The sequence below is a fragment of the Diuraphis noxia genome, unplaced genomic scaffold (genome assembly GCF_037042655.1).
Source record: "Diuraphis noxia isolate RWA-SAM2 unplaced genomic scaffold, SU_Dnox_SAM2 contig0003, whole genome shotgun sequence".
Lineage (NCBI taxonomy): Eukaryota > Metazoa > Arthropoda > Insecta > Hemiptera > Aphididae > Diuraphis > Diuraphis noxia.
In genome coordinates this window covers 24,482,519-24,554,607 of record NW_028301713.1, presented here as the reverse complement: position 1 = coordinate 24,554,607, position 72,089 = coordinate 24,482,519, and the positions used below count along the sequence as shown (strand labels likewise).

Here is a 72,089-nt window from a genome sequence, read left to right as displayed (position 1 = left end):
ATAGTAATAATTTTAATTCATCACAACTTTTATCTACCGTTTTCTTTGGGGTACACAAATCTCTCATCTGTTTTTCACATCTGAATGACCTTTATTGCCCAGAAATGTTAAAAAGCGGGTAAGTCGTGGATGTCGCTCTGCTGTACTGTAGGTTACTGTAATGGATGGGATTAAATTTGAATGCAATGATAGGTATCATTGTATACGAAAAACGATTCTGAACGGAGATGACTTGTGAGTCTAGGATATATTATATTTAAATATTATCATATATTCTACTTTAAAACAAATATTTTATTTTTCAATTAAGACGCATTTTGCATATGGCAAGGTTAATCAATTAGTGAAGTTATCATGTAGTTATCATAATTTATTCATAATACCTTATATATACGAATACCTGGTTTGAGGATAAATTGTGGCGATACATTTATTGTATTTTTCAACTGCTATTGTTAAAATTTATTATGAGCCTTGTATTAAATTCTCAAATCTTAGAATTAAAAAGAAAAACTTTTATGAATTTCGATCTAAGATAATTTGAAAATTTCCTTAATTTTTACGTATTAAGTCAATATTTGAAATTCAAATCCTAATAAAAAAAGATCGTGCCTATGTATTTTTATAATTTTTTAATCACTATAAGAATAACTTATGAGGAACTTTGAATTAAATTTTTAAGTATTTTGATAGGTCATAAAAATTTTATCGACACTTTAAAAAAAATATTTTCAGAAAAATTGAAAATTTCAGTTGTTTATAAACAGTGTTAGGACTTATCTAGATAAATTATCCAGGTAATAATTATTTTATCTTTTATCTTATCTAGATAAATAAATATAAGTTATCTAAGTATTTATTTTAGATAAATATTTGACTTATCTAGATAAATTTTTTAGTGAAAATTAGATAAATCTGTACCAAAAATATTATTAACTATGTGAATTTTGTTTTTGGTCCACTCGACAACTTCTTCAGCAGGGTGACTTCCCAAATTTTTATTTATACTTTGTTACTCCCTAGAGTCCCTTGGATCTTATTGGTTCCTTATATAATTATATGTGTTGAAGTTAATGTTTGGTGATACACATCATGATATAATAAGTTAAGTCGAAAATAAACATATTATTATAGGCATGTACTTACATGACATTATATATGTTTTTTTAAATTAGTTGTTTTAATTTTAATTTCTATAATTATCTGTTATTTATCTGGATAAAATATTTTTATCTATTATCTGTATCTTAGATAAAATTTAGTGTTGTTATCTTTATCTTTATCCAGATGATTTTTTTGTTATCTGTTCCTAACACTGTTTATAAATACCTCAAAAAAAGTCAAAATATTTTGAAAATTAAATCATGTAAAGAAAATGTCAATCTAAATAACTGGTAAAATTTTTCAAGTATCTATGACTTATACTTTTTGAATAATAACAAATGTTTAAAATCGTTTGCGGATAAATCGTTATCGACTTATCGTTATGTTATTTCGTAAAAATTTAAAATTCAAACGCACTTAAAATTTTCCCTATAATGATGCTTCGAGTGTTCTCTATAGCTACTTGAAGGAAAACTTAGTTTTGTATTTTTAATCCTTAGTTATAAATGAAAAAATTTTTATGATTTTTCAACTTCAAAATTACTTGCAAATTTTCGCGTTTTCGACAGATTTCGTAAAATTTTGAACTGTAAACGCTTATTAAAAAAAATTGTGACTTACGATTTTTAATTTTTTTTAGCAACTTTTTTTTTTTAGAACAACTCGTAAGGAACCGTGTATTAAATTTTCAAGTTTTTTGGTCGTCCAACATTTTTTTACCGACACTTCAAAAAAAAATTCTTAAAAAAATCGAAAATTTTTGAAAATTAATCTGTATATAGAAATAACTAACATTAACATTTGGTGAAAATTTCAAGTATTTACAGTGATTAGTTTTTGAATTACAACCATATAAAAAAAACCGATTTGGTCGAAAACTGGTTTTGCGTAAAAATTCCCGTTTTTCTGTCATTTTTTTTTTGTTTTTCTCGATTTTTTTGAAAACTGTTGGAAAATGTTTACTTTTGACCTCTTAATGCACCAAGGATCTTCACTTTTACATTGGAAACCACCCCCAAAGTTTGAAATCGAATCATTATTTCGACTAGTTATGCTGTACACAGACACAAAAAAAAAACACACATCATTGTAAAATCAATACATTCATCACTTCGTTCAGAATCTAAAACATTAATTTCTTTTTATGCTTATTAATTTCATTTAACAAAATATACAGCTCAAACCTTTCCGTCCACGCATCAAAATTATCTTCTTCCAGTCTAAACTCAGTGATTTGGCTCATTTATCCAATAAAAGAACCCTTTTGAAGATTATTTAGAACGTTTGATTCACCTTGGTTTGTTGTTGCTCCTTGAGAGTCGTTCACTGTATTCATCCTTACTGTTCGCAATATACTGAACAATCAGTAAAAATAAACGTATTCGAATAACCTTGTCGCCAATTTATAACGTCTCTAAAACGTAGGATGAGAAATAATGCACGAGACTTTTTAACATTATCTTTATTTTAATTTTCTACATCACAAAAAAACAATAATAAATGTTACGGCGACACAATTGCATTCAATAAAAACGTGTTCTATTTAATTAATATATTGTATAGTACAATTTTGATATTGAGGTTAATCAATAATGCCAACTTCAATACACTTCACTGTTAATTCTACACTACTAAGAGCAATTACTACCCAATTGGGTGATGAAGCCACCTGGGATAAAAACCTTGGTGAATTAGAGTCAAAGTCAGAGAGGTAGTTTAGTACTTTAAATGGAGTACATTAGCTTCTGATGAACTAAGAAAATTGCAAATAAATGAAGGTAAAATGAATCTGATTTTTTTTTACATAAACTGCTATTTAAATGAAAACAAAATAATATTATATTTATAATTTATGTACAAATTTGTAGTTTGATTAAATAATAAATTAATTGTATTTTTCAGGAAAAAAGGAATGTTCATCAACGTTTACTATACTTCGCACAAGTTAAAATCTTGACCATATATAGGAAAAAACTGGTTTTAGACGGATAAATGGCCATGATCTTAAAGTGCGCGAAGTATAAATGTGATGACAAGGTGGAACAGCACTTTTTATATGCTTGATAGATTTGTAATATTGTCTAAACTCGTTTCCGATGTTCTTCTGCAAAAACCATCAGGTCCTGAAATACTCACAGCAAGAAAGAGAACTACAATAATTGCGTGAAACAATAAAATTACTTTGAGAAATTTACTCTTGAAATATCCGGTGAAATATATGTAGTTATTAGTAAAATTATGCCACTCTCGAATTGTGTTACCAGGGCCTGGACACTGATAAAAATTAAAACGGTTAAGGTACCCAATACCACAGATATAATATATAATAAACTAGATTGCTAACTGGCCTATACAGCCTGTGTATTTAATTGAAGCCAAAAATCCGCCATTTTAATCGAGGCCGGAACACCATACCACTTATTATTTATATTGATAACAAATGTTTTTTTTCGATATTAGAAAAATAATTCTGTAAATTAACCATAGATAATATATACATGGATAGGACATCCCTATACCTATTTGTACACGGTGCACTGTGAGCGAAGAGTCTACTAGTTACCATACTGGTTTATGATAAACAAAATTTTTATCGTTATCAATCCGATTTGTGTCAATTTTAGAATATATAATTTTGATATTTTAATATAAAAATTTTTGTTCAAATTGGTTCTAAAAAAAAAAAAAAAAAAAAAAAAATGGTTTATAAGTGCTTATATTGTGGTTCCAATTCTAAAAATAATGACGATGCCTTGTCTTTTCATTCGTAAGAATGGATTTTATTGAATTAACATTTAATATAAATTCTTAGTTATTCTATTATATTTGTTTTTAAATACAAGATTTCCAAAAGATCGAAGACGATATTTATGGCTAGATTCCTTAGGCTTAAGTAACGCAGGGAAGTGGGACAAAATTTGTTCCAGGCATTTTAATCCTCAACATTTTATGGTGGGTGGTTCAAAAAACACAATATTGAGCGATGCAGTACCCATGTCAACTAATTTTAATAGGTAAGTGTCTAATTATCATATCTTAAGTATGTTTTATTTTCATTATTAATTTTAAAGCAATTATGTTGTTAATTGTAGTGATAAGAATGTACCATCAACTTCATTAGATGAAAAAATGGAAGATTTAGTTTTTATGAGTACTTCAGTTGAACATACTAGGTAATAATCTACATTATATATATTTTATTACAACTTATAAGCAGTATCATACATTGAATATATATTTTTTCAGATAAAATACAATCGATTCAAGTTGTGATAATACACTATATGTAACACCACAATATAACTCTAAAAGGTAACTAAAATAAATAATATATTATAATAATAAAAAGTTATTTAAAAATTAATTATTGTTTTTTTATTTTTAAATAGAAAATTATTTTCCAATTCTGAATCTCCAAAGAAAATATTGTGCTCTTCTTCTAAATTTGGTGATTTTGATACTCCTAGAAGAGCCAAAAAAAGTTTTAATTCTATTAAAAGAACTGTTTTAGATCTTCGAGAAAAAAATAGATGTCTAGTGCAACAAAATCATCGTCTTGAGAAAAAAATACATTTGTTGGAGAATATTATTAAGGATCAGAATGATAAATTATTACAAACTAAACCAAATAATTCAAAAGTATATATTTCAATTTATTTTTTTTGTTTACAGGGTGTATGGTATTATTGTTATGGTTTTGGTTAATGAAAATACACATTTAAATTTAAGTATTGAAATACAAGGAGGATCAATGAAGCAAAACTATTACATTATTATTAAAAATGCATAACAAAAAACTAACAATTTGTATATTCTTATAAAAATACAATTATATAGCTTACAATGATGTTAGGGTGTATTTGATTTAAATAATGTTTGTTTTGTGATTTATCAATGATTCATTGATCATAATAGTTTCTTATAGTTAATTGTTTTCATGAACATTTTTAGGCATTAGGATCACATATTCTTGAGTTCTTAACTGGAAAAAAACAAAAATGTTATAGTGAAGTGATTAAAAAATGTGCATTCACATTACAGTACTACAACTCACCTAAAGCTTATGCATATGTCCGAGAGTAATTTAATAATGCATTACCTCATCCGAGGACATTAAGTCGTTGGTATATGGCCATTGGTGGACAACCAGGATTCACAAAAGAATCATTTGATACCCTCACTTATATGGCAAATAATGAAGCAAAAGAAGTACAGTGCAATTTAGTGATTGATGAAATGAGTATAAGGAAACAAGTAGATATGGATAGTAATCGTAATATCTATGGTTTTGCTAATTTGGGTACTTAAAATGATGCATCAGATCCGGATAAAACTGTACCAGAAGAAAAAAATGCATTAGTCTTTTTACTAGTTGGAGTAAATGGCTATTGGAAGTTACCAATAGGATACTTCTTAATTGATGGCTTATCTAGTAATAAAAGAGCCAATATATTAGAAAAAGCAATAGAATTAATAAGCCAAACAGGAGTCAAATTAAATTCTCTAACTTTTGATTGAGCTTCAGTCAATATGATAATGGTTTCTACTTTAGGAGCAGATTTAAATAACTTAACATACATTATGAACTCATACACAAATGAACCAATCTACATTTTTCTAGACACTGCACACATGATAAAACTTGTCCGTAATGCTTGGGGTGATTCTACATATAAGACAACTGAAAAAATCAATCAGTACGCATATTAAAAGAACTGCGAAATTCAAATAAACAATTAATTAAATGGGCTTATATAGAAAAATTATATTATTTAGAAAATGAAAAGGGATTAAGAGCTGGCACTAAATTAACAAAAAAACACTTACATTACTCCATCGAAAAAATGAATGTTAGACTAGCTGCTCAAACTCTAAGTAAGAGTGTAGCTGATGCTTTGGAGTTTTTGAAAACAGAAGAGTCTTATTTTGAAGATGTTGAAGCTATAGTACAGTTTATAACATACATGAACAATGCTTTTGATATACTTAATAGTAGATCTAAATTTTCTATCAAACCATATAATAAGCCTATATCATTTGACACTGTGAATATATACAAAGACTTCACAAACGAATTTATTAAATATGTAGTTTATTGTGGCTACAAATTATATGGCTTACTTATTGGCCTATAAGCTATCTCAAGACCACATAGAAACAACATATAGTCCAATCCGTAGCAGAGGTGGTCATAATAACAACCCGACTTGTAGACAATTTGCGGCTGCTTACAAGCGTATATTAGTGCACAATCAAATAGTTGGTTCAATTTATGGTAACTGCACTATCTTGGATGGCACAAAATATTTAACTATAACTACATCTAATAAACAAACAGTTACTTTACTAAGTAATGATAATTTAATAGATCATGATTACTTTGATATAGTTGACGTTGGTAATTTTATAGAAAACATTAGTTACTATATCGCTGGATTTGTCGCTCGAAAACGTTGGGTGTACCAATTGTCTTAGAATGCTAACTGCTGATAAAAGTTCAAAATCGCACTACCTATACAAAATTATTTGATCAAAAAAATCGAGCTACGTGGACAAATCCTAGTGAAATTGTACGAAAAATATGTTTAGAAGCTGAAAGAGCGTTTAGAAGTCATCCAGTTAACACTGATTATAAACAACATTCTAAATTTCAATAGAATAATATTAAAAATAGTGTATTTAAATATAGAATACTATTTGATGCTGATAGTTGCGAGGAAAATTATTCAGTTATAAATACTCATAGAAACCAATTAACAAATTAAATAATATATAAATACTTGGAGATTAGAATGTTTCATGAAATAAAAAAAATGAATGAACAATTAAAAATAAGATCGAAGTACACCAAATTAATTTTATTTTAATACCAATAAGAAATCACGTACCTATTTTGACTTTTGACTATTTTGTATTAGAAATATCTGTATTCTGTAACCATTTTTATTATAATGAATTATTTTTAATTACCTATTACTTATTACATATTACACCAAAACATTATTTTATATTTATATAACTAATATTAAACTATTTAGTACATAAATATATAAATATCTTTGTACATGATGTGAGGGCCTCTAACCACCCTGCTTTGGCCTTCGGCCTACAATATGCAAGCTTAACTAACAACAAAGATAATTAATTGATTTTCTGCCTTCTACGTTCTTCTTCTTCTTTCTTCCTCATTACCTCGTTGATGAATGCCGCTCCTACAGCTGCTGAGTAGCTTCCTCTTCCATGATTTGGCGCTTATGTTGGGCAATATTCTAGATAGATTTTGTGCAACTTTACCAGCTTTTGCCACAACTGTTTTTGCTTAAACGACCACTTGCTGTCTAGCTGCAGCCCAAGGTATTTCAAGCTCTCGCATGTGGTCACTTGGTGCCCACCGATGGTGATTCGCATGTCATTATGGGTTCTTGTGCGTGTGATTATCATTGCTTCGAATTTCTGAAGAGTGAGTTGCAGCCCTGTATTGGATAGCCAGTTCTAGCCCCTATTGGCTGAGATGGTTAGCAGCTGTTCCAGCTGGATATTGACTTTGGCCTCGGCCACAAGGGCGACGTCATCCACAAATGCGAGGAACTTTACCTCCATGGGGAGTCTAGTCCTCAGAAGCCCATACAATATGTTCCACAGGGTTGGTCCGAGGACCGAACCCTGTGGGACTCCGCATGATACTTCAATCTTTGTGGTATCCTCATCGCCTGTATCAACTCGTAGTCTGCGGTTGTCTAGGTTCCAGAAATTGTTCCAGAAATTTAGGAACGCTTTTCTCATGTACGACCTTTCTAATCGCCTCCCAGGGGGAAGAATTGAAGGCATTTTTGGTATCCATCGTGAGGATACCTACTTTTAACTTTGTTGTCCTGACAGTAGCCCTCAGCGCATTCAGTGCGTCTGTTGTTAATCGACCATTGCGAAAACCGAATTGCATATCATCCAGGCCTCTGGAATCCTCTAGATGGTCTCGCAGTCATGTGTCCAGGATTTTTTCGAGAAGTTTTCCCTAGCAGTCCAGTAGACATAAGGGTCTGTAGGAGGATGGTTCGCTAAGGGGTTTGTCGCCCTTTCGTAAGATCTTTCTTCGTTCGGTAACAGGTTATGGTAATCCGTAGTGTTGTCCCTTCTTGGGTGTTGTGGGAATAGTCCATTGACGATGTGTTCAATGCGTCCTGCGACGTTGAATTCCGGAATGAGGGGCGGTCCCGACAACTTACCCATAACTAATTTGTACGGTAAGCCCCAGGTGTCATGTTCTACTAGATCGCAAATCTTCCTCCACGCGTCTTCATTTGCCCTCTTCATAGCGTGTACTAGATTCCTCTTTGCTGCCTTCGCACTCTCTGCTTCTGTTCACAGGTCCAACCCGTTTCCTTTTTCTTTGGAAAACCCTGCGCAGGTGGTTGGCAGTTTTCCGGAGTATGCCGATTTCAGGGGTCCACCAGTGGACTGATTTTCTAGCTCTCTTTCCAGCTGGGGTTACAGTACGGCAGGCGTGAATAGCTTCAGTGAGGGCCAGGACACTTTTTTCGGCTTCTTTACAGGATGAGACTTGGCTAAGACTTCCAGTCGTTAGTGCTAATTCCAGTTTTTTGAAGTCAATTTTTGGGAATCTAGGATTCTGTGCAGCATTATGCTCAGCGCCAAGGTGTACATCGAAGACGATGTAGAAATGGTCGCTGAGCGACTCTTCGTCTACACTCTCCAGAGCGTCGAAGTCCCCTGTAATAATAGCTTCAGTTCGCTCACTTCTTAGACTGAGTTCTAGTCTGGTTAAGAAATCCAAATATTCCGGGAGCGTGAAGTTGGGTGACCTAAAGCACGAGTAGAATCTTATTCCGTGCGCTGAGATCCACCTAAAACCCGCTTCCCCTTTACCTTCGTCATCGAGTCTTGTCCGCTTAATGTTTACGACCTAACCTAACCTAACCTTTGCCCATTGTATCCATGTACCAGTTTTGGCATTCGTCTCAGTTAGGCTCGCTTGCGAATATGAAGTCGTATGACTTACATAGTAAGACAATGCCATGTATTTATTATCTATGAAATTAACCTAACCTAACCTAACAAAACGGCAATAACACTAATCCAACTCCTTATCAATTTTGGTTTGTACTTAAAAAAATTGTTAAATTCTTAATTATTTTCAACACTCAGAAAACGCAAATTGCATAAATGATTTAGATGCAATTTTAACTCAAATTCCCACTGATTCAGACATAGACATTAGCACTTTATATACTGATAAAACACCTTTTCGGTTTAAAAAAACCTGTCCACTTTGTATAGGGAAAGTTGATTATGTCTATACATTTAGAAATTCCTGACCAAAATGCATTCATTTATATTTGTGGATATATTATGAGTAAATCTCTAACCAAACATACGTGTCAAATATGTTTAGAGTATGCAAAAACACAAAAAAACATTAGATCCTTCATTTTTGTTATGTTTTTTTTAAAGCGTATGAAAATGCTGAAAAATCAACGTTTGGGAATTTAAATATGCCTCATGAACATTTTTACAACTATCTTTATATTTTAGAATCCGAATTTATAATTAATATTTTTCCTACTGTGGCTGTGCAAGTAGGAATAGGCTACTTAAAATGAGAATGCTCAACATCCATGTCCCAACTTTGACAAAAATCACCTACTCAATTTTTTTTGCGTTTTAGAATTTATGCTTCTAAATTTTTAAATAGACATTTAGTATCTGAAAAAAAAATTAAAAACAGAAAATTAGAAATTGTACAGCATTTGTAAAACAAATTTTTGTAACTGTACTAATATTATAATTATTTTGATGTATTATAGTTTAATAAATACCTTTTTTTTTTTTTAAATATGAGCTAATTACTAATTGAATTGTATAATACTACATTAATTGTTCCATTTATGTTTAAATATCTGTAAATCAATTATACATAAATTATGTATTTTATGACTTGTGTAATAATATTATGTGTCTTAATGTTGTAAATAAGATATAGTTAAGTTATAAAGAAAATAATGTACTTTGTAATCATTTAGAATTCTTACCTATTATAGATTTATCTAGATTACCTACCTATTATATGTAATTTTTATGTTTTTATATTATGTACTTACCTTTGTTGTTCTTTGTGCATAACGTCCAAGCATTAAAATAAATATTTTTATTATATTATGTATGACTTCATCATCATCATTGTGTAAAGCTTGTGTTAACTAATAAAATAATAACTATTGCCTTTAACAGATTAATGTAATTAACTTACTGAACAATTAATAATTAATAATAATAAAATAGATCGATCTTGTCATGCTAATTACGATTTACGATCTTTATTAAATGGAAATAGATTTTGAAATGGTAAATACTAAATAGTATAGGATATTAAATGGCATATACAAATATACAATAATAATGTATAACATCTGAACAATAATTTAGTTAAACGCATGCAGCTACACTGATTTGGTCGCACCCAATCAGAGAATCTTACTTTTTTTCCCATCGTTTTCGGCCGAGTGAGCTATCTGTTTTCATCACGGCTTTAGATAGAAGCTTGTTTTCATATAGTCAGTGATAGTATGTTCCATCGTAAGCAACTGATAGTGGGATGGCGTATACAGTCGTACCACACAATCGCGCAAACATATAGTGAAACTACATTTTTTTTTTAACATGAAAATAAATATTTTGTTTTCTCAGATAAAAAAAACCTAATATTCCATCTTCTTATACACTAGCTGTAGAGATTTAATTAATTAGTTTTAACTCAAGTTTTAGATACCTACCTGTAAGGCTATAAGTAATGTGTTAATATTCTCACTTTTGTCAAAGATTGAAATATAAATAATTAAAATATTTATACACATGTGATAGGCTATCAATTATAAATAAGTACTTAATAAAATAAAATAAATTAACTTTTTAATTCCAAAATTTAACATACATTTTTGCTAACTTTAACCCTACCCACATTCATTGTGTAATACTTATGTATAAAACCTTTAGTATATACCTATTATATTTGCAAACAGAGATACAATAGATATTGACAACATTTTAAGTTTGGAAATATATCATAATTATATGTATATAAATTTTTAAAATATTATTGAGTTAAAACTAGAAAACATTTACATTATTAATAGTATAATGTTATACAATATTTAATACAATGGTTTTACACTTTATAGGTAGGTACTTATAATAAATAATTTAATATACATTTTAATTCTCTAATAATAAAGCATATTACGCCTAAATAATAAATACTTGTTAATACTTAATCGATGAAATAAATGACTTTATAAGTAGGTAGGTACTATCGAACAAGTAATTTTTTACCATTCGGTGTAGATGATCGTGAGTTCCATTTTACATTTTTTCAAATTCAGCAACCCAATTATTACAATCAGCTAAATTTGTTAAGATTGATCTACATTTTATAAACTTTTCTCTTTTTTACATAATTACATTAGAGTAATTTGTTGGTAAAATCATGTTAACTTGGTTTAACTTGACTTACAATTAAATCAAGTAAAATGTACTTAATCATGAGTTGAATTTCAATTTAAAATACAGTAGAACCCGTTTAAGACGATTTCCCGGCTAATACGCTCATTTTTACGAGTCCCTTGATTTTGACAACATTTAACAGGTAAAAAAAAATCAACTCTGGATAATACCCTCTAAGTTCCCGGATAAGACGCTCGTCTCGTTAATGATGTTAATATAAAAATACATTGCATCTTTTGACAATGCTGACGAAACGTTACAGCATCTTAATAAAATTGAAAACTTCTTGTATTCAAAAAACATAAAAAAAAAAAATGTGAAACAAAGAAAGATAGATGATTTTTTAAATAGGTAATATAAAATAATATGTAATATAAATGTAATAATTCACTCAGCTAAGTAAAAAATATAATTTATTATTCCCGCTTAAGACGCTATCTTTAACTGGTCCCTTAGAGAGCGTCTTAAACGAGTTCTACTGTACATAAACAAATACGTAATTGATAATTAAATGATTAAAGTACATTTAAAGCAGGCTATTTGAAATGAGCCAATCAGAAACGTAGAAAATATAGCGTAGGAAAATTATGGTATGTTAATATGCGCCCGGATGCACAACTATTATTGTTTGTTCCGGGCCCAACGTAGTATATTAAATAATAACAATAAAGCACCCACCACTCACCAAATTTTGAAGCAACACATGGATTATATAATATCCATCACTGAACATTTATGTAAAAAAATTTCTACAATTAAGATTTTAATTTGCAACCAACGACAAACATTTATAAATAATAATACTTTTTATTTCAATTGTTAATCTCAAACCCTTGTTTGAGGGGCTCTTTGAAATGCCAATTTTTGAAAATCCCTTTTTAGTGGGTTTCTACATCAGAAAACTTGACTACTGTCCAAACTTCATACTCATAAAATTAGCGATTCTAAATAAGCGATGATAAATTATTTAAAACAAATTGTTTTATAATTAGATAATGCATGTTGAAAAATGATTTAGTTTTATATTAAATATTTAAATATTCAGAATTCATAGCTCATAAGAAGTCAGTCCAATAATAATATACTCTTTTATCTATTAAGCAATGCATACAGATGTTACATACGTTTCTAACTTGAAATTGGTTTTTAAATACAACTATACAGGGATTAACTAAAACTTATGAGAAAAACAGTTATTTTATTTGTATATGCTTTAGAATATTTTTTCTTGAAATTTTTCTTTTAGATTTGCAGGTATAGTAGGATAAGTACCATAAAAATAAAAATAAAACAACCATAGGGACTTACTTCCACTACTCAGAATGAGTTTTTATTTATTTAAAATATATATATCAAGAGTATAAGAATAAAAATATATATAATTAATAAATACCAAGATTAATTTGAAACTTTTTGCTGTTAAAAAAATAAAAATAATAATAAACAAACAGTAACGATTAAATATGATAGTTATCAACTAAAAATTATAGTATTAAGTTTATTATACAAAATAAAAGCGTCTCAAAATAAAAAAGCAATGTCATTTTAAACAAAAATAAAAATATTTTCATGAAAACACTTCAATATAAATACGCCACATCAAAATTATTTATACATATTATATGTAACGGGAAGTTCTATGTTGAGTTTGCAATTTGTTTAGCAGTTATTTCTGCAGGCATTCATTTTTATGATTACAATACCAGTCAACATTCTAAAAGAAAAATAGAAAAATAAAGTCTTAAATAGTGATAAAGTTTAACAACAGTATTGTAATTTAACAAATATATTCAAATATTCTTACTTGGCAGTTTATGCAACAGTATTTTGCTATATTACAGACACTGCACATCAAGATTGCTTCATTGTTACAATGTCTTGTATCACACTGAAAAAATAAAAATAAATGTTTTTAGAAAATTAAATTAGCCATCAGTTTTATAAACATAATTTAGACGATTCTAAATAAAAAATTTAAACTAGTAATTTCCTAGTTTTTAAAATTGATATATTAAGAATAATAGATCATAAAATATAGTTGTACAAAAGTATAAAATGTAACTTGTAAGTAATATATGTACCGGGTGATTCTTTTATCATTGAACACTCATTATTTCAAAACGTATCAATGTTTTTGAAAATATTTTTTTACAGAGTTTCATGTTGTTAAAAAAACAACGTTTTTATTAAAAAATTATGTTTTTTAATATTTTTTATCCTTATAATTTTTTAAGTTTTTTACTTTTTTGAATGACAACATAGAGTTTTAATTTCATATTCCAATGCAGAATATTTTTCCAAGTATTTTGATACGTAAAAATCGAATTTTGGACGAGTAGTTTATGAGTTATAAGTATTTTAAGTTTAGACAAGCGGAGTAGTGGACAAACATTTTGCGTGGTAACCCCGTACCACTCCACTCCGCCAATCTAAACTTTAAATACTTATAACTCATAAACTACTAGTCCAAAATTCGATTTTTACGTATCAAAATAATTAGAAAAATATTCTGCTTTGGAATATGATATTAAACCTCTATGTTGTCATTCAAAAAAGTAAAAACTTAAAAAATGATAAGGATAAAAAATATTTAAAATATAATTTTTTAATAAAAACGTTAGTTTTTTAACAACTTGAAACTATGTAAAAAAATATTTTGAAAAAAGTAAATACTTTTTTAAATAATGAGTGTTCAATGATAAAAGAATCACCCCGTATAATCAAAAACTGATTGTATTTACACATTTTTTACAAATTATGAAATTATAATAAATTAATATTAATTGCTTCTAATCAACAAACCAATATTAAGGATCTAATATTATATTCATACTATACAGTGTTATATCACTAATCACTACTCATTTCAATTTCAATTCTGATACTTCATAATTTTCAAAAAAACTTTAGCTGAACAATTTATAAGAAAAAAGCTTCCTTATTTAAAGAAAAAAATAAGTTAGTAATAATGCAAATAAAAGAGCTAATTCTATTTCCAGATAATGTTTAAAAAAATTGTAGACAAAACCAATCGATGGTCAGTAGCAGTTTAAATACATAAATTTAAATAATTTGGTAGTTACCTAAACTAACATTTAGCCATAAATTATTTAGCTTTAATCAGTTAGGATATATGCTACTATTAATTTTTATAAAAAAAATAAAAAAAAAAAAATGGATGAATTTGAAAGAATGTTACTATAACTAGTACTACGGATATATATTTTTCAAGACTACAAAGATAAAACAATAAATTAGCTTACCACAATTTTCAAAAATTATGTCTTCACGAACTAATATAATGTAATAAAAAAAAGTATTGTGAAGCGTTTGTAAACAATTATAAAATATTGATGTATTTTACTTACTTTGGACTCAGTGGTAGTATTATTGGCTACTGCTGGTAGTTGAGTATTATTGGCTATTGCTGGTAGTTGAGCATTATTGACAAATGCTCGTAGTGCACCAGATGGATCCTTAATTAATTGATATAATTTGTTATCAATTCCAACAGTTGCACCTACAGCATTTTGGATTAGATTGTTTGGCACTGACTTTTTAATTGATAGTGGTGGTTTAAATGCCTCCTTTAAACCTGTTGATGGTGTTAATGTTACAGCTTTTGATGATGATGTTGTAAATTGCATCATAGAATTATTGGAAATCATTGGTACTACTCTTGCTACAATTGGTAGTTCAACTGCAGCATTAACAATGGTTTGGCCCACACTTGGTACAGGCATTTGTCTAAAATGTAATGGAAGTAATTATTAATGAAATTCTATAAATAAATAAATTCAGATTACTGATTCATCATTGATGCCGCACTCGGCGTATTTGCTTAGGTTAACAGAACACAGAAACGTAAAGTACGAGCACAATTATACATTATTGGTATCGCCAGTCAGACGAATCTGGATTGCTAAGTAGAGATTATTGGACAACAATTATTGGTATATCAACAACCACTTGGTTTAAATAAATAGGTAGACGTGTAGCAGAAGAATAAGTAATACTTATAATAGTAAGAAGTAGCATAAATTTTGAGTTTTAATTTTCAATTTGTTAAAATATTTAAAGAAGTTAATTGTGATAACTAGGGATTATTAAATCAACAATTATAATACATATTTTAGCCTCAACAACTTAATCAAAGTTTATATGATATATAATACAAGTATAATTTGGAATTTTTGATTGATATTTAAACTACAACTATGCATTAGGGAAAGTTTAATATGTATAATAATGGATACTATATTACTTTTTAATAAAATATTCTTTAAATAACAATTATGTCGTCTCTAGGTCTGGGCAGTATCTTAGATACTAGTATCATCTTAATAACAGATAACTCAGAGCAACAGAAATAAATAAGTTAGGAAATCGTAACTATGTTAACAGACACATAGGATATAAGGTGATAAAATCTTAGAAAACTAAGAACTGGGAAATCATTTACCATATAGGTAACCAATTTCATTCAAATTTGAACTGAATACATCTACATAAAAAAACTGTGATAATAATTATGTTTAAATTACCTATTTCCTTACAGTATGAACTAAAAAATTATTTGAAAATTTTGTCAAATGTTCTATACTGATAATTGCCCAATTGTCATCGTATAAAATTTAAAACGAGTGCTATCAATAATATAATATCATTATATAGTAGATATACTGTCATAATCTCCTAGAAATTATAAAAATGTTTGCTAGTATAAATTTGACATACAAGGATACTGTAATTAAAATGTCATTGCTGTCTATGACATCTATTAAATAGATAGACAAATTTTGTAAGGTAGAAGTGAGAATAAAAGCAAAAACAGTATAGAAACGGAATTTCTCTTAGGGATCTAAACATACTAAACATGTAACAAGATCAAAAATGTTATGGCCACTAACTAAACTAAAACGTCCATAACAATAATAAGAAAAATACTTACCGGTAAGTTATATTTGGATTATTGGCAATGAGCCAGTTTTGGATTGTTTCAACTGTGTTGGGGGGGGTTTGAATAGTTTTTGTTACTGGTATTTTATCATTTGGTTGTTGTACAGTTGATGAATTTACAGGATCTTTATACTTTGAATGAATGCGAAATAGACGAGTAGCATCATCAATTAATTTTGACAGGTCGTTATTCAAATTACCGGTTACAGCATCGATAACATCTTGAAAATATTTCAGACTGATTGCAGATGATATAAAAAACAATTCCATGCGGTCGACAACCCCGGGGTCATCAACCCGACTATCTTCAATTACAGTTATTATTTTGACACAATCTGGTTTAAATGTCTTTGAACGCAACATTGAAAAAATTTTGGTATGTTTATAGTTACTGTTTTTCAAACTATTCCATAATAAGGTTGCTAATTTCTTAAAGACGCTACCTAGTTTGAAACTAGACTGATCTAAAACTCGAAGTACAGATAATATACATAGAAAAAACATTTTAAATGCTAAATCAAATTCCGATTCTGCAAAAATTGATACCCCATATGCAAAGTAACCCTTTAACTCTGTTTCCAGAATTTTGGTATGTTTTTCATGTAATTGGTCAGCATCACAACTTTCCTTAAGTCTTTCAGCAGCAGTTTTTTTCTTAAAAGATGCATTACTTCTTGTTTCGTGATATTTGTCAGATATTATAATTATGTTGAGTATATTGGTAATAATGACAATAGTATCTTGTATGGATTTGTTAAAATACTTTACATATATTTTTTCAATTGCAGATAGTTTAAAAATATCTTCCATTTTATTCCACCTTATGAGATTATGTTTAGTCATCATTTTTGCAGGTTTAACGACGTGAAGCCAGTGTCTTACATTTATATCTGAAGAATTTTTTGATTTGGCAGTTGCTACGCAATCTGTTACCATGGGCTCATTCTTAGTGCTAGTGGAAGCAATTTCAGTAAGGGGTCTTATTGAAGACATAGATTGTGATTTAAAATGGCGAGTTTCACTGTTGTTAGGTAATATAACAACATCAAATTTATCTATACATAATTTCAGTTTTTTCTTAGGGGACTCTTCTTCTGCATGTGTATTATTGATTTGAGATTTTATAGACATTTTATTATCTTTAAATGTTGTTTTGTCTTGAGTTTTTATATCAACTTTAGAATTTGTATTGCCCTTAAACATTGTATCATCTTTCAATGTTTTATCATTTTGGAGTGTTTCACCTTCAGTTTTGGATGTATCAGGTTCACACTCCCTAGATAATAACAATTTTGAAACATCTATTATATTTTTACATAACTCAATTTTTTTATTAGGAGGCTCTTCTACTAGTGTATTATGGTGTTGAGATTTTATACTAGTTTTAGAAATTTTTTTGCCCTTATACATTGAATAGTCTTTGAATATTGTATCTTTTTTGAGTGTAAAAGTTTTTTCACTTTCACTGCATGATGCCAATTTAACAATATCTATTTTATCTTTATACAAATTCAGTTTTTTATTAGCGGACTCTTCTTTTGCAAGTGTATCATTGTCTTGATATTTTATAACAGTTTTGGAAATATTATCATCTTTGGTTGTTATTTTGTGTTCAGATTTTACATAAAATTTAGAATTTGTATTACCATTAAACATTGTATCGTCGTTATATGTCTTATCGTTTTCGATTGTTTTACCTTCACTTCTGGATGTATCAAGTTTATTTCTCTTCCAATATGATAGTAATTTAATAATATTTTTTTCCTTTTTAGAGAAACTCCTATTGTATTTGATGAACTCTTCTTCTGCACGTGTATCATTATCTTGAGATTTTATATCAAATTTAGAATTTGTATTGCCATTAAACATTGTATCGTCGTTAGATGTCTTATCATCTTCAAGAGTTTTACCTTCTTTTCTGGATGTATCAGGTTTACTCTTCAAAGATAATACTAATTCAACATCTATTTCATCTCTAGACATATTCGGTTTGTTATTAGTGGACTCTTCTTCTGCATGTGTATTATTGTTTTGGGATTTTATACCAGTTTTAGAAATATTATCATCTTTATTTGTCATTTTATCTTGAGATTTTATATCAAATTTAGAATTTGTATTGCCATTAAACATTGTATCGTCGTTAGATGTCTTATCATTTTCAAGAGTTTTGCCTTCTTTTCTGGATGTATCAGGTTTACTGTTCAAAGATAATACTAGTTCAACATCTATTTCATCTCTAGACATATTCGGTTTGTTATTAGTGGACTCTTCTTCTGCATGTGTATTATTGTTTTGGGATTTTATACCAGTTTTAGAAATATTATCATCTTTATTTGTCATTTTATCTTGAGATTTTATATCAAATTTAGAATTTGTATTGCCATTAAACATTGTATCGTCGTTAGATGTCTTATCATTTTCAAGAGTTTTGCCTTCTTTTCTGGATGTATCAGGTTTACTGTTCAAAGATAATACTAGTTCAACATCTATTTCATCTCTAGACATATTCGGTTTGTTATTAGTGGACTCTTCTTCTGCATGTGTATTATTGTTTTGGGATTTTATCCCAGTTTTAGAAATATTATCATCTTTAGTTGTTACTTTATCTTGAGATTTTATATCAAATTTAGAATTTGTATTGCCATTAAACATTGTATCGTCGTTAGATGTCTTATCATTTTCAAGAGTTTTGCCTTCTTTTCTGGATGTATCAGGTTTACTGTTCAAAGATAATACTAGTTCAACATCTATTTCATCTCTAGACATATTCGGTTTGTTATTAGTGGACTCTTCTTCTGCATGTGTATTATTGTTTTGGGATTTTATCCCAGTTTTAGAAATATTATCATCTTTAGTTGTTACTTTATCTTGAGATTTTATATCAAATTTAGAATTTGTATTGCCATTAAACATTGTATCGTCGTTAGATGTCTTATCATTTTCGAGTGTTTTACCTTCTTTTATGGATGTATCAGGTTCACTTTTTCTAGATAATACTAATTCAACAAGATCTGCTTCATCTGTAGACAAATTCAGTTTGTTATTAGCGGACTCTTCTTCTGTATGTGTATCATTGTCTTGAGATTTTTGACCTGTTTTGGAAAAATTATCATCTTTAGTTGTTATTTTATCTTGAGATTTTACATCTAATTTAGAATTTGTATTGCCCTTAAACTTTGTATCTTCTTTAGATATTTTATCAGCTGTAGAAGTTATATTTTCTTTAGATTTTGTATTAGCTTTAGAATTTTTATGGCCCATTAACTTTGCATCGTCTTTAGATGTTGAAGCATTTTGGAGTGTTTTAACTTTTTCGGGGGGTTTATTAACTTCACCCTCCTTAGATAATATCAATTTAATATCATCTATTTTATCTTCACATAACTTTAGTCTTTTGTTAGAAGACACTACTTCTGCAGATGTATTATTGTCTTGATATTTTATATCAGCTTTTGACCTTTTATTGCCCTTAAACTCATTTTTCAATACGTCCCTAAAATCATTTTAAATAATTAAAATTATTAACTTAAGTACACTTCAGTTTTTGAAGTAATTTAAATATTATTTTTTATAAAAACAATGTATTAAAAAATGGATAATTTATATTCAACATTAGATCCTAAAAATTGTCTACACAATTATTCATTTGAATGTATATTATATAATATATAAATCTGGATAATTGGTAATGTATAAAATTGTACGCCAATTTAAATAAAACAAATAAGTCGAAAGTCTATTATACAGAGTATACAGAGTGCGGCAGAGCCGACTGACGAGTTTTGAAGGGTTATAAAAAACGAACAGTAAAACTTAGAGAAAAAAATTTTTTTTATTAAAATAAGTATTGAATCCCATTTTTAAAAATAATTGTTTGAAAATTATATCTTGAAGATGGCGGCCATCAGCATCAATACACTTTTGTAGACGATCTCTGAAGCTCACATATGATTTTATGTTATGATTTTATGGTTTCAACAAGACGGGGCTACAGCACACACAGCTCGAATTTCACTTGGTGTCTTGCAACAAATGTTCCTTGGGTGGTTAGTCTCTCTAAGAGGAGACATAGGCTGGCCAGCACCGGTCTCCAGATTTAAGCATGTGGGATTTTTTCCTCTGGGGCTACCTTAAGGATAAGGTTTTCAGACATCGCCCACATACCATAGAAGACCTTAAACAGAAAATCACCGGGGAAATCGAAGCCATACCAGTCAAAACGTGCCGAAAATCATATGAGAGCTTCAGAGATCGTCTACAACAGTGTAATCAATACATTTGTTGCAAGACACCAAGTGAAATTCAAGCTGTGTGTGCTGTAGCCCCGTCTTGTTGAAACCATACATTCTCTAAATCATGGTCTTCAGCCATTTCCTCCAACCTATGCAGCAGATAAGTTTCCAACATCACATCATAAAATCATATGTGAGCTTCAGAGATCGTCTAAAACAGTGTATGATGTGATATGATATGATAGTGATGCTGACGGCCGCCATCTTCGAGATATAATTTTCAAACAATAATTTTTAAAAATGGGATTCAATACTTATTTTAATAAAAAAAAGTTTTTTTTCTCTAAGTTCTACTGTTCGTTTTTTATAACCCTTCAAAACTCGTCAGTCGGCTCTGCCGCAACCTGTATATTGCTCAGTTTACCAGTTGTACTTACTTTTAATAAATCAATACATTCATAATAATACCATGTTTACTATATTATTTCTTCTTAAATTATGAAAACATTCAAAAGTAGCTAGAAGTTCTATAAAAATTATGGAAATTACCAGAAAACACGAGAAAACTTAGCATTCAATAATTGAACTTTAGGTACAATTTGGATCAATTCATAGATGGTCTACAATGGTAAATCACAGTAAATAAAAATACTCAAATTATTCCGATTTTTACAAAATTATTGTTGGAATGAATTGATTATTTGTAGTATTCGTTATTGTTTTATCGAAATAATGAATATTAAAGTTTGGTTTGAAATAAAAAATATATAGTGCACTATGAATACGTTAAATTTAAAAAGTTTGTCTTCAGTTCTCAAAATCCGGTATTCGCGAATTTACTGATACATGTAGTCTGATGTGTAATTAGTACTTATATTTAAACATGAAAATAAACTTACAATTTAGTATTTTGTATGTCTTCCGCAGTTAATTTTACCAAAGGAACTTTACATGGCTTGTTATAAAAAACATCGGTATACATGTTATCAATAAACTTTTTGGTATGCATATTAAGAATTTTCGTTCTGAAAAGAAAAAAAAACAATCATTTGCAACATATTATAAATACCATGGTCACATTCAAAATATTCATTTTAAAATAATAATTTTTATTATAGTCATTCTTCGACTACTTAATAATTAATATTGTTTCAAAACTATATAAAATAAAATACATTACAAAATTTAATAATACTTCAAGTTTTAATTTAAAATATACATCTTGAATAGTATAACCAACATTAATATAATATTAATAATATTGATATACAGTAGAAACCGCTTATTAGGAATTCTTTATTTGTTACTGAATACTACAAAGTGTATGCTGACTGTGCTTCGTTTGGGAGAATACCTCGATAATGGATGAAATATCCAAACTACCGAGTCTATTATTGAAAGCACGAAAAATGATCGCTGTCCGTTGTGTGTTAAGTGGCTTTTAAGTGATTATCAAATTAATTTGTGTCCGACAATACGACATAGACGATGGCAGTGTGACTATGTTGAAAACCAAAAATAGGTGTTGTTCACAAAATCCGGAACAAACCATAGGCGGATTACCGATCCGGATTGAAACACATAATATTACAATACGTTTAATCTGGATTTAATATACCAACCATAAATATAAAGCATTTTTAAAATAACATTAATTTTATTTATATATTATTCCTTATGTAAATATGCCTATATAACTATAATTTGCTAATTACTCACAAAAATTCGTGAATGGCATCTAGATAAGATAACGAGATAACGAGACAACAGTAAAATATAAAAATAACACCTACTGTCGCGACGTATTAACATGAATTAATCTTATGTATTATATAATCGCGTATTAAGACAAATTTGTTCAAACGAAAAATATACAAGTACTTAATTTTGTAATTATTACACGAAAACATTTTGTTTATAATAAGTTAATTACCTAGTAAGTGTAATAAGTTAATTTAATTTTTTTTTTTGTCCCGTTTTGATTAAAAAAATATATGGTCACTTTACTAAAAAGAGAACCAAATCATTTGAAGGATTTCCATTTATCATCAACTACAAGCACTGAACAAACTAATAAAAATGAAATACACTGGCGAATAATTTATTTCAAATTAATTGATAGTATTGTTACAAACATAAAAAAAAGATTTTCTACTGAATGTCTGAAGATGGCAACAGCAGTTGATAATTTTATGAAGTTAAATTTTGATGACAGCACTTTTTTCATTGAAAATTTTAAAGGATAAATTATTAAAATGAGATGTATTCAATTTAGTATTAAAATAATTTATTTTCTAATAGAAGTTGTTTAATATTTATTTAAATGCATTGAAAAGTAAAATGATGGTAGTAAAAATTGTATGTCCTTCGATCAAGCAAGGAATTAGAGATTGATTTTGATAAACTAAAAGCAGTGGTACAATCTGAAATTTATCCAAATTTATACACTTTGTTGAAAGTGGCTCTTACTATTCCTGTTAGTTCAGCCACATGCGAGCGTTCTTTCTCCACTATGAGAAGAATTAAAAATTGGCTGCATACATCGATGGACTAAGAGCGATTTTCCAGTTTGACAATAATAAACATTGAAAGGGAAGTATCAAATAAGCTTAAATCTGAGGATATATTAATTGAGTATGCTAAGACTAACAAAAGGTTACAGTTATAATTTGTTTTAATATGACAAAAAATGTACAGCAGTGTGTTAAATTGACTGATATATACTATATATATATATATATATATGTGTGTGTGTATATATACATTTATATAGTCTTTATAATCTATGTTGTATTGTAAGTAGTTAAGTATATAGGTAAATACATAGTAAATACAAATTCTTATATAAACATAAGTATTTAATAAAATGTACAAACTGAACATTTTGAGGAATATATAATTTTTATACTAGATTGAAAGTGTTGTTTATCCTAAACTAAGTGTATTAGGCATTAGTACTTAACTAATGCTTTTTATACAGTGTATAAATGATAGAACTGACCAAAAAAAAAAAATTATGTTATAAATTATGCTTTAAAATTTTTTTACAGCATTTTATAATAGGTGTTTAAAATATTGCGATAAGTAAATAGTTCCATACTTCACCATCTATATTTTTTTTAGTAAAATTTTTTATAAAATGTATTTACTTACCTAAAAATGTATACTGATGAATCTAAAATGGTACCTATTTTATTTGAACGCTATACAGAGGTAAGTAACTAAGATTTTTACAAATGTTTCTTTTTTAATCAGCATTAATTTCAGTTTATTAATTTTATTATATGAATTTCAGCCTTCAGGTAAGTATAATATTTGTTCTAAGATTAAAATAATTCTTAAAAAAATGAGAGGTGCTGTTTGAACAGAATTATGCCTGGTATTGCTGCACGTTTTACTATGCTTATCCTCCTGTTTATCTCACTTTATGATTGAAATAATTTGTATTTGTAATTTTATTAATTTTATTAATAGTGTTGCATGCGTTTTGAATTCTATTTTGAATAAATTGCAAATCCTCTGTGAATTCATACTGAAATGTACCTATTTTCTAAAATAAAATAAAAATATATATATATTTATTTGTGTTATTTATGATTAAAATATCATATTATCTCATAATGTACTCAATAATGTAACAAATTGACAAATTGTATTCTTTTTCAAGACATTTTCAATAATATCATGCTTGTGTTATTTGTTTATTAATATTTTCTTATAAATAAAACTCATAAATATCAATTATCTAATTCAAATGTATGAATAATATTTACTGTTGAGTTTTATCTATTTTTATTCCAGTTGTTAGGGTGTACAAAAATATAAATATCTAACTATTTATGTTTAATATCAAAATTAAAATACTGCTATACTATAATTTAAAGTAAATTTATTTCATAAAATTGAGTAACAAATGTTTGAATATTAATATTTTTTAGACAATTTATATCAAATAAATTAACGTTTAAGTCTAAACATTTTAAATTGATATCTATTTAAAATACAATTTTAAAAAAGGAAAAATATAAATTATTATTATTTGAGAACAAAATTATAACTGGCTTGTTTTTTAATTTTATTTAACTTTAAAAATCTATAAGAAAATTAATTATATCTTTGTATATTTCAGAAAAATAGCCAATAACACTGGAAAAAATAGTCTTAGACACAGAAAATGTTAGCTAAGAGGTAGATGACATAGAAGATGTTTTTATGGAAGCAGAAAACTTTTTAACGACTACTATTCCAAGTAATTTTAAAAAACTTTTAATAATAAATGGTTATGAATTATGATAAAATTCTTTGAGCTGTATTGATCATCAGACTTTGGACATTATTGAAGAATTTGCTAGAGCGTACCCAGTTTAGTCACTAGTGATGAATACATGGGATTTAAAAAATTATAATCTGAGATTTCAAATTCTTAGTGGATTTTGTAAGAGAGTTATGATGGTGGCTGATTTTTATAAAACAAAATTTTCTTAAACTAGTCCACAAATGGTAAAAAGAACTTAACCAAAATGACAAGAAATGATACGTTATAGCCGTCATGAAAGAGAAACTCATGGCATAGAGTGTTAGTGTCAAAAAAAATTAACCATGGTCTTGAACACAGAGTTGGACAAAATATAATCTAGATAACTATTCGAATAAAAAATTATTCGAATGATTTATTATAATTATCTGCATAAAAATGTATAAAAAATAAAAAATAATTTAGATAATTTCCAACTGTGTTATTTAAATAAAAATTATTTGGATAATTTTCAAAAGTTATTATTTGAATGAAAAATTATTCGACTAAATTCTTAACGTTATTATTCGAATTTTTTATTTGACTAATTTCTAAACGTTATTATTCAAATAAAAATTATACTAGTACAAAATATGAATCATATAATGAGTTTATAAGTCTTCTAGTTAATAATAATTATTAATATTACTATTATTAATTAGCATTAATTATTATACTGTTATATATTTAACTAAATTATTTTTTTTAATAATTTACTAATCAAACGTTTTCCTGATTTTTATTATATAATTTTAAAAACTGCACACTTAAGTTTTTATTTGAATAATAACGCTTGAAAATTATTCAAATAATCATCTAAATAAAATTTCATTTTTATAACGCCCTACTCTGCTTGAACAGCCTCTGATTACTTAATTTTAACCTGTGTTGGATTGAAGTGAACAAATTATTAAAAGACAATGAAATTTTAAGACAAATGTTATTGAACAATGTCAATAATAATTCATTTTATAGTACCTATATCACTGAAAATTATAGATGATTCAATTAATGGAAATTTGCCTATTTTAGTCAAACTTTTATTAAAATCAAGTTTGACTAATTCAAAACACAAACCAAATATTAATAAATTTAATGAAACTGTTAAGACATTTTTTTTTCAATTTATTAATTATTTTCAATTATTTGCTGATTGCTATATGAAACTTAATGTAAAAACAGCCTAATTCATTACCTTCAATTTCTTGTCTTTTTAGATTTTTTGGTAAGACCCAACAAATATGTCAAGATCGTTTCATGTTAATGGAGCTGCAAAATTTTTAGATAACTGTAATTTTTCTTTATACATTTGGTTAAATAAAGATGCGACCAGGATAATTGGACGAATTGAATATGATTCTGCATCTGATAAGCTTGTTAATTTTTTTTACTTCTTGAGAATGGTTGTCCACAATGTATTTATAGTTACATCAATAAAAAGTATATTATATGCATTTAAAAGTGCTATAAAATCTAAATATGCATATTCTATAATGGTTCAATCCTCAGTACCTGAATTTCCTGCATTTTGCGAAACTGTTTTTGGTATAGATAATAGTTTTACTGAATAAGATGTTCTTCATTGTTGAAATCAAATGAATATGATTAATATGGCTAAAGAGCAACTAATATTCATTTTAGGATTCTCAAGTGATGGCAATCCAAATTTAATTAAATCAATGCTATATCAACATTAAACGCCTCAATCAAATTATAACTGATTTAAATTGGGGTCTTCACTAACAGTGGCGGATAGGCCCACCAGAAATTTAGGAATTTTTTCGGTAGGCCCTATCCTGTGTTGATATATGGGGCCCTAGGACCATTTAAAAAGTACTAAACCTTGCCTTATGAAAATTGAAAATAATTTTAATAAATATGCAAATCGAGTAATTTAATAGTTTAACCACACTACCAGAAAAATTCAAAAATACCATAATCATTAAGCTATATACAATATTAATGTTTGTTCCCCGTATTAGCAGCATCATTGGAAATATTGAGATTTATTTTTAGATTAGAGTTATAGAAAACGGTATTTAATATCGGTAGATTATAGCTGTACTATATAATGTACCAATGCAGTGGTTATACACTTTTATATATAGTTTTATTTTTATGTCCTGTTGGCTATTGTCAGTTGTCAGTTATCACATTATTGAATTGTTTGATTGTCTAATGTGTATTCATATTTCTCATTGAAATGTTTAATGTATAGTTTATGCATATATTAATTTAGATAGGTAATAAAATATAAATATAAATTCTCATTTTGCTTTTCAATTACTTAATAAATTATAATATATTATTATATAAATTATTTATTATTTAATAATACAATTACTTTTATCATTTTCAGTCACACAAGTGGGTTGGTAACGGAGTTTTTCCAAATTAAAATTTATTAAAAATTACTTGAGAAACTCAATTATTCAAGATTATTTAGAAAGTTTTATACTCATGAATAGGCTTAGGGACTTGTAGCTCTAAAAATACCTAAATATGCACCAAAAAAATAGGTATAACAAATATGTGGTAAAATTAAATATTTATTTTATTAGAATTTATATTAGGTATATAAGAATATTATTATTTAATAATAAATTGAATTTTTAAAAGATAATTGGTTTAAATTTTAGTGTTCTTCTGTGTCTTCCAATCCTAAAGTAAAAATAAAAATGTTTAAATATTTAAATGTTTTAATTCTTATTATTTTATTAATTTCTTTACCTTGAAAATTACACTACACAATAAGATATTTCCTGATGTTTTCAAACATGAATCTACGTCGATTACTTGACAGTAAATTTTTATAGATGGAAAAACTTCTTTCAACATCTACAGACGACATTGGAGCATACATAAAATAAACCAGATCATTACTTGTCAAGTCTTCAGGCAATCCTTTCATATCTTCAACTTCGCCGCTTAAAATTTTTGAAATTTGTAATAAAGATTTGTACCCAGGATTTTTTTCCTAAAACGTCATTTACTTCTTTACGACTGCTTTGTTTTTTGTACATTTTAAGTCAACAATTTTATTTTTCACATTTTCGACCGTTTTTAATGAATCGGATAATTTTATTCCTTTCTTTTCCAAAAATTTTATAGATTTGGGTTAAAGTCCGAAATTTTATTTAATAAATTCCAAGTTACACTGTAGGTTATTCTTTTCCAAATACTTTTTGGCTGTCTTAATTGAAGTGGCGTCATCGCTGTCGAATGTTTTTATAACTGTCTGAATTATCTCCAAATGTTCGCAATAGTATATGATAGCATTTATCCAAGTTCCTCATCTTGTTAGTATGGGTTCAGGCGGTAAAGGAATCTCGTTTTTTGTCATATTTAAAAATATTTTTATACGTAAGGGAGATTTTCCAAATACTTTTTTCACTCAAGATACTACCTTATCTACTTCCGGAAATTCGTCACGAACTTTTTGAGCGAGCCTGTGAAATGCATGTGCAAGGCAAGTAATATTAATAACTTTTGAATAAAGTGTTTGTATAGCTTTACCCGTCTTAATCATATAAGGGCTGCATCGCTCACAAACAATAATACATTGTCATGTTCAACTTCTTCAGGCCACAATATCCCAATAGCTTTATCAAATAATTTGAATATTGTTGAATGGTTAGTTTTATCAAGTTCCTCGGAATGCAATAAAAACATTTGACCGGCGTTATCAATCTCTAGTGTTCCAATAATAACATTTGCTACAAAACGCCCAGAGGCACCCGTAGTCTCATCAATTGAAACCCAGATTCGTTTTCCATTGACAATCGACCTAATTTTTAAAATAGTTTCTTGGTAAATATCGTCAACGTAACCTTTACGAAGTGTTGTTTCACTAGGTATATCTTCATTCGTGTATTTTTCTAAAAACCATTTAAATTCGTTGTTAGATAATTTATTTAGGGGAATATTTGACGAAAGCAAAGCCTGGCATAAATCTTTGTTGAAATTATTCTTTTTGCCCAGGTTGGTGTTTAAAACAAACTGCTGGTTTACCTTATTTATATTATTTTCTTCCCGTTTAACTGCTCTATTATGCTTGTCAGTCCTTAGATGCTAGACAACAATGAAACATTGCACTTCCAACTTTTATGTCGCAAAATTTACAAAACAAAACACTACCGTCAGACGAAAATGTGTCTTTAAATTTTGAAACATTACTTTGTAACTTTGACTTTTGTACTTTCGGCATTTCAACAATTACTTTAGGTTTATTTGAATTTATTTTGATTAAGAACTTATTGCGTATAAAAATCTACTATAATAGTGAAAAGCATGCGACAGGCGAAACAACGACGGATAATAATCGACTAAACTGAAATAATAACTATTTTCGACTATCGGTCGATATCGAGCGGGCGATACGGTTTTAAAGGATTATTTAAGATTATATCGACACAAAAATTACAACGAGATATGAATGGTCGATTTTCGGAATAAAAGAAGATAACCAATTCATAATATTATATTACGGCTCCACGTGGAGCCTCACTGATTACTTTCTTCACATTAGCCAATAAAATAATGGTACTTTGCTGTTATACCAGACTACGGCTATTATCGCGACTACCACCCACGATTTAAAATATACAGGTTGCCCATCGGCATATGATAAGGTGAGAACCAAATTGAGTTCTTTGTGGTGCTGAAAATTACAGTAAGCGCTCCATGTGAGAGAAAAGTTAACTACCGTATCACTGCCGGTTGCCTGCTGAATTTTAAATTTTCTATTTTCAGTTTTGTGTAATAAATAATAATTACAAAAGATTTATTCTTTTTACTAGTTTAATTTTACAATTTTATATCATTTCCCAAACATTTAAGATTTTATTTAAGTCTGCTTTCAAACTGTACAAGTATAACAGTAATAATATATTATAAATTATAATGTAAGTTATATTGATTTTATTATTTTATTATAATTATCAAGCTATATAAAACAATCAATATATTTATTTATGAACTAATTAATTTATACACTTTTTACATTTATGTACTAGCTACTTATTACCTTCTTAATCATGATTTAACTAATTTTGACAACTTTTTTTTAGTTCGGCACTGTTTTTTATTTGCTTGATTTATACAAAATAACAAAGTTTTGTTTGCGATTGCGACTAAGTAGTAGTAGTAAGTACTTAAAGTATATTTATATGTATCTTAAATCGTGGAATAGAATATATAATTCCAATATTCCATACCCATTACCCTACCAATATGGCCATATGGCACATACCATAAATTCAAATTATTAAATATATAAACTTATAATTAGTTCGAGGTGTAAATTGTGATAGTAGAAGGCGCTAGCGTCGTTTTCCACAGCTGTGGCCTGTGAGTCAATCTCATCTTCATACTTTAATCATTTCGATATAGGTCGATGGGCCGCATATTTACCCGTCAATACCCAAACGGCTCCCGTCTATTGTTTATTTTTCCCAAATGGCTCCCGTCAAAAAAGATTTTACGAACAGGTCAATACCCAAATGGCTCCCGTCGAAAAAGGTTTTACGAACAGGTCAATTCCCAAACGGCTCATGTCGAAAAAAGGGGTAGAACACGATTCCGTACGCTGATAAGGACTGTACGGCACATTTTAAGACACACGATTTTACATATTTTTATATTTTTTTTTTACATTTTGTAGCTGTATACAGTTTTTGTATACCGAAATTAATTATATATATATATATAATATTATACGCACTCGTACTCAGCGAGTATCATAATCACCAATGCTTGTGTGTATTATTTTGTCGTGTACATATGACTCGTATATCATCGATATCTAATCTATAGCATATTATGTGTTCATGGCTAATTGGAAATATCCACCGATTATGCGATAATCGAATCCATTAAATGCATAATGGATATGGCACACAATCGTGTCAGCTTGTGCAATTTGTTTGAACTACAGTCTGTTCACGATATCCGCCGCCGTTGTGTATATGCTCTCTTTAGAGACAGTCCTAAGTCTCAAAGTCTGTATGAAGTGGGAAGGAATTTGTGTTGTAAAAAACAGTATTACTACCCGGATTTTACCTGATAGTAAAACTTTTTTCGATGGGAGCCGTTTGGGTATTGATCTGTTCGTAAAACCTTTTTCGACAGGAGCCGTTTAGGAATTGACCTTTTTGTAAACGGGAGCCGTTTAGGAAAATCGGGAGCCGAACGGGCTATGCCCTATTTATCTTAAATCGTGCTACCACCCAAGACTACCTCCGTTATCGCGACTACCGCTGTCTTTTTGCGAAACATCACAATCTTGTTATCTAAGACTACCTTATTTTTATTTTTATTAAGAGAATGTCCTACATCCTACATGTGGGGGCGATCTTAATTAATTTTTTTTTAATCTGTAGGTATTGCGGAGATGGCCACATTCGAATTGTATTTATATATGTAACAGTGGCAGCACTGTTGCATCACTGTTATAATTTTATTGATTTCATAATGAGAATGTTATTATCATTAACTTTTTATTTTCAAGTGTGAAATTGTAATTTCTATTATAATATTTTGTTTATGTAAAATAATGAAAGTATAAGTAATAAGTTATAAAAATCGATTTACTTTTATAGGTAAGTCTATAATTTATTATATGATATGTATTGTATGATATATTAATAAAATATAGTTTTATAGTGAAATCGATTGACTTGTTAATCCAAGAAAGAAACAGAATTACAAATCGATTTTTATTTCATCAAAGATGTCTATACGGTTTAAGTTTAGACTTGAGAAGCAGATGTTTAATGGTGTATTAGTTAACTTGGTGAAAACAATCAGACGTGTGGATGATACAATGGAATATGTGTTTCCTGCTAATGCACAGCATGAAAGTTTGCATAAGGAGTTATTTCAAGTTAGTATTATAAAAAACACATGTAAAAGCATGACAAAAGAGGGACAATTTCGTAACCTAAATGTCATGTTATCTGATGAAATTGGTAAAATAAATACAGATGAGCAATATAATTTTGTGTTCAAAACATATTATTTAGAATAGAAAAAGATTATAGAAAAGGGCACAGTACAGTCTGCTAAAAATGATATAGATCAGAATGAATTAATGAAATTATGCATGGACTTAAAATCTCAATTAGAAGTAAGACAGATTTCATTAGCTGATATTGAAAAAAATTTGTTGTAGATAAATTTAATGGTAAACTGATGAATGCTAAAGAGTGGTTGGAACAATTTGAAAAAGAGTGTAACATATATGGAGTCAGTGATGAGAAAAAAAAATACAAAGTTTAAAATTATTTTTAGAAGATGGAGCAAAAGAATGGTATAGTTCAAATTTAAGAAAATTATCATTAAATAAGTGGGCAGAGTGGTCAATGTTTTTTCTATATGCGGATAAGAGTTGGGCAAATGTAAGATTTGCATATAATTTTAAATATTTAAATGGATTACTTATTGATTATGCTCTAAAAAAAGAACGTTTACTACTGGAAATTGAGAGTTCTATGTCTAATATATCTAGAATAAATCTGATTGTTATTGGTTTACCATTGAAGATACAAGATAAACTAGATAAAGAAGAGATTACAAGTACACATGTATTAATGAATAAAATAAGAATGTATGATTCAGGATATTTTAAACAAAAGGGAGTCGATAAGTTTAAATTTAACAATAATAATGTATTAGTAAATGGTAAGAACAATGCAGACAAGAAATATAATATAACATCAAAACCGTTTAGTGAAAAAAAACCTTGTGTTATGTGTGAAGCTTTAAACAAGCCGGAACGGTACCATCCACCTCATGTATGTCGGATTAAACAACAATATATAGAAATGAAAAAAGTGAACTTATTTGAAGTGAACAAAACAGAAATGGATGAAGTAAATATGGATCTTGGATCTAGATGACCAAAAAAACTAGAGAACCCGGTAAGATTTACACCACTTATAACCTTGAATGTAGTAATTAATAAAAATAAGAAAGTTAAAGGTATTTATGATAGTGGTTCAAATATAACACTTGTGAATCACAAAATTATAAAACAATTAAAAACAAAGTTATTTAAAAATCATAGTCTGTTTAAAACAATAAGTGGTGTAAATATTATCAATAGCCGGGCACAGTTACTTTTAAAAAATAATAAAATTGAAGAATTAATAGATGTATATATCATTAAAAATTTAAGCTAATACAAGATGAAAATTTAAATATTTATCAAAAAATAAATGATAATGAAAAAGAATTAGTTAGATATCAAGAAGAGAAAGAATATTTTCAAATGACAAACATTAATGAACATATTAATGTTGATAATTTGAAGTTCATTTACAATATTTAAATGAATAATAAATCAATAATAATAAAGCGTATTAATAAATATAAAGCAGTGTTGGCTAAGAATAAATTTGATGTAGGTAAAGTTAAACATGAGGAAGCACAAATAAAATTAACACAAGATAGATATATTTCAAAAAAACCTTATAGATGTTCAATACCAGATCAAAAAGAAATAGAATCACAAATTACAAATTTATTAAATGCTGGCTTAATTGAAGAAACCAATTCTCCTTTTGCAGCACCAGTGACGCTAGTGTATAAAAAAGAAGATGGCTGTAGGTTTCGTTTATGTATAAACTTCAGGGAATTGAATAAATTAGCCTTTCTCTCGAATTGAGGATATAATGATTAAAGCAGGAGAATGTACTTGGTTCTCAGCTTTAGATATAAATTCAGCATTTTGGTCTATTCCAATTAGAAAGAAAGATAGAAAAAAACGGCTTTTGTGACACAAAACGGGCATTGGCAATGGACATGTTTACCTTTTGGTTTGAAAATATCTCCCTCAATATTTCAAAGAACTTTAGCTAATTTAATTAGAAGACATAATCTCAATGACTTTTGTATAAATTATATAGATGATATCTTAATTTTCTCAAAAACTTTTGAACAACATCTTTAACATATAGAAGCAGTATTAAGAGTTATTAATGAAGAGGGTTTTCGACTTAAATTATTGAAATGTAGTTTTGCAAAAAACTCTTTAAAATATTTAGGACACATAATTGAAAAAAATTCAATAAAACCATTAAAAGATAATTTGAGAGCTATTAAGGAATTTAAGGAACCGAAAAATAAAAAAAAATATTCGACAGTTTTTGGGTAAGATTAATTTTTATTATAAGTACATTGAAAATGCAGAAAAACAATTAGAACCATTACATAATCTATTAAGGAATGATATTAAATTTAGTTGGGCAGCAGAATGTGAAAAAGCTTTCAATAATATGAAAAATTATTTGTGCTCAAGCCCAATTTTTGCGATTTATTGTCAAGATAAAGAAGTTTTTATTTACACTGATGCTATTGGAGATGGCATAGGGGCAATTTTAAAACAACCACAAGAAAATGGTGTACTTCACCCAGTTGCTTATTTTTCAAAGAAATTAAATCCTAGTAAAAAAAAGAAGAAAATTATTTATTTAGAATGTTTAGCGATTAAAGAAGCCATTGTTTATTGGCAACATTGGTTGATTGGAAGAGACTTTACCGTGGTTACGGATCATAAACCCTTGGAAACATTAAAAGTAAAAGCAAGAACAGATGAATCAATGGGAGACCTTATACACAAATCTTTCACAGTATAATTTTAAAGTTATATATGCACCTGGTAAAGAAAATATTGAAGCTGACTTTTTATCCAGAAATCCGGTTTTAGAGAGTTTTGAAAATGAAGAGGATATACTGAAAGTGGTAAATATGATTACATTGGAAGAAATAGTGTTTGATCAAACATATAATGCAAATGAGATTAATGAATCCAAAAATGTGATAGAAAAAGGAAATATTAAATTCAAAAATCTTAAAAATAGACAAAGAATTTTTGTTTCTCAGAAGTTAGGTCATCAATTAATTAAAAAAGTACATGAATATTATGGTCATATTGGCGTTAGTCATCTCAGTGAAAAATTAAGGCCTTATTTTTTTTTTAAGAATATGGATCAAATTATACATAAATTCTGTAGCACATGTGGAGTATGTATAAAAAATAAAACTGGAAGAAGTAAACGAATTGGTTTACTTTCTAAATTAGGACCAGCCACAACACTTAATGAAATAATGTCTATTGATTCAGTAGGAGGTTTTGGTGGTAATAGATCATCTAAAAGGTATTTACATATTCTAGCAGATCACTTTTCGAGGTATGCATTTATTTCATCTTCTAAAGGTAAATGTGCAAAAGACTTTATTAAATTAATTGATCCTATAGCAAAACAACACCAAATAAAAATAATTTTAGCAGATCAATATTCAGGAATCAGATCAAAAGAAGTTAAAGACTATATGCATACAATGAATATTAACTTAATATTTACATCTGTTGATTGCCCAGAATCAAATGGATTAAACGAAAGACTGAATCAAACTTTAATAAATAGAATAAGATGTAAAATGAATAGTATTAAAAAAAAAGAGCATGGCCCAAAATAGCAGAAAAATGTGTAGAAGAATATAATAATACAATACATAGTGTTACTAAATTTTCGCAATCTTATCTTTTATTTGGTATAAAACCTATGATTGTTCCAGTTGAATTACAAGAAAAAACATTTAATTTGGAAAAAGATAGAGCAGAAGCAGTAATAAATTCAAAAAATAATTATGACAAAAATAAAAAAAGAGTAGATAAAATAAGAACAGAGTACACATTCAAAGAAAATAAGTTGGTGTACATTTAAAATGGTAATAAATTAAATAGAAACAAATTAGATGAGATCAGAAGTGGACCATTTCGGATAATAAAGAAGGTGTCGAATTCCATATATGAAGTTGAATGAGATAGAAAAAGTAAAGGTAGAAATTTTTACAATTGCAATAAACTAATTCCAGTTCAAATACGAGATTTCCAGTTAGGCAGTGAACCGGAATATGATCCTGGAAGAAGGGAGGTGTAACAGTGGTAGCAGTGTTGCATCACTGTTATAATTTTATTGATTTCATAATGAGAATGTTATTATCATTAACTTTTTATTTTCAAGTGTGAAATTGTAATTTCTATTATAATATTTTGTTTATGTAAAATAATGAAAGTATAAGTAATAAGTTATAAAAATCGATTTACTTTTATAGGTAAGTCTATAATTTATTATATGATATGTATTGTATGATATATTAATAAAATATACTTTTATAGTGAAATCGATTGACTTGTTAATCCAAGAAAGATACAGAATTACATATATATATAAAGAAAAAGAAAATATCGAAATCATTTGTAATATATTTTTCACGGCGCACACCAGAGGTGCTATAGCCAAACTAGTCAGATTTGGCGTAAATGTAAAAATTATAAATACAAAAATAAAATAATTAAAAATTATGGCAATATATTCAAATTATGTAATACAAATAAAAAAAAGAAATAATATTAATGTTGTCACCAAACACTACGATCAAAAATGGTAAAATTATATCATATACCTACCAATATTAAATATTAAATGTAAAAATAATAAATCCATAAATAAAATAGTGAAGAATGATGGACACACATACAAATTAATAAATCGAAGTATTAAACTAATAAATTTGAATTAAAAAAACTCATTATTTTATATTTATATAATTTATTTGTGACGCTAAAACGCAGCCTATGGATATAATTTAGCTAATTGTGATAGTCGCAATAACAGAGGTAGTCTTGGGTGGTAGTTGCGAAAATATAGCCATAGTCTCGTATAACAGGAAAGTACCATTTTGGTAGTCTTAGATAACAGGATTGTGATGCTGTCAAAAAATAAGGTAGTCTCACGTAACATGAAAGTACCAAAATAATAATATTATGTTTTAAAGGAACCTTTTCGTCACCGACTCGCGGTCCTGTGGGATACAAAAATGTGCCGCAGTCAAAGTGTTAACTATCTATAGTTTTCAATTTGAAATTTAAAGAAATTGGCAAAATATGCAAAATAAGCATAAAAATGTTAAAATAAGCACTTTCCTGCAAAATCTATCAATTATGCAAAAATATGCACATTCAAAAATTTAGATCTGATATCGAGGCACCGAGAAATAAATTTATTTCGCACTCTGCTATATTTAACAATAATTAAACAAAGTATGCAAATGCTACAAGTTCCTAAGCCTACTCATGAGTGTAGAAAAAGATATTTTAACTTCTATTAGTGTAGATAGTGTAATTGATAAGGATTCATTAAATAGTGAGTCTTTAAAAAAAAAACGAGTGTGTGAGTTACACTCTGGAGAAGTAAAACTTCTTTCATAAGTATTGGGTCCGTTAAATCATAAGTGAGATACCTAACTAAATAAATAAAAATTAGTGTCTTGTGAGATTCGCATTTAGAAATAAGTATTAATACTTCTACGTATTTTACATTATTTCATTTTATGTATAGGTATACTATTTGATTGTTACTTGAATCACAATAACATAATATTTACGCTGTGTCTAGATACCCGGGTGCCCGTGTAGATAAAGCGTACACGGACCCATCCGTGTATATATCCGATACCCGAATTGGTCGAATTGTTAATGCGCATGCGCCTTAGATACCATAATATTATTTCATGTTTATATGCTATTTATAGGCTAACTAGTTTTATTTTATTTTAACTAGAGTGTCAGTGATGAACTACCAAATTTTTTTTTAATTTTGAAGTTTGTATACTCATTTAACTCAAGATGAAGTTAGGTGACGAATTTGACGAATTTGAGAGAGTGCTTAAACTTTATAAAGATTCAAACTTTGTAGATTTTTCAGTACATGATTGCAAAACGTTAGAATCTATAAGGGCGAAGCATCCAGCTGGTAAAGGCGCAAATGCCCCAGAACAATTAAAGTACTACTATATTAAGTATTTATGTGTACACGGTGGTGTGTATAAAAAAAGGAAAACATGCCTCGACAAACGTATAACCTCGTGAGTGCTTAATTTATGTTTTTAAGTGTGTAGTGCTCTAGTATCTGAGTCCTAATAATAATTATATTATTCATTATTGTTTAATTTCAGAACATTAAAACAGGGCTGTGAAGCAAATATTTATTTGCTAATAAATGAAAAGGGAAATGCACTAGTTATTTCAAAACTCAATGAAATTCATAATCACCCTATATCTCGTACTATGTATAGTTTTCTCCCAAACCAACGTAAGGTAACACCAGAAACAACGGCAGCAATTGTTGAATAAATGGACTTAAATGCCAATAAAAAATTAATCCAGAATAAGTTGCTCCATGAAACAGGAAAGGTTATAACATTGAAAGACATTACAAACAAATGTAGATCAGATAGGTATTTAACTATTATAGACTACAGTATAGGTACTATACTAGCACATATTGACTTTAAGAACCTAATCCTTATTCATTGATAAACAGTCATGATTAATTAAGGTTCATTCGTTTATCGGTTTATCATAAAGTAATTAAGTACCTATTAGTAGTCATGATAGTTCTTAGGTAGGTATTAATATTAATTATTAATAATTGTACTGTGACTGACTAACTCTAATAGGAAGAAACACCAAGTCAATACAATTTTTATTTTAAATAAAATTGGTAAAAAAAACATTATATTTGTAGATGAACACTATAATATCTTGAACTCCATTGATTTTAATAAATTATTAGTTATTACACATACCTATTATTTTTAATTTATTTCAAACATCTTTTAGCCACTCAGCAACAAAATATTTGAACTATTTACTATTAATCTTTATAGCCTGTACCAGGATTTTTTTTAGGGGAGTATATTATAAGTCATTAATCTGTATATTAATAATATAATAAATATGAGATAAAACCATATGATAACTTTTTCATACCACAAATTCTATTATTTATATTAACATTTGTTTTTTATTAAAAGGAAAACAACAATCAAATTGCGATATTGAAGAAATAATTAAAAAATTTAAAAAAACATATTGTTGTTCAGTGGAATTGTCTGTGTCTGATGATAATAGTTTGGTTGGGATATTCATTCAGGACAAAATTATGCAAGAGTCATTTCAAGCATACCCTGAGGTAAAAATACTATAATTTTTTTTTTTTATATCAAATATCAATTATAGTAGAAACTGTTTATAATGACACCGGTTGTAATGACATATTGGGTGTAATGACCTTAGATTGAAAGTCCCTGCAAAACTCCTATATGGAGTTATATAGATACTCCTATTATTGGTTAGAATGACAAACGGTTATTATGACCTATTTTCCTTGGTCCCTTGAATGTCATTATAAACGGTTTATACTGTAATAATTTTCTATAAGCCACCTAGTTTAAAACAAATTTAACCTAAAGGCCTAAACAGTAAATGTTGTAATATTATTTGAAACCAATTATAAATCTAAAATTTTTAATAGTAGGTATAAACTATAAAGTAATAATAGTTTATTAATATTTTAAAATTATTTTTAAGTGATTTTTGTTGATGAAATTAATAGACTGAAAAATGCCAGTATATATATTATTATTAGAAGACGGTAATGGAAAAAGTGAAGTAGGAGGCATTGGATTACTTGTAAATGAAGAATATGAAACACTTCTATGGTTTTTTCAAACTTTCAAACGCTTAAACTCTGCCAGCACTTTAATTTGTTTGTTTGTCAGCGATAAAGACATGAAAGAATGGTCAGTTATACGAGAAGTATTCGCAAATGCTTTTTTAGAAATATGTTTATTTCATGGTTTAAGAAACTTTGATAGAGAATTAACTTGTAAAAAACGTGGAATAACACCCAAAGTACGAGATCAAGTCAAAAGTATTTTTGAAAAATTATGCTATTCAAAAAATGAAGAAGAATATTCATGTTTATATAAACATCTCCAAGAAGTTGCACCTAATTCAGTTTTGAAGTATTTTGATAATAATTGGCATGAATGTTTAAGGAATGAATGGGTACCTAACAGGTTTAACTAGCAATAATGGATGCTTTATGAATTTAACAAACAATAGATTAGAAAATTCTAACGGTAAATTAAAAAGTGTAATTCCTATTTTTTCAAATTTGGAAACATTTGTGGATAAATTATTTGTTGTTGTTAGATGCTTAAGATTAGAAAGGGATAAAAATGCACTGAAAATGGTTCAAAAACAGCCAAATATTAGTATACAAAATCCAGAATTAGTTAAATATTTTAATCTTTTAACACTTTATGCATTTGAATTTCTTAAAAAACAATTTCAAAGTAAAGTCTCTTTTTATCAAAATACAACAGAAAAAACATGTAACTGTCAATTTTTTATGGCAATGAGATTGCCATGCTGCCATATATTTGAATATCAACGAAAATCAAGTTTTCAGTTGTATGATTCAACCCTATGTGATAAACGATGGTCAAGAGAATTCTACTACAGATCACAAAGAGCTTTAAAAACAGCCATAGACAAATCTGAATGTTATCAACAAGATGATGTGGAAATAAATTGTGAACCTCATATAGAGCATATTAAATCAAAAAAACCGAAAAGTAGTCATGAGAAATTTCGAAAAGCATCTATTTGTACTACTAAAATTGCTGAGCTTATTTCATATACATCCAATGTCCATTTTGATAGAAAACTTGAACAACTTAATTTACTGTTCAGTAGTTGGAGTGATGGAAAAGAGATTTCAATTACAGTTATTGATGGTATAAACCTATATAATAGTGGTATGTGTTTCTAACTTAATAAAATAAATGTCTAATTTTTCTAATATTATATGTTTTCTTATGTATACTTAAAGGAAATAATGAACGAACAGAAGAGCCAATGAACTCAGACAATATTAATGATGATAATGATGCCAATGTGTGCACTGATAACATGATTTAAGTGGTAAACAAAACTTAACTAGTTAATTAACCAAAAACATAATACTGCATTTAGGGTGTTACTTTATTGTATTTTTTCTTTATATATTCTTTAACATAATTACCCGTCAAATGTATGGTGTAACATACCATACAAAATGTAAATATATAATTTATATTATATATTTTTTAGTTAATTTTATGGACACAAGTTATACTAAACAAAATGTCAACACCATTCAACATGGTCATAACTATTTTATTACTGCTGATGCAGTATATGGTTTAAAGAAAGAGAATTATGCTGATGTCTATAAATCTATTTTTAATGATACCTCAACTGATCAATTAGATAAAGATGTGTCATTACTTACTTTTGGTACCTATTTTTTTAAATTAAATATTTTCATTTGTATATGATACATTTAAGTAATGTTTATATTGAAAAAAATAATGAATGATTTTCCAGATCAACCTGAGAAAACATCAATAGCAATAACCAATGTACCGAAATCAGTTTTAAAAGATTCTACAAATCATTCAATTGGTATAATTTATATTCTTTTTAATCAATTATTATTAAGATTTTGAGTTATTTTAATATTTTTAACGATTGCCCATTTCAGCTGTTAGTGATATAATATTACCAACTAAAATTAAAACCTCTAGTCGACCCAAAGGGGCTGCATTGACAACAATTCGATTACCAAAAAAAAAGGATTATGCAAACCAGTTGCTTTTAGACTCAAACACTATCTAGAGCAACAAAATATAACTATTCAGTGGTTAACAAATAATCATTCAATTGCACAAAATGTCAGAAAACAAAATTATATTATACAAAGAGAAGACATAAAAACTCATGTGGAACTCATTCATATGGGAATAGTTGAACCAGAAGTTAATATTAATTTAATCAAACCATTGTGTAGTACTGGTGCTTGGGATTCACTCAAAGACATAATTAAATTAAAAAAACAAATTAATGTCTGGGTATGTCCTACTTGTCAAAGTGAAATTAATTATGAAGATTCCATTTTATGTAATTCCTGTTTAACGTCGTACCAAAAAAAAATGTGTTAATGTAACATCCAAAAAGGTAAAATCGAGTTGTTCTTGGTTCTGCTTATATTGTTATAATTTGAAATCAAAAACTAACTGACTACATTAATTTCAATATAATTATATTTATCATAAGAAATTGTTTGCAATGTCTTCGTTATTTGTCCACACCACCTAAGATGAACTTCACTCTCAACTCAGAATCCAATTCTAATGGCCTTAAAAAATCTTGAGTAGGTACATATAATACTGCCATAGTGCCATAACTTAATTTGTTTTTATAATCTTGTAACTTGATGTCTTGACATTTATTATTGTTGTAAAGTTGGATGCATATTGAATAAAATATAATATTTTCTTTTGGCACCCTTTAAGGTCTAACTTAGTACATGACTATTTTTTTTTAAATGTTTAAAAATTATTTAGTGGAAAAATATATTAAATGTATTAGAGGCTCATCGCTCATTAAAATAATTTTATTTATTATACAATCGATTATTATTAATTAGTAAGTCAAAGATATGATAGTGATGATACTGTAGATACAGTATATCTACTATTGGTAGGCTACTAAACAGATCCAAAAATATATAATATCTGCTCAGTACACAATAACATGTCATTATATTCAGCTATATATTAGTTTGGTGGTTTGGTCTATTTATCAAAATCAACTAATTTGTATTATGATATAATTAAAATAACAAGGTTATACGTTTATCAAGGAATGTTTACCCTTTTTTATACATACCACCATGAACACATAATAATATAATATACTTTATATAGTAGTACTTTAATTGTTTAAAAAAAAATTAAAATGGAAAATATATTAACTAATAAAATATTGTAAGATACTTTCACAAAGTATTTAATATAAATTGTTCATTTTAAACATAATATGTAATAAACAATAAATTAAAGTTGGAAATCGATAAATTCGTCACAATAAATTATAATTTATAATAATAATTTATTTATAATTATAATTTTACATTCTCAAAATCTTGGAAATTGATAAATTCGTCACCTAACTTCATCTTGAGTTAAATGAGTATACAAACTTCAAAATTAAAAAACAATTTGGTAGTTCATCACTGACACTAGTTAAAATAACATGAAGCTAGTTAGCCTAAAAATAGCATATAAACATGAAATAATATTATGGTATCTAAGACGCACGCGCATTAACAATTCGACCAATTCGGGTATCGAATATATACACGGATGGGTCCGTGTACGCTTTATCTACACGGGCACCCGGGTATCTAGACACAGCGTAATATTTATCACAACACATTGACATTGCGTTTATAATTTTATACATAATTCCTACATAATTACCATAATAACCAATACAAATAAGGTGATTTGAATTTTTTACCAAATATTTATTTTGGTATCTTCTAAACTCGATAGGTAACCATAATTTCAAAAAAATGGCTATTTTTATTTTTTTTAAATTTATGCATGATTACATTATTTTTATTTCAAAAACAATTGTCAATAACACTACCAATACACTTTTGTAACCTCACTTTTTTTCACTAAGAGGAGTAGAGTTGAAAAAAAAATAGAAACACACTAAGCAAATGACGCACAATCACAATCGGACATATAACATTTAACCATTCAAGCGATTTCAGTCGCAGTCATACACACACATTCATACACCGTTTCATTTTTTCGTGACGTTTCATTCTTTCGTGGCGTTTCATTTTTCGTGACGATTTTTTTCTCAATCCATACCTCAAGAAAGAAGTTTTACTTCAAAAATATTAATGTATTCACTATGTAGATATAAAATATATTAGGTATAATATTATCTTATACCTGATTTAAAACAATTAAAAATATATCTGTACTAAGAGTACCTATATTACTTATTATTAATATATTAATAAGTTATAATAGTTTTGTATTGTATTGTTATATTAAAATAAAATGTCAATCGTGTCTTATTTTTTGGAGCCCTTATTCAAATTACTTCCCGGTAAAAAAAATTTAAGCCTATCCACCACTGTTCACTAGGATATGATTTTGAATTTTATAAAGAACAGATTTATGCACAAGGATTTATTACTACACATCTTAACTGTGTGGATAAAATGAATTTTCAAGCAGCCAAAAAAAATGTGTAGTAATGATGTAATAAATCTTTTGAAAACAATCCCTGATACAAATGGTACTGTTGCATACTTGCGAATTATGCAGTATACTATATATCTGTACTTAACAATCAAAAATTGACTATTCAAGAAAGAATTTATAAAATTTGGTTTTTTAAATTTTTTTTGGAGAAATGGAGTATATATGAATAAAAAAACACAGTGAGTATAATTTATAATTATATAAATAATTTTCTTTCTACAAATGTATATCATTGTATTGAACTAAATGGGCATGCTGTAATTCAAATAGTGAATACATTTTTTTACAAATATGAACAAAAATCTTACAAGATATGTTTGTACCTTAGCTCACAGCTCACAACCATGTGAGCAACTGTTTATAACCACAATGCCTTTGACTTCAACTTTAAATACAGCATTAAACTTCAGAATAAAGAAATTATAAGTTGCATAAGATGCACTGAAACATTAAACGAAACTTCTAATGATCTACAATATACCCCAAACACCGAAGACCTATCTCAAAATAATTTTTTCATGTTCACCAGCAGTCGTAAACAATCCTAATTTTCTTTATAAGTTTATAAAACTAATAGTTTCAATGAATTATTAAATTTAAACAATATATTAGTTAATGATGCATTTTGTGGTTCTAAAAAATTACTTGAAACATTGGGCATTGATACTCGAAATTTGTTTATTTCAGATTACCTTAGTTTTAAATTCAGGGCTTGAAACCGATATTCGATACCGGTTTCGAATACCGGTTAAAATCGTTAAAAACCGAAATCGAAATCGGAAAATGTCAATACCGGTATCCAAAACCCAAATCGAAATCGGAAAATAATAATAATAATATACAAATTTAATAATACACATGTTTGACCACCGTCAGTTGAGCACGTGTATAGCTCTCGCGATTGTGCGCATTTATATAGCTTCCGATAACAATATAGTGCTCTGTTATCTACGCCGACGGCCGATAAACAGGTAATTTGTTTTTAACGATTATTTAATATTGACTAAAATAAAGATAAAACAGGCAATCTACTTATAACAAAACCTCCATACAAAAAGAATACCCCAACACTTATAAGGAAATCTCTTAAAACATGAACAAAAATACAAATTAACTTACTCCTACGTATATCTCATAAAACTCAAAACAAAGCATAAAGTCAAGCTCAAAAAAAAAAATCGAAATAATCCAAGTATCTCAAATTAATCATATAAAAGCCGGAACAAACATTAAAGGCTTTGAACGCATACGGAGCTTTCGTCGACAAATGTATATCAAACAAGAAGACATAAACAAACTTCCTGACTCTTTGGTCATCAATTACAACCAAACATCGTTTCGAATATTTTTCACAGACAACAAGATCATTTGTTTCTTATGTAAAAGAGTGGGGCACACTACTACATGATGCAATAAACATACATCTCCAGATAACCAACAAAATATACAACCACAACTGTCCCAAACGATGGCAAATCAACATAATACCATTGATGAGCATTCTACATTTCTTCTGGATGACGTACAAATTCCAGACATTCCACTAATAGATGAAACCAACCTCCAAAATTACTCGGACAAACAAGATGAAACCAAAACCAAAATATTTTTGATTGTAATATAACAACTCAAACACCAATCGAAAACACAATCAATAAGCTTATACCTATCAAGAGACCTTTATCAGACACAAACTCCCCAATTGCCCTCACCTCCCCTACGGCATCAAACGGTATTTTCCCTATCACACAGTCCGATAAAAAAAAAAAAAAAAAAAAAAAATTAGCTCTGGATTTAACTCGCTGGTATTGACACAGGCTGAGCCTAGTAAAATAGATATCGCGCTGCAACCAACAGAGGAATTTTTCACTTCCAAAGTAGAAACACTGATAACTTTTATCCAGTTCACATATATATTTTGAAAATTTTACAAACAAATCAATCAATATAAACTCACTAGGTATGTGAAGAAGCCAATATATATAATATCGTACTTATGAACTGAATTGAAGAAGTTAATAAATAAATAAAAATCAGACCACTAAAGCCAGATGACTTACAAAATTGTCTAACCTTCTGTTTCAAGCAGCACCCTCACCCTCACCCACACCCACCCAGAACTGAAACCTATAATGAGTATAAACATAATTTAATGGAACATAAACAGCTTTGTAAAAAAGCTAAACGACATTAAAATAATTATATAAAACCACAATCCAACTAATATATGCCTACAAGAAACAAACCTTAATGGTAACTTTACCCCCCCACATTAATAACTTTAACACCTACACCACTAACAAAACCGGCTTCGAGCTAGCGGAGGGGTTGCAATTTTGGCTCGTTCAGAATATCCAAGCTCACAGGTTCCATTCCAATCTTCGATGGAAGTGGTCACCATTTCTGTTCAACTAGTTACTGAAATTAGTAATTACCCTATATTCAATACCAACAAATTATTATAAAACTATATTTTTTAAGAACTTCTGCGTTTAAATTTTTATTTCGATTCAATAAATAATAGATTTTGAGATATAGCCAATTCAAAATACGATAGAGGAGAAGCTTTTTGTATTTGTATTTGTTTAAATTTATCTTTATTAATTTTGTAGTATGATAACAATATAGTTTTGTTATCAATATTTTAAGTGTCAGTTGCAACTGTACATAAAATGGGATACAGAAGCACATGTTATTTTGTCGCATTTAATATGTATTAAATAATTAAAAATAAAGTGAAACAGTCTTTAATAAACATTGGTTGCAGTATAATATAAAACATAAAACATGGCGCAGTCAAATGGTGAAGTAGTTCCTGCTCCGTCGCCACTAGATATTAGTGAACCAACTATGATAATTCGCAATTTAAGGTTATTTAAGTCAAAATTCAAACTTTATTTATTAACTAATGACTTTGATGAAAAGTCAAATAAACTCAAAGTTGCAATACTTTTAAGTGTGATTGGTGATGAAGCATATTATGAGATCATATGAGTTTTCTAGAATCTATTAATATTACTAGTGATAATAATCCTGGAAAAATATTTCATGGAATACAACAGTATTATGAACCTAGAAGTTATGTTATAATTGAGCAATTAAAATTTTTCAGGAAGAAGGGCTTCCCTTTCAAGCATTTGACAGGACCCGATCATTTTAAAGTAAGATGTAGAGTTAATAATCAACATAAGGTATTAAATATTGGTGAATATTTTGAAAATAATAATATAAATAGTGAGTCTGGGCATAACTTATTTGATAAATGTAAGTGAACAGTGTCCAAATCCTAATAACATGAGTGGGTGGTTTAAAAATGTATAAATTATTAATTATGATGTAAATTTTAAGTTAGACACTGGTTCGGACATTGATATAATACCTTTAAGTCTGTTTAATAATATTAAAAAGAATGAAACTGTTGAACAGATTACTTGTAAGATACAAGCATATGGGAGATATGTTATTAAATTAATTAAGGCTGTAAAAATGAATTGTTTGATTTTCAATCAAAATGTTAAGCTCAGGTTTGTTATTGTAGATGATAAAATACAAATGTAAATGTATACCTATTATAGGACTAGACACATGTATTAAGTTTAGTTTGGTTTGCAAAACAGAAGTAAATTGAATTAATAGTAAAGATGAGGTGAAACAGTTAGTTAGTGAGTATAAGGATGTGTTTGAAGGTTTAGGATGTTTTCCAGAGGAATATGATATAAAAGTTAGAGAGAATAGTGAAGGTTGAATTAATCCACCAAGAAGAGTACCAGAATCAATAATAATGAACTTAAAAAAATATTGGATGTCATGATTAAAGATGGTGTAATAGTGCCAGTAGATAGACCAGGTAAATAGTTAAATAATTTTGTTATTGTTGAAAAGCCCAATAAAAAATTGCGTATCTGTTTAGATCCTTTAGAATTGAACCAAGTCATAATTTGTGAACATCATTTAATACCAACAATGGATGAGATTAGAATAAGCTTAAGTAATAAAACGTGGTACTCATTTTTAGATCTTAAAAATGGGTTTTGGCAGATTAAACTGTCTGAATTCAGCAATATCTGTAGATTTAGTACGCCTTTTGGATATTATACATTTACTAAGCTTCCATTTAGGCTGCTATGTGCATCTGAAGAGTTTCAAAAACAGAATCAAAAGTGTTTAGGGGATATTGAAAATACAAAAATTTATTTTGATAATATAATAATTGCTATTTGCTGCTGAGAATGAAAAAACACATGATATTCCAGTAAAGTCTGTATTGGAAAGGACGAAATCTGTTGGAATGAAATTTAAAGCATACAAGTTTATTTATAAAAATAAATAAATCAATTATTTGGGTATGATTTGTAGTGTGGAGGGAATGAAAGTTGACCCAGATCGAGTTGAGGCAATTAATAGATTAAATGAACCTAAAAATAAAGTAGAACTACAAAATTTACCTTAGGCAATTTATACCAACTGGACATGGACTAACATTCATAGTGAAGTTATAAGTCAATTGAAACATATAATTACTAACTCACATGTCCTCGTTAATTTTGATCCGAAAAAAGAAATAACAAAGGTCATTAGCGAATGAATATTTTATACACCAGAATTCCTATTTTAAAGAATTCCCAGACTTCCTTAAGAATTCATAGATTTCCTTTAGAATTCTTTGTAGACTATCTAGACTTACTATGGAATTCCTATGCTTTGTACACTGACTTCCTTTAGCGAATGAACCCCCCGGGAAATAAGTATTCAATGTGATAGCTCTAGTATTGGATTAGGTTGTTGTTTAATGCAAGAAGGAAAGCCAGTAGCATTTTCCTCCGGGAGTTTAATAAATTCAGGGAAACAGTACCCACAAATTGACAAAGAAATGTTAAGTATTTTATTTTTGTGTCGCAAGTTTTATAATTATATTTATGGGTATCGTACAAAAATTTGGACACATCATTCACCATTAACATCAATTTATAAAAATAATTTTCATACAGTCCTATCAAATAAGTTACAAAAAATGAAACTCAGACTGTTGATCTAGGTATGATTTAGAATTTAATTATTTACCAGGCAAAAAAATGCATATTGCAGATCTGTTGTCGAGAAATTATATTTATAATGAATTTAACAAGGAAATTAATATTAAAAAGAAAGTACATTCAATTAATAATACTATAAATGTTTCTAAAATAGCTGAGGCTGCAAAACATGAGCTAGTTTTAGTGAACATTTTAGAATACTATAATGAAGGTTAGCTGAAAGATAAAAATAAGGTAAATGGTGAGACTCATTATTGGAGTCTTTTTGATGATATTGTTGTTGAAAAGGGAGTTCTTTAAGTGAAAAAAAAGATTATTATGTCTTACAGCCTGAGACGGTTGGCATTAAAACAGTTACACGAAGGACATGATGATGTGAATAAAACTGTACTTAGAGCTAAACAGTTAGTATACTAGCCTGGGTTGGATAATGAAATAAAATAATATGTATATAGTTGTTAAGTTTGTGATAGGTTTAAAAATTTTAATACAAAAGAGCCATTAGAGCATCACAAGGTGGATAAACTACCTTTTGAAATTATAAGTTCTGACATATTGACTTATGTTGGTAAAGACTATGATATTGTATTTGATCATTATTCTAAATAGCTAGAAATAATCAAAATAAATTTTAAAACAGCTCAAGAAGTTATACAACAGTTAAAAAAATATCTTCAGTACGCATGGGTATCCACAAGTAATATATTCTGATAATCAATCTTATAGTTATGATGTATTCAAATAATTCTGTGTAATGTGTAATATACATCTACTAACATCTAGCCCTAGATACCATCAGTCTAATGGGACGGCAGAAAGGGCAGTACAAACGGCCAAAAAAATGCTTAGGAAAGCTAATTTTGAGAAAAAAGAAATATTAGACATTTTGCTTGAGTACATACTGTGTACAACTGTACCACAGATAGGAACTTCACCATGCAAGTTAGTCATCCAGCAAATGAGAATAGTTTAAAACCTAAAGCTGAAGTTAATGATGAAAGCAGGATGTTAAACTATCAAGTCAAGTATAAAGAATACTATGATAAAAGAACTAAAGCTAAAGATGAGTTTAATGCAAATGATGATCTGGTTATAAATGAAGGAAGAGTATGGTTAGTGGTTACCTTGTTAGGTCATAAGTAAATTAGAAATTTATCCAAGATCATATGTAGTCAAGCTACAAAACAGGCAAATAGTCAGGCATACACTGTATCAATTACATCACACAAAGGGGCAACACTTTATTAAAAATTATGAAGACAATGACGATTTAATATTAAGTAATAATTAAAAAGTGGTGAATGAGGAAAAAGTTAAAGATAGTCAAGGTAATAAAGAAAAAATGGTGTGAGAGTCGTGATGAAAAAGTTAAAGATTATCTCAGTGATTAACTAAGTTTTGTTGTTATGTAATTTATTTATTCTGAAATGCGGTATTATTAATCATTATTTATCAGTGTAATTATTATTTAAAACAACTGCTTATGTATACAGAAGGGAAGGATGTTTATGATAACAATTTGGTTTTGTTATCATTATTTTAATTCAACCTCAGTTGCAAATGTACATAAAATGGGATACAGAAGCACATGTTACATTGTCACATTTAATATGTATTAATTAATTAAAAATAAAAAGTATTTAATAAACATTGGTTGTAGTTTAATATAAAACATAAAACAAACTTTAATTTTAATCAGGGCCTTATATAAACACTTATTAGTTGATTTCTTAACACACATAGGTATTAGATAATAAAGACATGGATTGGATATAACGTCTTATTGTCTTATCTTATTATTAATAAGAAAATATATATATAAATAATTATAAATATTTATTGGATACCTACCTACTATGGTCATCTATTAACTTGGAGAAAATATGTTAACTCCTAGTCTTAACAAACGAAAAATACAATAACACCTACAAAAAACACCTAACTTTGAGGGGCTATATTTTACCAATGGATTATTCAAAAATTAAAATTCATAAAAAAAATAGTTTTATTCATTTTATACATAGGTTGCCATTTGAAAATCAGAAGTTGATAGGGATTTCACCTATTTTGGTTTATTTTTTAGATTTTTTACTGGGCAGATGGCGCCACTTTAATTTCATCACACCCGCATCATATTTCTCTAACCCGATAACTTTCTCAATTTTTTCATCTGTAAAAACCTTCTCCTGGCAATTATGACCCAAACAAAAAAAGAGTGAGCGAAATCGGTTCAGCCGTTCTCAATTGATGAATTGTTATACATTTTTGTCTCCATTTTTATATATATAGATTCAGGAGCAAAATATAAATTTTGGGGGGTAAACCAGGTGGAAGTAAATTTAAAAATATTAAAAAGTATGTGGACGTACAAGGAAGTACAAGGAGTTACACAAAAGTTTAAGGGATTACAAGAAAGTATAATGAAGAACATGGACGTATAAGGAATTACAACAAGGAAATACGTGGAAGGTATGTGTGGAAATATTCACAAAAAATATTTAACCAATTCAGAAATAATTACATGCAGATATATTTAAGAAAAGTGATAAGGTACCATCAGTAACAGCTGTCTTGAGAAAACTGATGCTAGGTTAGATTAGATGAAATAAGAATATACCAGCGGGTGAATTAAAATAGACTGACTGATTTGCACCCTGCAAATTGAATTATTAAACTCTAACAGTAATATACTTTCCGAGTCAGATATTTAATTTATAATACAGCCAGTATATAATATAAAAAAATCTATTTTATTTATATATTTTAGAAGTGACCAAAACTAGAATTTGCACTGATAATTTTGACAAATTTTAATGCCACTCAATTACATTGACATTTCTAGAGTTTGAGATATTTACTGTAAGCATTATTTATAAAAGTATTTGTTTTTTAGTTGAAAATAATAAAAAAAAAACGAATAAGTGGATGTCGCTCTGCTTTACAGTAAGTTAAAAATAGATTACTATAATGGTATTAAATTTGAATTCAATGATACTATATTAATTATATTGCTATTATTTAAAAAAAAAAAAAAAAATAAGGTACCTATAAAATAAATTCCAAACAAATCAAATCAGATTAATTATGCATGTACCAGTCATTCATAATATATGCAATCTATTATAAAGTATTAATATAAGTCATTAACAATATTACATCTATTACAATTAGAATATAAATTATCCTCTAGAAATTTCAAGTACTCACGAATAATGTTTTTAAACTACAATAATATAGCTAAAATTGTTATTGTTGGTTATTTAATATGTAAGTTTAACCAACTTTGTACTTAAAATATAGCCATAAAAAAAAAAAAACTGTGATTAGTTCTTTTTTTTTTGTTACATTGTTAATTACTTACATGAAATCTTGTATTAAATTTTTAATTCTTATAGCTATAAAAGTTTAACGCTTTATGTTTAACAACTAAATAATTTGTAAATTTTCAATTTAATGAATTTGGTCAATACCTATTTAAATTTTAAGCGGTTGTAAAAAAAAAATGGTACTATTGGTACTTGTTTGTTATCGCCCCGCCAGTACACCGTATAATATTTATCTCCCCGCCATTCTTATTTGTTATCGCCCCACATATAGTTATCGTGTTTAGCTCATGATAGATGATCTATTTTGGGAAATATTTTAGGAAATAACTACACTTTGCGAGACATTTTATATCATACTAATATAATATCAAATAAATAATAATATTATATTAGTACGTTGCTGGCTTAATAAAATGTAATAATAAAAAGATATTTCTGAGTTCTGGCCTCCTTTGTAAATTTATATTATTATTTTTTTAAATTTATAATTGTAATACATTTTTTAATTTTAAATGGCCTCCTTTGTAAATCTATAATAATAATACATGTTTTTATTGTATTATAATATATTTTATTTATGACGGGGCGATAACAAACAAGAGTGGCGGGGAAATAAATTTTATACGTTGTACTGGCGGGGCGATAACAAACAAGTACCAAAAAAATCATACTTATGTTTTGTCAATATTTTTCAATTACAATTGTATCAATATATAAGGAGTCTTATATAAAAAGGTCTTGTTTTTTGACCAAACAAATAAAATTTTATTGACATTTAAAGATATAAAAAAAAAATGTTGTATACAGCTCAAAACGAATCAAAATATTTTAAAAATTCTATCAAATATAGTAATTAATAAAAATAAACATGGTATAAATTTCAAGATTCTACAATTATTCATGTGTGAATTACAACAAAATAAGAAAATTATTACATGAGAAATTGAGTGAATATCCAATGTAATAAAATTTTAACTTCAAACGCTCATAAAAATGTAATTTGGATTTTCAGGAGACGTTTTTTCTTCTATAAGGTATGAAAACTTAAAGGTATCTTGTATTAAATTTTGAAATCTTAGATTTAAAAATAACATTTTTATGAATTTCTAACTTAATATTGAGCTTAATATAATTTGCAAATTATCGTGATTTTCACGAACCTTGTCAAAATTCTAACTTCAGACACTCCACAAACAACATACGAGGAACCTTGAATACATTTGTAAGTTTTTTGACAGACCGAAACATTTTTATTTTACATTAATTCATAATTGAAAAAAAAAGTTTATAATAATCGAAAATGCCATATGCCTATGAATCACGAGTCAACATATTTACGGTCAATAGAAAATGCTAATATAAACATTTAATAAAAATATGCGTCTACGGTAATTTGTGTAATAGTCACACCAAAAACAAAAATTGATTTATTCCGAACCAGGTTATGCATGAAAATTCTCCTTTTTCCTTGGTTATTTGTTTGTTTTTCCTGCTGCTTTTGAAAACTATTGAGAATATTTTACTTTTGACCCATCAAAGAACCAACTAGTATCACTTTCCAACCAGAAAATAAGATGTTGAAGAAAATCAAAGCACTTTTACTACATCAAAACGTGATGATAGACAAAACAAATAATAAAATGTGAGGAATGTATTGATTTTACAATAATGTATTTTTTTTTTTTTATTATTATTATTTTTTTTTGTCTGTCTGTCATCGCGTTTTGAAGAAGAAATAATGCTTTGATTTTTTACTTTAGCCCTACTTTGAAAAGTAAAATACATCTAATTGGTAGTTTAGGGCATCAAAAGTAAAAATGTCCAATAGTTTTCAAAAATTCAAGGTTTGTTATAAATTGTATTTTTTGTAGCAAAAAATCATTAGTCACAATTTTAATTAATAAGCATTTAAAATTCAAATGTTTACAAAATATGTAAAAATCACTATATTTTCAAGGAATTATGAAGTTGAAAATTTATTTAAATTGCTGTAATAAATACCTAAGGTTAAAAATCCTAACCCAAAGTTCACCATTACTTTTTCTTCAAATAATTATAAAAATACTACAAAGTTAATATGGAAAACATTTTGAGAGCGTATAAAATGTATATTTAAATATTGTGTGCGTATAAAATATAATATAATTTAAATATAGGTAATATAATAAATCTTAAACTGATAAATCATCTCTGTTTAGAATCGTTTTTCGTGTACAATGATACCTGTCATTGCATTCAAATTTAACACATCTATATAGTGACCTATTTTTAATCTATTCTTTCCTGCAACTCTCAATCTGTTATTTTATACACACTTAATTTATTCAACCAGGCTGGTTTCATAATTTAAATTTAAAAAAAAAAATATGTTTTTCTAATTTATTAGATATTATATACATGTTTATTGTAATTGTCGAAACTAATGGTTCTCATCAAGTTTCTTAAAAAAAAAAAAAAAAAAAAAAAAGGTATAATGACCTACTCACCATCTCTACTATACAACAGAGCGATACCCACATTTTTTCATTTTTTTTTTCTATTGTTATATTATATTATAGAAAATTTATATAAACTATTTTTTTAAATAAAATTTTCTATTTGTTTCACTCAAATCAAACTATGTAATATTTTATGCATTATTTATGATTTTATGAACATATTATTCTATGTCATAACAAATTCCATAATAAATATACATTTGATTTAACTTTTTAGATTTTTCATGAATTATAAATTTTTAACCCGGAGTTTTATAATACATATTAATATGATATATAGAGATAGACTAGAACTCTATACTTTTCAATCTTTTTATATCACAACCATTATTTATCCCTGAATATTTATTGTAATCATAGATAATATATGAGTATTATATTGCATTATCTATGATCGTGACCGACAATCCACATTATTAAGTTTGCAAAAATGACTTATGAACAATATAAATAATTCAAACAAATATTATAGAACTTATACTTTATACTGATAATACACCATACTAATTAGCTTACATTGATTCAATTAAATAATTTTTTATAAAATCTTAATATATAATATGCACAAATATATTGTCAAAAGTAGTACAAAAAGGTGCATAACAATGGAATTAAAAATAAAGTCTGTAAAAGTATGGATTAACCGAGGTAGAAATATAGGGAAGTTTAAATAAATCTACCTAAAGAAGAACACAAACATTAGTTTGTACTTGGGAGTTCTAAGAAAATATTTGTAAGTACATGGAAATAAAAATGAGTATTGTGAAATATATGACAATATTGAGAAGTACCTAAAAGTACAAGAATGTACTTGGAAGTACATAGAAGTATACATTGTTGAAAGTCTGGTGTACAAAAACATTAACTAGTAGTTCCGCCCCTCTAATATATTTAAATGATGACTGTACATAATTTACAACTGGATAAATCGACTTAGATAACTTTAAAAATTGATCAATACCAATTTAAAGCAATATTAAATTATTTTAAAATTATCGAAATATTACATATACAAATATTAGAAAATTACTTAAAATAAATACTACGTAGATAATGAGATTAATTTTACACAGGTTTTTACGTATGGACATGTGCATTACTGCATCATAAATGAGCGCAATGGTTGTGTGCGAAAAAAATAATACCATAAGCGTTTTGGAAATAAAGATAAAACAGAAAACAAAAAAAAACCGAAAACCGATCGATAGACGTTGAAATAATTCAATACAATTATACGGTGGCCCGGTGGCGGTTGGTTCAATGAGGTAAAAACAAAATGGCCGTTGGGTGACACGCAGTACGATTTTCGCAGAACAGAATGAGTGATAAAATGTCTATTTCTTAATCTTGTAATCGTTATCATTATTGAGACAAGTACGTACCTATTGTTTGACATGATGGCAAACGGCGAATAGTAACGTCGGCAACCTGAATTATTTCACAAAAACTTGAAGAAATTAATGCCGCGAGCAACACAAACAAACGACTAGGTACTCGAGAAACGGCTTACTCGGAATGGTCGCCATTCGCACGGGCTGCATCGGTGGAACCGGCACTACGCCGCAGTCGACCGTTGTCGCACGTTGTCGACCGCCGTCGCCCGTCACCGGCTGAGCCTGCCAGTTGAAGTCCGCGCCCAATAGGTGGTGTGGGGAGCTTCTTCGTCGACGTTGCCAAAGAGGGACGAGAGTGCCACGTACTAACACAGTAACACTGTGTATCAACTACTGATATGTGGACGTTTGTTAACAGTGTCAGCCGCTCTCCAAGACGTCGTTTTGTCCATGAAAAAATAATCTATTTAGTTATATCAGAGTCCGTTGTCATGATCGATGTATAGCCTGCTGGTATAGCAGCTGGTTCCATTTTCATTATAATTTATTGGCATATAATAATTGTGATCGATATTTTTACCAAAGCCATGAAAATACGAAAAATTCTCTCTCCGTATTCCGTACACTGGGCTAGGCGTGACTTAGGCGACGATTTCGACTTCCACGTCGACAGTTGTTTCTTAATTTCTTATACAGCCGCCGCCGCCGCGTCACACGTTGTAAATATTAATGTATAGTATAAAATATTGTTATTGATATATTCATAGTCGATAACTACGATGAAACCGGCAATTTTTTCCGTCGGCGCGTTCATGAGGCAATCGTTGATCAATTTAATATAATCCTGAAGTACATTAATTTGTATTCATTATTTTACTAACTGTCCTGCCCAGCGTGGCCTATGTTTAGGATTTGTTTTTTGTTTGTGTGTACCATATATCTACTAATAATAAGTAATAATAAATAATATCTTACTAGATAATGGCAATCATTTAAATACCTAAACAAAAAAAAAAAAATTTTTCGTGAGCTAAAATAAACTTATGCAAAGTTATCACCTAATTAGGTATAGGATGGAAAAAATCAACTAAAAACACTTGAAATCCACTGATAGGTATAACTTTTTATTAAAACGGTGCAGTTTTTGAGTTTATCGACTTCGATTAACCCAACGTGAAGAGTTTAAAATATAGCGACCAAACATCATAATTATAAATGATAATTATTATATCCTATCATAATAACAATAATTGAATTTTTATATATATTGCATTTATATATAAATATTTGAAAAAAATATATACATACAAAATGTTGACTAATTATAATTGTAATATAATTTGTAACCTATGTGAGTCCACTGAGATATACCCTTCACCTACCTTCAAATGTTATACTGTTGAAAAAATTAGATATCAAAAGTACATCGCACCCGTATATGTTGTATCCATCTAAACATATTGTACAACACGTTAAATTTGTGTGATTAAAACAGTGGTGATAAATTACGTATTCCATTTTCAAGTACAGGGTTCAATACTCGTGCAACCTAATAATTCTTTTTTCTCTATTTTTAGGAAAACGATAATTTCGTAAATTCTAGTTAAATTCTCAAATGAAATTTTCAAATAATTTTTATTCTAAATTGTGTATTTTATCGCCTTTTTTCAAGGGTTATAATTTTTATTTTTTTTACCTAAATAGTAAGCACATAATATATGCTGGTTTTTAAAATACATATATTGCTAGCTCGCTCAGACATTTAATATTGATAAATAATAAATACTACTATTATTTGTTACTTTTACACCCTGTCCTGTAAAATATTTATTTTTTATATTCAAAATTAATTTCGGTTACTTTATTTTAGATAATACTTATTTTCGACCTAGTTCAACATACTGTACCTTACTGCATACAAGAACCACTTTAATATTATTAATGCTTAATTAATTTCTTATCCCTTTATTTGAAACGTAATTTTAGGAAGTGATTATAAAACCTAACTTAAAACGGCAATTTACTTCTCCTTACTGTTCACCAAACAATTTAAATTTAAATTAATTGTCAGTGGACTTTCAATCTAAAATGTAATTTTTAAATTTATTTGAATTTATTACTGTTATAAATATTCACCAACCTTCATTTATATGTTTCTTATACAAACAGCAATAATTGTGATACACCTTGTGATGCTAACCATCATTGATCATTACTAATAGTTTTTCCAACCAATACTTATATTGAATAATCGAATATAAGATAGTAACTAACAATATTTACTTGAAAAATTTCTCAGATATCATCAAGTTCTCTGGCAGTTAGGCTCAATAAATAGCATAGGCAGAATTTCTCACCTTATAGTTAAGTTTTTATTTAAAACATTTAATGTTTCAAAGAGAAGATTGCTCATAAATCTTTAAAAGCTCTGGCACTATAATATATTAACTATTTTAATAAACTCTCAAATTTATGTCCCCAATGCAAAGCTCTCTCTATATTAATCTAGGTAAAATTATTTAAAAATATTCCAGAAGATTATTTGAACCTTAAAAACTTTCTAAACTCTTAGACAATCTTGGTTAAAATCAATATTATAACTTCTTTGGCTGCTCACAAGTTCCCACCTACACCATATTTTATTTCTAATAAAATATATCTGATCAAAAACATATATGTGAAATGAGAGCCAAGTTCTATATTATGATATATGTAGGGTTATGAGTATGAAATATTTCACATAAAATGTTTGCATTCAACTTTGAAATATTTCAAACTTGAAACTTTCAGTCTTCTTGAAATATTGAAAAATATAATATTTTAATATTTTTTTTTTAATTTTTGTTTTTGGTGTGTTTGACAAAATCACTAGTAGATGGGTACACTCGTTTCATAGCTGATTAGTGATAATCGTTTCACAATCATGTTTATCTTTGATGTTTATATATTATAATGATAGTTGATAATACTAATATGATATAATATTTATATACTATTTATTATTTATATATATTAATATACAAATATGATGTTATATTAGCCCTGTAGGCTGTAAATTATAAATTATAATAATACTATTATACTAATGATTTAATAAAGATAAAATTTTTATTTATATTATTAAAATAGGAATACTATAATGAGGTTTTAACTATTTAATTATTTTAATAAGGACTCTGGTTACAATTATATCAAATTGGTTATTATAAAATATTAATATTAGGAATATTTTTGATATTATTTACTTTTATAGTATATTGATATTATTCTTTATATTCTACACATAATATTAAAACATTTATATATTACCATTACATAGGTAGATCATATCAATCATCATTTTTACCATTTATTAAATAATTAGTTATAGATAGCAATTTTTTCAACTTATAACATGACTAATCAGGTTTTAGTGTTTTTAATTAGCTGATGAAGACTTGTATATATAATATATATGTATATTATTTTATCCCCTATTTTATCCTTTGGTAATTAATAAAGCTTCAAGTTTAAAAAAAAACTACTTCATTTAAAAACAAATATCATAAAGACTATGTGTTAGGTGCAATATTATATGCCACATAAAATGTATAAAATTTTAATATCACAGCATAATCATAATAATGATAATAGTTAAACATATTATTAAAAATCTAAAAAAATTAAATAATTTTATGCAATAACTTAAAAATTATTTAATTATTCAGGAATCAAGGATATTTACATAACCATCTAGGTTACTATTCTGTCATTTACTAAAACTTGAAGCTATGAAGAAAAGATCATTTTTCAAAAGACATTTTAACCGTTTAGTTAAAAATCAGAAATTTAAACATGTCAGTCAAATCTATTTTTAATTCTTTCTTTGAACCTAAGAACAGAAGTTTAATGTTAGTCCTTAAATCCCTATATGAGTATTACCATCTGATTTTACTTCGATTAATTTGTCTGCTATGCTGGACACTAATGCAGACGATAATAGCCATAATGTCAATTCTCAATATATTGAATATATGTGTTGTGATTGGAATAGTAGTGAATCGTTTTCACAACTATCTAGTTATATAGTAATGAAAGTATTGTAAATTTTGAGATGGATAGCAATTCTAAATATAATTATAATACCAATGAAATGAGTGATGAAACTTTTTCTGAAAAGCTCCAAAATTGGATTATTGAATTTAAAATTAACCATAACGCCCTACAAGTTTTACTATCAATTTTAGGGGAAACACCAACATTTCAAAATCATCCTAACTCCTAAGGATCCTAGGAAATTTTTAATGACACCTAAAATAAGAATTATGCAAGTTGTACAACCAGGGTTGTATTGTCATTTTGGCATCTTAAGTAGTTTGAACAATATTTTTAATAAACAATTATCTATTCCATGTTGGTGTTATCGGGCCTTGTGATATTTGAATACGATTAATCTTTGAGATACCAAAAGTCAATAGATATTATTATATAGTATAGTAACAGTAACAGATACAATTATGAATTATTTGGATTGTTTTATATTTATAGCTATTAGCTATGTTTACTGTCTATAGTCTATATTTATTGGTCATTAATCATAATCCTATAGTAAGTATCGATTACAAGTTACGGCCTCGGCCTATACGGGCTACGGCATAAGGTTTTATTCAATTAAATTATAATCTATCACCTATGTGCAAGTGGCGCAAGTCTATAAACCTTTTACTTTTTTTAGTATTAGAAAAAAATTTTTAACATGTTTTTTAATTCTTAAATTTTTCTTCTTACCTAATAAACTTTTACTAAAAAAAAAAAAAACGTTTATATTTATAACATACATTTATCTTTACACACATATTTTCTATCATGCTTAGCAGTACAATAGTAAATTATTTATTTTATTTAAGTTCCTTCAGCCTCAAATCGCAATGATCTTTAAGCGTGTACATGTTGAAAATTCGAACGAAGCAGTAAATGCTAAAAGAACACGCATTAACATCGTTAAAACCCCCGGTTTTGTTAATACTGGCTCATCGCGCTCTAATAAAATCGTCTGGTATTATAAGAAAAATACAGATAATTTGAACAACTACAAAACATTTATAGTATCATCAAAAGATGACTTAATTAAATTACTTAAATCATTATCGACAAAACACCCAAATAAATTTAACCTGAAATTGGAAGCGGCTTACAGTCGGCCAAATGTAGAGAATTCAGCCGAGAACTGTGCGTTTAAAACTTCAGCTAAAGAAATTTTTATGGATAATATGGATTTCGACGCATTAGTAGAACAGCGTTTGTAAAATTATTGGCTGAAGAGGTTGTTTATACATCTAAAGAAAGTGGTTTTACTTTGGACACCATACACGGGATATTATTGGGAGTATACAAATACACACCTTGGGTCATCGTACATTCCGTTACCAAATTACATTAAGAATAAAAAAGCTGTTATCAATCCACAAAACTCAGACAAACAGTGTTTCAAATGGACAATCATAGCAAAATACGTTACGGGTAATAACAAAACTATTGTAACTGAAATTTATACATCGCTCGAAGATAAATTTAATTTCGATTGTTTAACATTCACAACACTTGTGAGGGGAGTAAAAACATTTGAAAAAAATAGCCCAAGAATATCAGTCAAACGTTTATGGATTAGAAAAAGAAAAGAATAAGAAACATATTGTTTATCTACTTAAATTTGTGGATAAAGAAAAAGAAGATCACTTCGATCTATAATTTATTACCAACGGTGATAAAAGCCACTACACCTATATCTCAAATATTTCACGTCTTATTAGAGCACAAAAAACTGTACATAACGAATCTGTTGTATTTTTCAAACGCTGCTTCACTTCGTTTGATAATCAACCATTGAAAAATAAATCATATGGACAAGGAGCATTAGATCAACATAAACTGATATGCGAATCACATAAATCAATTTACCTGATATGCCTGCCGTCGGTACAATTTTATAGTTTAATGCATGGCAAAAAACACAACGCCACCCCATAGTTATTTATGCAGACTTTGAAGCACTAATCATAAAAACTAATGAGAAAAAAGGAAAAAATACAACCATAATTCAAAATCATGAATTTATGAGCTACGGTTTTGTCGTAAAGGCAGATGATCACATACCAAAACCAAACTAACTGCTTGAAGAATTTAATATTCCTACATCACCAGTTATTTAACGTGGAAGTGAACAAAATAAAAATATGGCAAAACATTTTGTTAAAAGTATCGTGGAGATAGCGGAAAAAATAGACAAACTTCTAAAAACCGTCATACCAATAATTTGGACACATGAACAACAGCAATTACATGATACATATACAACATGTAATTTATGTAAAAACAAAGTTTCTAAACAAAACCATAAAGTGGCAGATCACTTCCATATATCTGGCAAATTCAGGCTAACATTGTGTAATACATGTAATCTAAAGCTTCAACAACCAAATTTTATACCGATTTTTTCCACCATTTCTCCAACTATGATGCTCACTTTTTAGTAACTGAGCTTGGATATGACACAAACACAATTTTTGTAATACCATACAGTGAGGAGAAATTCATTTCGTTTTCGAAATATATCAACAACTCCTTCGTAGATACGCGTCTAAATTTATGTCCTCCAGTTTATCAAATTTAGCTAAAAATTTAATAACACCAGACTTGGAGAAGTTCAGAGAAACCACAAATACATTCAAACAGTGAATACAAACACGCTATCACAGTATGGAACCATTTCAAGAGCAAAAACTTGGGAGAATATTCAGACCTATATCTTAAAATCCACATAATGCTATTAACTGATGTGTTCGAGAACTTCCGACACCTTTGTTTGGCCACATACGCCCTAGACCCAGCATTCTACTACACTTTTCCAGGCTTCCCTTTTGATGCGATGTTAAAACATACTTCAATGAAGCTCGAACTACTTCATGACTATGATATGTTGCTGATGATCGAAAAAAGTAATGATATAATATTTTATAATATAATGTTATTATTTAATAATATATGATTTATTTTAGGTATACGTGATGGTCAAGCAAGTATGAGATACGCCAATTCGAACCACAAAAAGACTCCAGATTATGACCAGGCACATCCAAAATCATGGTTGATATACCAAGACTAAGTTTTTTATAATTTTAATTTATTCAGTTAAATATATTTTTCTTAATTTAAGGCAATAACTTGTATGGATGGGCCATGTTACAATACATGCCATACGGTGGGTTCAAATGGATTGAACGAACACTCGACGGACTGGACAATTTGACTGATACTTCTTTCATAGGAAGGATATACGAGGTGGATATATCCTATCCGCAAGAATTACATGATAAACACAATGACTTGCCTTTTCTAACACAGAACGGTGTACCTACTGGTTCAAAAGTGAAGAAACTAATGGCAACATTGGAGCCCAAGAAAAATATATTAAAATTATAATATTTATAGGTACATAGATTCATAGAGTTTAATCAGTCGGCATGGTTGGCTGATTACATCAACCTGGATACTGAGATGCGCAAGCAGGCCATAAACGATTTCGAGAAAGATTTTTTTAAATTAATGAACAATGCAGTATTCGGTATGTTGTTGTAAATTATAATTTTTAATTTTTCATAACATTTTCTTATGATTTTCCAGGGCAAGACGATGGAAAATGTTCGCCAACGTATACAAATTAAGTTAGTATCCAGTGAAAAGTGTTTGTAGAAACTTACAAATAAGTCCACGTTTAAGCACTGCACAACTTATAACGAGAACCTAGCAGCTGTGTTACTAGAGAATAATGAAATTAAATTTGATAAACTAATATATATATATATATGTAGGTAGGTATTGATTAATCATACTATTAAATAATAGTAAAATAGGTAACTATTATATACATATCTACATACACGTACAAATATTATATTTTAATGTTATTAATTTCAAATTAATTGATTATTTTTTTTATTATAGGTTTTGCAGTACTTGATATAAGTAAAACTCTTATGTATGAGTATAAACTATCATTACGATATCATGCAAAAACATTACGGCGAAAAAATAGAACTCATGTATACAGATACAGGTAAACATTTTAAAACCAACTTTATTTTCTTATACTAATGAGCATTGATTTTTTTTTAGATTCACTGGTATACCTACCATATTATTACTTTTACCAGGACTTGACAAATAACGCAAACTTTCTGGATAAGACGGATACAGCAAATCTTCCGAAAGACCATCCGTGCTACATTGCTGAACGTAAGAAGATCCCGGGTTTGTTTTCCGACGAGACGGATTCAAAGTTTTGTGCGTTAGGTACGGGCAAAATCATATGCATACAAGCTTAATGGGAACGAAAAAATCAAAGTGAAGCGAATCCGTGGGCACGTGGTAAAGAACTACATGACATTCAATGACCACAAGAAGTGTCTGTTTGACGACAGTGATTTAGACGTTTACTGTCAAAATATCTCCATCCACTCATTCAAACACCGATTCAAGACAATCAAATCGAAAAAATTGAATTATAATAACTATGATGACAAGAGGATTATACTCGAAGACAAAGTACATACCTATGCCCATGGCCATTATAAATTTGTTTGTTAATTGTATTTAAAAAAAAAATATATATATATGTATATTTGTTTACTTTATAGTAATAAAAGTCTTATATCGTATTTCAAATCTTGTTATTATTTATATTTCCTTTATCCATACATTTGTTTACATTTAAAGTAACTTACATTGCAAAGGTTACATTGCAACCTACATATATGGTAAAAAATTGAGAGTATACTATCTTGATATTTAATATATCATAATTAAATGTATGTGTTTGATAAAATAATTAATAATAAAAATAAATCATCCAGAGTTCAAAATTATAATATTTTTTTCCTTAGTATCAGTCGTTAATATAATTACTAATAAATACATATATATTTTATTAAATTCCATAATATCAATATATATATCATTATATAACAAATGTATCATCATTTTGATAAAAACATTAATAATTTACATAGGTAATGTTATCAAATTTGAATAAGAATGTCTTAAATTCATCGAAAACATCCTTATATATTAGCCATATTTCTATTAAAAACGAATACAAATAATTGTAATCAAATATATTTTAAATAATCTGAAAACATTTCAAGTATTTCAAAAAAACATACTTAAAGTAATCGAAAAGGATAGCATTAAGAATAATATGATAAAATATATTAGATTTATTGAAAAAATGTCTATATAATAACCATATTGTTATTAAAAACATATAAAAATAATTATATTTTATTAAATATATCTTAAATAATCTCAAATATTTTGAGTAAGCATAATTAAAGTACTTGAAAAGACCAGAATTTAGAATTATTATTATGAGTAATAGGTATGATAAAATATAATATTAGGAATATTTTTGATATTATTTACTTTTATAGTATATTGATATTATTCTTTATATTCTACACATAATATTAAAACATTTATATATTACCATTACATAGGTAGATCATATCAATCATCATTTTTACCATTTATTAAATAATTAGTTATAGATAGCAATTTTTTCAACTTATAACATGACTAATCAGGTTTTAGTGTTTTTAATTAGCTGATGAAGACTTGTATATATAATATATATGTATATTATTTTATCCCCTATTTTATCCTTTGGTAATTAATAAAGCTTCAAGTTTAAAAAAAAAACTACTTCATTTAAAAACAAATATCATAAAGACTATGTGTTAGGTGCAATATTATATGCCACATAAAATGTATAAAATTTTAATATCACAGCATAATCATAATAATGATAATAGTTAAACATATTATTAAAAATCTAAAAAAATTAAATAATTTTATGCAATAACTTAAAAATTATTTAATTATTCAGGAATCAAGGATATTTACATAACCATCTAGGTTACTATTCTGTCATTTACTAAAACTTGAAGCTATGAAGAAAAGTTCATTTTTCAAAAGACATTTTAACCGTTTAGTTAAAAATCAGAAATTTAAACATGTCAGTCAAATCTATTTTTAATTCTTTCTTTGAACCTAAGAACAGAAGTTTAATGTTAGTCCTTAAATCCCTATATGAGTATTACCATCTGATTTTACTTCGATTAATTTGTCTGCTATGCTGGACACTAATGCAGACGATAATAGCCATAATGTCAATTCTCAATATATTGAATATATGTGTTGTGATTGGAATAGTAGTGAATCGTTTTCACAACTATCTAGTTAAAGGGCAACCTGCTCTAAGTGTACAGCTGAAGGAGAACATAATATCAATGGTAGAATAATGTGTTTGTGGCAGTCAGACATTTCAAGATTATTGATAACAATGAGAATTTATCAGAAAGAACAGTTAAGGCATTTGGAAATATTCAAACAATAATCAATACCTCCAATGAAATTGCTTATGTTGATGATATTATTAATAAGGAAAAACTAAAGAAGGAGAAATCACCCAGACAGCATTTTCCTAATGTTAATATTTTATTAATAATATATTATATTCAATATTAATGTTATATTATGAGAAAAATAATACAACATCAAATAGTAGTTTTATGAGATAGGTAATAGTTTGGATATATTAATTATATGACAATATATACCTATGAAATAATTCAATAATAGTAGTATGAATTTATTATTATTATGTTATTAAAAATTTAATGATAACATAACATTTCTGTAATATTAATATATTATCATAAGAAATGTATTGTTTTAAGAATATTTTGAATGTGTAAACTATTAAATAATACAATAATATTCTGAACAAATTAATATTATGTTATTTAAATCTTATTATTTATATAGCATTTTAAATATCTTTATAAACTAATATTATACATAATATATAATATTTTCATTTTACTAAATTATATATATATATATAATCATTATATTGAATATGAAATTTGTTGAAAGTAAAATTGATGACAAATTGATGATACCTATACCTAAGTACTATTATATTATACTGCGATAATACGATGATAGGTGCCTTATTGAAATATATAATAAAATAATAAACATAATGGTAGGTACCTATTACCTACTACCTATTATTGTAGCTAGTGCTCAGAACGTCCACTAAAAATTGAATTCGTTTACGTTTACTTTTAAATATTTTGTAAATGAACACGTTCACGTTATTTCAAAAAATGAATGCTGATTTTATTTTATAATAATATAATATATTATGTTAATCCGTGCCTACTGGAATTTTACGAATTTTATTTTTATAATTCATAATAAAATAAATATATAATGTGGGAATACATATAACAATAGAAAAATTGTAATGTAATATTAAATATTATATTATTTATAGTACGGTACTATATTAGTACCTATTTATTAAATAGGTATAGTAATTAAATTTGAATGTCTTAGAAATCGTTCAAATTCATTAAATATTTAAATGACGTTATTTCCAAACACTGATAATGAATTTTTTTATTTCAAAATATTTTACTTGAGAATTGAAACAAAATTTTATGAAATTCTATGAACCATGTATATATACAGAGGACCACTTATATTATATATTGACAATTCTTTTGAAATATTTTGTCTTATTATAATGTTTGAATATTTTATATGTAGAAATGATAAATTGTTCTTAACCCCAAGATGAAGTAAAATCTTATGTTTTATTATGTTTTTTTTCGAGGAAGGGGAGGGGAGAGTATACAATGTTAAGGAGCAATTAGCCCCTTCCTCGCTTTGAAAAGTACCTACCTAGTACCTACCTATTATTATATAGGTACCTATATTAGGGTAGAACACGATTGCGTACATTTGTCCTTTTTGGCAACACGATTGCGTATGTTTGTAGATGGGTTAAAAGTACCTTTTGGGGGAAAAAAAATAAACACGATTGCGTATGAAATTATATGCAACGTTGTCAAATTTACCAATTTCACCGTATATAAAATAAATAATAATAAATAAAAGCATACAACAATTATCGTCTCTCATATTTTGTAACTAGCTGGCGTATAACATTATCTAATGAAGTTAGAAATAGGGGATACGATTGTCTTTTCTATTTTTTTTATAACAATATTATCTAAATTAAAAAGAAAAAAACAAGTACCTATTATTTAATATTCTTTTTTTAAGTTAAAATTTTATTTTGCGGGCTTTGAGCTCAACTTAATCAATGGTTAAATATTAAATGACTATATAATATATATATTTCATAAAATATTATTTTACAATATTAATTAAAATAAAATAAGCATTTCTACTAAAATTTCAAAAATTACAAATAAATTTCAACGGGCCCACGGGCCCTCAAAGTATTCGGGCCCCTGTACTCGAGGTCCATCAGACCCCCCTTGTGAGGACCATTTATACCGGTATGAAAATTGACAATAACGCTTAAAACTTCATAGGCAATCGTGTAGTTAAAAAACAGGTAAAATCGTACGGAATCGTGTTGCTTAAAAAGGTATCGCCGATAACGAATGTACACAATCGTGTTTTACCCCTATATTATATGATCCGGGGACCCAACCCCAACGGGCTATACATTGAAATACAACTGTAGGACTGCGCTTTGTCATTGAATAAAAATAGAACTAAGATAGATAACCAACAGTGATGGTGTTATTTCGATTTAGGATTTTCCCAGAATAACCTTTATCGTGTGCCGCGTCGACTCAACAGTTAACACTTCTTATCATTGTGAACCTGTCATAGAGACGCGTTTAAATATAGGAATGCACGACTGCTTGTGCTGCGCATTCGCAATATCAATATGGTATTGTCCGCATCAGTGGCGAAACGACTGTGGTCTTTGAGAAGCGATTGCTTCTCGATTTTTTCAAGGTTTTGGGGTAGGTGGGTGCCGTGGGTCGTGGGTGAAAATATGAAAGTGCATAACCATAACTAAGTATTAGTATTAGTATTTATTACAATTTATAGATATATTCAGCCATTCAGGTAAAGGTACTATTGGGTAAAAGCACTAATGGATCAATTCGTTATTCGTATTATCGTATTATATGTTTAATAAGGTAATAACATTCAGGTTATCAGGTATAAATAACCAACTCGGAGCCGGGAGTAATAATATTATCAAAAACAAGTTCTATAAATATATGGCTCCGTAGCCAATACGTATTACGTTAATGACCTCTGATCAGTATTTCCCAATATTAAACTATGGACATACAATAGATTAGAATTATATAATCTGTGGATACCATATACCGAGTAGACAGACTTTTGATAAGAATTATAAGCAAATAATAATATTACAATTTACAACTATAAATAGTAACTATACCATATGATGGCATACCGGGCGCATACTACTACGGATATATTATTATACGCCATAGCAATAGTGTCATCACTGTCATACGCTTGTCGCTTACTATATACACGATATTTATAATTTTTTGTGATATTAACTTATAAAATATTTTGTCTGATGAAAAAATATGTTATTGTAATAAACAGCGTTGTTCGATGAACGATGTTAACTGGATTCGCCATATAAATGCTTGCCCTATCCGTAAAGCTAAGCGAAAAAATTTAAATATTAAATCGTTTTTTTCTCAACCCCAAGCAAAAAAAATATGTGGCGATTTTACTAAAATATCAGATAGTAAGTACCTACTAAGTATCAAGTTGTTATTACTTATTTAAAGACATTTTTGTTAAAATTATAACATTATTTATTTTTGAAAGGAGGAACAAATCTAAACTTTAGCCATGAAGTTCAGGTTCAGCATGATAATAATAATATATCAACAAATGCTAGTCATTCAAAAAAAATAGTTGCATCGTCTGTTAGTCATGTTGGTATATTTAGTTCTCATACTGCAGAATCTGGTGAATAAACTTATTAAAATAATTTTAATTAATTATTATTATTTATATAGATACCTATTGTATTACTTTTTTTATTTAATAGTTATAATGAAAGAGAAAGGCAATAATGATTTAATTTATGGTACAACTGACTTGGATTCTGAAATTCCATTATTGCATGAAGTTTTTAATTCAAGTTCAGGTAAATAAGTAATTTAAGTACCTAATTATAGTTAATATAAGTTTCTAATTTTAGTTAAGTAAAAACTTTTTAACTAATTTTTATGATTAATTTATTTTAACTACATAATTGTGGCCTTGTGGGGGAACATGGGGCTATAAAATAGTAATTATTTATTTTATTCCAACTGACAAGAATTAACATTTTATAACATTACAATAATAACAATAAAATAGTAAATTAGACTGACAGTGATAAATCATAATTTCTTTTTAGAAAACCAAGTTATTGATAATGTGTTCCCAAATGATCCTGTTCATTGGACAGAAACCATGTCAAATGAAATATTAACATACTTTGTGAATCTCGGACCTTGTCAGCCATTGCCTTCTGATCTAAAATACAACAAATTCCCTACAAAAAACTATGGATCAGGAAATATTCGGTCATTCCATGAAAGTCATTATTTTCAACGTTTACCAGATGGCAACTTAACAAAACGCACCTGGCTATCATACTCGCCTTCACTTGATAGAGTATTTTGCATGACTTGTAGATTATTTGGTTTAGTTAAGGCAAAACAATCATTTTTATCTTCTAAAGGTACCTACCTGTAATTATAGAAACATTGCTAAAACAATTCACCATCACGAGTGTTTACCCGAACATATTCAAAGTGAGATTAGCCGGGGCTTGTATTTCACCAGAACAAGAATTGATATTACACTTTTAAAATCAGCAAACCACCAAGTAGCTGAAAACCGAGAAATCTTAAAGGTTATCATTGATGCTCTACTATTTACTGCCAGACAGAATATTGCATTAAGAAGGCACGATGAAAGTAATACCTCAATGAACAAAGGGAACTTTTTAGAACTTTTGAAGTTATTATCAAAACATCATGGGCCCTTAAATTCTCATTTACAAAAATGAAAAAATAGAAGGTAAACACAACCGAGTTACATTTTTATCAAGTTTAAGTCAAAACAAACTGTTGAGCATATTATCAGAAATTGTGCGTTCTAAGATTTTATTTGATGTTAAAAAATCAGGTCTCTTTTCAGTCATCATAGACACTACTACAGACGTGTCTACATTAGAGCAATTTACCTTTTTACTTAGATATGTAAATGATAAAGGTAAAATTGAAGAAAGATTAGTAGCATTGGTAACTTCACCAGATTCAACTGGAAAAGGAATGTATGAAGTATTTTGTAATATAACAGAAAAATATAATATTAATTGGAAAACAGATTTGTGTGCACAAGCTTACGATGGAGCAGCTTCAATGCAAGGTCAATATTCAGGATTAAAATCTTTAATACAAAATGAAAACCCTAATGCTTTATATGTGTGGTGTTCTGCACATCTTTTAAACTTGGTAATAGTTGATACATGTGACTGTTGTACCAAAACAAAGGTTTTTTTTGGTGATATTAAAGCAATAGTTGAGTTTATGCGTGCACGAAAAAGAACTGCCACTTTTGTATATTTTCAAAATAAATTATATCCAAATGAACGAGTGCGACGCTTAAAACGTTTTTCTACCACAAGGTGGACTTCACATGACCGAGTAATTACAGTAGTATATGAAAAATATGCTGCATTATTACAATCATTGATAGCAATTGCTTCTGCGGAAGATTCTGATCGCGATACAAGTTCAACAGCCAAAAGTTTATCAATGAGAATATCTTCTTTTGAATTTATTATAG

The 72,089-nt window shown here is 27.9% G+C and overlaps 4 protein-coding genes and 1 pseudogene across 5 annotated transcripts in view; 2 read left to right on the top strand and 3 right to left on the bottom strand.

The window, feature by feature from the left end:
- The window catches only part of LOC149057101 (uncharacterized), a 4,904-nt gene extending 2,464 nt beyond the window's left edge, over window positions 1–2,440 (bottom strand). The window contains exon 1 of the mRNA XM_089223289.1: window positions 2,398–2,440. Within this exon, the coding sequence (XP_089079415.1) occupies window positions 2,398–2,440 (43 nt within the window). The remainder of the gene's footprint in view (window positions 1–2,397) is intronic.
- A 10,544-nt stretch (window positions 2,441–12,984) lies between these two features.
- On the bottom strand, window positions 12,985–56,672 carry LOC107167919 (uncharacterized). Of its 2 annotated transcripts, XM_089224468.1 has the most exons (6): window positions 56,370–56,670; window positions 21,710–21,835; window positions 16,571–20,071; window positions 14,988–15,366; window positions 13,424–13,507; window positions 12,985–13,333 (listed from the first exon to the last, which is right to left on the bottom strand). In XM_089224468.1, exons 1-6 carry the CDS (start codon window positions 56,381–56,383, stop codon window positions 13,286–13,288), a joined length of 4,152 nt encoding a protein of 1,383 aa, XP_089080594.1. In that variant the 5' UTR covers window positions 56,384–56,670; the 3' UTR covers window positions 12,985–13,285. The 2 variants fall into 2 exon arrangements, with proteins under 2 accessions (XP_089080594.1, XP_089080595.1); XM_089224469.1 differs by lacking the exons at window positions 12,985–13,333; window positions 13,424–13,507 and adding an exon at window positions 14,889–14,912 and having other exon boundaries at window positions 56,370–56,672.
- On the bottom strand, window positions 27,740–29,311 carry LOC149057100 (uncharacterized; annotated as a pseudogene).
- On the top strand, window positions 40,874–41,677 carry LOC149057099 (uncharacterized). Its single transcript, XM_089221963.1, has 4 exons — window positions 40,874–40,938; window positions 41,097–41,296; window positions 41,387–41,464; window positions 41,544–41,677. The coding sequence occupies exons 1-4, from the start codon at window positions 40,877–40,879 to the stop codon at window positions 41,675–41,677; spliced, it is 474 nt and encodes a 157-aa protein (XP_089078089.1). The 5' UTR covers window positions 40,874–40,876.
- A 14,061-nt stretch (window positions 56,673–70,733) lies between the features above and the next one.
- The window catches only part of LOC149057098 (zinc finger MYM-type protein 1-like), a 2,522-nt gene continuing 1,166 nt past the window's right edge, over window positions 70,734–72,089 (top strand). The window contains exon 1 of the mRNA XM_089224823.1: window positions 70,734–72,089. This exon is cut by the window's right edge and continues 624 nt beyond it. Within this exon, the coding sequence (XP_089080949.1) occupies window positions 71,573–72,089 (517 nt within the window). The 5' untranslated portion in view covers window positions 70,734–71,572.

Excerpts from the sequence above, each read along its gene's own strand:
- LOC149057099 (XM_089221963.1), top strand. The coding sequence starts at position 40,877 with ATGAACTCAGACAATATTAATGATGATAATGATGCCAATGTGTGCACT. Across the intron at positions 40,939-41,096 it reads TGCACTGATAACATGATTTA|TATATATTTTTTAGTTAATT; the intron begins AGTGGTAAACAA and ends TATAATTTATAT. Across the intron at positions 41,297-41,386 it reads TGTGTCATTACTTACTTTTG|ATCAACCTGAGAAAACATCA; the intron begins GTACCTATTTTT and ends ATGATTTTCCAG.
- LOC107167919 (XM_089224468.1), bottom strand. Across the intron at positions 20,072-21,709 it reads GACATACAAAATACTAAATT|GGACGTATTGAAAAATGAGT; the intron begins GTAAGTTTATTT and ends AAATGATTTTAG. Across the intron at positions 13,508-14,987 it reads ATACTACCACTGAGTCCAAA|TGTGATACAAGACATTGTAA; the intron begins GTAAGTAAAATA and ends TTATTTTTTCAG.